The 69,714-nt window shown below is 38.6% G+C and overlaps 9 protein-coding genes, 1 non-coding gene and 1 pseudogene across 11 annotated transcripts in view; 6 read left to right on the top strand and 5 right to left on the bottom strand.

Annotated features, from left to right (window-relative positions):
* The first annotated feature begins 598 nt into the window (after positions 1-598).
* LOC121800718 (acyl carrier protein-like) lies at positions 599-1,027 on the top strand. The gene has a single exon (XM_042200228.1). The coding sequence runs from the start codon at positions 599-601 to the stop codon at positions 1,025-1,027; it is 429 nt and encodes a 142-aa protein (XP_042056162.1).
* Positions 1,028-8,793: 7,766 nt separating this feature from the next.
* LOC121799150 lies at positions 8,794-12,247 on the bottom strand. The gene is made up of 9 exons (XM_042198493.1): positions 12,022-12,247; positions 11,193-11,457; positions 10,715-10,816; positions 10,533-10,615; positions 10,324-10,440; positions 10,083-10,185; positions 9,387-10,008; positions 9,127-9,308; positions 8,794-8,991 (listed from the first exon to the last, which is right to left on the bottom strand). Exons 1-9 carry the CDS (start codon positions 12,159-12,161, stop codon positions 8,902-8,904), a joined length of 1,704 nt encoding a protein of 567 aa, XP_042054427.1. The 5' UTR covers positions 12,162-12,247; the 3' UTR covers positions 8,794-8,901.
* A 2,619-nt stretch (positions 12,248-14,866) lies between these two features.
* LOC121799361 lies at positions 14,867-16,135 on the top strand (annotated as a pseudogene).
* Positions 16,136-16,551: 416 nt separating this feature from the next.
* Positions 16,552-18,979, bottom strand: LOC121801218 (pentatricopeptide repeat-containing protein At3g61520, mitochondrial-like). The gene has a single exon (XM_042200667.1). It carries the CDS (start codon positions 18,916-18,918, stop codon positions 16,699-16,701), a length of 2,220 nt encoding a protein of 739 aa, XP_042056601.1. The 5' UTR covers positions 18,919-18,979; the 3' UTR covers positions 16,552-16,698.
* Positions 18,980-20,480: 1,501 nt separating this feature from the next.
* Positions 20,481-24,213, top strand: LOC121801536 (proline iminopeptidase). Its single transcript, XM_042201042.1, has 10 exons — positions 20,481-20,869; positions 21,783-21,919; positions 22,004-22,177; positions 22,448-22,684; positions 22,767-22,867; positions 22,957-23,029; positions 23,107-23,175; positions 23,277-23,384; positions 23,599-23,724; positions 23,857-24,213. Exons 1-10 carry the CDS (start codon positions 20,719-20,721, stop codon positions 24,049-24,051), a joined length of 1,371 nt encoding a protein of 456 aa, XP_042056976.1. The 5' UTR covers positions 20,481-20,718; the 3' UTR covers positions 24,052-24,213.
* A 4,760-nt stretch (positions 24,214-28,973) lies between these two features.
* On the top strand, positions 28,974-31,227 carry LOC121798806 (reticulon-like protein B5). Of its 2 annotated transcripts, none has more exons than XM_042197996.1 (5): positions 28,974-29,402; positions 29,925-30,105; positions 30,189-30,333; positions 30,748-30,817; positions 30,912-31,227. In XM_042197996.1, the coding sequence occupies exons 1-5, from the start codon at positions 29,153-29,155 to the stop codon at positions 31,076-31,078; spliced, it is 813 nt and encodes a 270-aa protein (XP_042053930.1). In that variant the 5' UTR covers positions 28,974-29,152; the 3' UTR covers positions 31,079-31,227. The 2 variants fall into 2 exon arrangements, with proteins under 2 accessions (XP_042053930.1, XP_042053931.1); XM_042197997.1 differs by having other exon boundaries at positions 28,976-29,402; positions 30,192-30,333.
* Positions 31,228-31,325: 98 nt separating this feature from the next.
* LOC121798805 (golgin candidate 4-like) lies at positions 31,326-37,134 on the bottom strand. Its single transcript, XM_042197995.1, has 15 exons — positions 36,766-37,134; positions 36,207-36,305; positions 35,791-35,886; positions 35,253-35,384; positions 34,873-35,011; positions 34,727-34,791; positions 34,162-34,329; positions 33,876-33,989; positions 33,499-33,627; positions 33,089-33,385; positions 32,940-33,005; positions 32,575-32,777; positions 32,400-32,454; positions 32,033-32,218; positions 31,326-31,813 (listed from the first exon to the last, which is right to left on the bottom strand). Exons 1-15 carry the CDS (start codon positions 36,988-36,990, stop codon positions 31,577-31,579), a joined length of 2,211 nt encoding a protein of 736 aa, XP_042053929.1. The 5' UTR covers positions 36,991-37,134; the 3' UTR covers positions 31,326-31,576.
* A 731-nt stretch (positions 37,135-37,865) lies between these two features.
* On the bottom strand, positions 37,866-41,493 carry LOC121801261 (U11/U12 small nuclear ribonucleoprotein 59 kDa protein-like). The gene is made up of 8 exons (XM_042200714.1): positions 41,168-41,493; positions 40,598-40,943; positions 40,428-40,511; positions 39,683-39,748; positions 39,354-39,426; positions 38,777-39,165; positions 38,405-38,445; positions 37,866-38,299 (listed from the first exon to the last, which is right to left on the bottom strand). Exons 1-8 carry the CDS (start codon positions 41,356-41,358, stop codon positions 38,221-38,223), a joined length of 1,269 nt encoding a protein of 422 aa, XP_042056648.1. The 5' UTR covers positions 41,359-41,493; the 3' UTR covers positions 37,866-38,220.
* A 12,149-nt stretch (positions 41,494-53,642) lies between these two features.
* Positions 53,643-53,726, top strand: TRNAL-CAA. Its single transcript has one exon. It is a non-coding gene; the product is annotated as a tRNA-Leu (tRNA).
* A 1,031-nt stretch (positions 53,727-54,757) lies between these two features.
* LOC121799495 (probable membrane-associated kinase regulator 6) lies at positions 54,758-55,976 on the bottom strand. Its single transcript, XM_042198886.1, has 2 exons — positions 55,152-55,976; positions 54,758-55,044 (listed from the first exon to the last, which is right to left on the bottom strand). Exons 1-2 carry the CDS (start codon positions 55,771-55,773, stop codon positions 55,037-55,039), a joined length of 630 nt encoding a protein of 209 aa, XP_042054820.1. The 5' UTR covers positions 55,774-55,976; the 3' UTR covers positions 54,758-55,036.
* A 13,593-nt stretch (positions 55,977-69,569) lies between these two features.
* The window catches only part of LOC121798638 (delta(8)-fatty-acid desaturase-like), a 1,816-nt gene continuing 1,671 nt past the window's right edge, over positions 69,570-69,714 (top strand). Inside the window, exon 1 of the mRNA XM_042197738.1 lies at positions 69,570-69,714. This exon is cut by the window's right edge and continues 1,671 nt beyond it. The gene's annotated coding sequence lies outside the window, so the exon portion shown is untranslated.

Below are 69,714 nucleotides of genomic sequence, written 5' to 3' on the forward strand. Positions count from 1 at the left end.
TTTCTCTTATTTTTTTAAAAAAAATCATTAATAATTCTTCGTTTATTTTGTGATCTCTTGAATAAAGGATTAAGTGACACACTACTAGTTAAACTGCATTTGATCGTGACTTGGTGAGGGTACGTTGTCAACTTGATGCGGCAAGCATTTTCAAACTTAATACCACCTCCGTCCATAAAAAAAATAGATAAAGTTATAAATGATACAGATTTTAATGTGCATAGAGAAGGAAAATGTGGTGGAAGTAGTGTTACACAGATACTGTTCAAATCGTGATGAACTCAACTCACTCCAAATTGAATATGGGCGTTTCTCCTATGTAGAAATATCGAGGATGAAAGTTTATGAAGATCTAGAGAGAGATGCACGTTACAATTCAGATACAGACGGCCAGGAAAAAAACAACCCTTAATCATGACAAACAAAATAAAATTAAGATTCGGACGAATCACCCAACATTGTTCATGTCACTGGCAACTATGTACTACATAGTAATGAACGTCCACGTTTCTCAGTTTCTTCCTTTTAAATACACACGAATTTCAATCTCCAACCATCACTCATGCACCCTACAACTTAACTAATTTAATTTTGATCAATGGCTTCGATTGCTTCTACCATACAAGCTCCTCCACCCACGGCCGCCCTCAGCCGCCGCGCCATTTCATGCCCCAGACCCGTCTCCACCGTATTCAGCCTCTCGCCGAGGGTTCCGGTGCTAAGACTGGCGCCAAAAATCAGTCATAACCGCGTAACAAAGTGGAGGGTTTTGTGCGCGGTGGCGCAGCCAGACACTCTGAAGGTGGTGCAGAGCACGATCGCGAAGCAGTTGTCGGTGGAGGAGTTCACGGTGACCCCACAGACCAAGTTTGCTGATCTGGGCGCTGACTCGTTGGACACGGTGGAGATCATGATGGCGTTGGAGGAGAAGTTTGGGGTTTCCGTCGGAGAGAGTGGGGCCGAGAGCATCGCCACCGTGCAGGATGCCGCCGACTTGATCGAGAAAGTCAAGGCTGCCGCACCTTAATGCAATCACCACTGCCTCTTTTATGGATTAAAGTTTGACTGATCGATATTAAACAGTGCATCGCATCGCATGAGAGTGGATACTAGTTAGATTTGCTAAGGAATAACATGCATGAGGCAAGATTAAATTAAGAATAATTTGTTTTCCAATGTCCCATCAGATTTCTTACTTTAATGCTCCATAACCAGCGCGAACTTCAATGCTTTCATAATTCTTGTATTCGACATATTAAAAATGTTGTTAACACACAGAAAAGAATTTTAACTTTCTAAAGGCATTTGGTCATGTTGTTTATAATTGTCAACTGGTTCAGCGACATACTTTAGAATAAAGAAGGCACAATACAAGTTTAAGTTTGTTTAGAATGAGATGATGTCTCTATACAATAGGGTACCCTTTAAATAGGGTTAAGGAGATAATGTACATGGTAAGACATTGATTATACAATATTCTATCAATCTCCTAATTTGTGTGATTGATTCTAATTGCAATCTTCCCTTATCACACAATTGATTCTAATTGACATATTTTCTTTTTAAACATTCCCCCTCAAATTGAGTAGTGGGGTCTCCAATACTCAATTTACAAAGAGCATCTCCAAAGGCTCTTGTGTTGAATGCCTTAGTCAACATGTCGGCAAGCTGATCTTCTGAGCGAACAAATGGTAGCTCAACAATTCCCCTTTCAATGTTTTCTTTGATAAAGTGTCTGTCCACCTCGACATGTTTGGTTCGATCGTGTTGAACTGGGTTTTCTGAAATGCTTATGGCGGCCTTGTTATCACAGTATAGTCGGCACTTCTTTCTTGGAGAGAGACCAAGTTCCTTCATCAGCTTTCTTAGCCACATTATCTCTGTTAATCCACTTTTGATACCCCGAAACTCTGCCTCGGCACTGGAAAGAGCCACCACTTTCTGCTTTCTCCAAGTCACCAAGTTACCCCCAACAAAGGTAAAATACCCTGCGGTGGACCTCCTATCATTCGGATTCCCAGCCCAATCAGCATCTTTGTATCCATGAATATCAAGGTTCCCATTTCTAGCGAATAGTACTCCATGTCCTGTTGTCCCCTTCAGATATCGACAAATTATGAGTGCTGCCTCCATATGACCCGTCTGTGGTTTATGCATGAACTGACTCACGACCCCTACGGCATAGGCAATGTCTGGCCTAGTGTGCGATAAGTAGATAAGTTTTCCAACTAGTCGCTGATATCGCCCTCGATCGGTCAACTCGGCTTTATCATCAATCTGCAATCCATGATTAACTGCTATGGGCGTATCAGCCGGTTTACACTCTAGGAGCCATGTTTCTGCAAGAATGTCCAGGATATATTTTCTCTGCATTAGAAAGATCCCTCTTTGAGATCTTAATACCTCGATCCCAAGAAAGAATTTTAGATCCCCTAAGTCCTTCATCTCAAACTCCTGAAACAGATTCTTCTTCAAGTTCTCAATTTCTTCCAAGTCGTCACCTGTGATAATCATGTCATCGACATATATGATTAAGCGAGTGATTTTATCTCCTCTCCTCTTCAGAAACAAAGTATGATCAGAGTTGCTCTGTTTGTATCCATAGCTAATCATTGCCCCGGCGAACTTCCCAAACCATACTCTTGGGGACTGCTTTAACCCATACAAAGTTTTCCTTAGCCTACTGAAGTTGGACAAGTCGGATCGTGTCTTCGTGTGCTTACAGGGAAAACTATGCAAGTGCTTGATCAAGACACCGCGCTTCTTAAATCCGCTGGATCACTAGGTCCAGGAACTCAAGGAACACAGAGTGTTTTTGTCGTTGGACACACTCGACTCCCCTTCAAAAATTAAATCCCTCAACCCGAATACTATGGATTAGTATAGGGAAGTGGGGTCGATCCCACGAAGATGGAGTCGTGAAGTAGTGCTTAGAGACTCTGGAAACAAACGGCTGCTGCCACGCAAAAGGGTTGAGGTTTAAACTACCACTAGACCTAGGCACGGAAATTAAATGTTAGACCTAGGACACAGAACACTTATAAAATCAGACATCGACGCCGAAAGAAACAATTACTCACTAGACCGTGTAAATGACTGACTAAATATGACTAAGCAGAGAGAATTAAAAAAATGGGGACCATGACATTCAAATAAGGTAAGTACAGAAAAAGCTGCAACTAACAAACTCATGCAATCTCCTAACCAACTCTGACGCGTAAATGAAGAAAACAGAGCATACTCCTAGAATCAAACAGAATATAGAAATCGGGACGCCGGAAACTTACTACGAATCGAACGTACGACAGATCTACATAAACTAGGCGAAATGAAATGAAAACACGTAGGCTAGGCATAAAATTAAATCGACACGACTCAGATTCACGCCGAATGCTTAATCCACTCCGGATCCAAGCCATCCGAACTCAACACCCAACAAAATCAACTCCATAACTCCGATTCTCACAGATCTGCTCAGATCAACTCCAAATCCCAACAATCACAGACAGCCTTGCAACATCAGCAAGTTAAAAACCCGATTCATCCACAAACAAACTCCATTCTCCCAGATCTAACCACGAACCTGCAATAATCCAGAAAACAACCTCGAAAACAACCAACTCCAACAATCCAACTCAGAATTCAAATAAACATAATCAACAAACAAAGATCAACACAATCGGCATAAGCTAAAACGAAACTTGCATAAAAATAGAGAAATATCCAGAAAACAAAGAGGTCTGAGCTTCGAACAGCGAAGCTCGGCGAATTCAGCAGAAACGAAAATGGAAAATAAATTATTTCTTCGCCCTAAAGAAGGACGGTGTTACGACCAGAACGAAATGTATGAAAACTAGAGGTGAACCCCAAGTACGCCCTGAATCTCCCCACGATAGAACCCAAGTGTGTGAAAAAGTGAACTAAGCTACAAGCTGTTCTCGAGGTCTCCAACCGAGAAGATCCCTCAGCGTGCATGCTTCTCCCTTTTATAGACGCGGACATAACCTTCTAGACTCTTCGTAGAAATCTCTATTCTACCCTTCAACTATGAGGCTTCCTCCATCGAGCAATTTTCCGCATAATGTCCACTCTTTCGCCTTCTTCCTAGGTCCATGCAACTGTCTCCCTCCTTTGCTGGACCTGGCGAAAATCTTCACACACCTGGCTTAAAACGTGTGTTAGACCCAGAAATTTCACGAATTAAAACCCTAGACCTATGCATGAAATTAGCCTTATCACCTACATCCTTCCCCCATCTTGAAATCTGCTGCGAATCCTGGAGGGGCCTCCGTATACACATCTTCTTCCTTTTTTAACTCACCATGAAGAAAGGCGTTCGTCACATTGAACTGGTGTAGTGGCCAATCTCTATTTGCCGCCACGGACAATAGGACTCGAATTGTGTTCATCTTGGCCACCGGAGAAAAAGTTTCTGAATAATCCACCCCATATGTCTGGGTGTAGCCCTTGGCGACTAGCCATGCTTTGTACCTCTCAACCGAGCCATCTGGTCTCCTCTTGATAGTGAAAACCCATCGACATCCTACAGGCCGTTTTCATTTGTGTAAGATGCATGTTTCCCGAGTGTCGTTCCGGATCAGTGCATCTATTTCCTTTTGCATTGCCTCTCTCCAGTGCTTATGATGCATAGCCTCTTCCCATGACTGTGGGATCTCTTCTTCCTCACACAGTGCATTCTCAAATGCTTGAGCCATTTCGCTCAGGTGACTCGTAACTAGGCAAGCAACAGAGTAGCGAGCCTTCCTGTTAACTCTCTTCGGGGTATACCTTTTTGGCGGAACCCCCTGTTGGCCCGGGGTGGAAGAATGTACCCTCCTATGTTAGGGTCAATTCCTTCAACTTCTTTTATCCCACTGGTTTCTTCAACCGTGTTCACCACTTCGGGGCCTACTTCTTCCTCTACACTTACATCATCAGTAGAAAAGAAAACTGGAGAAGCAGGGTTATCAGAACTTACATAGGATAGCCTCAACGGGGAAGTAGTTGGCTGTGTGTCACCTTCAGGAACGGGTTGTCCTACTTTAGAGACCTGCTCAGCGGGATCGCTTACTGCCGCCTCTGTTAGGTCCGCTGCAGGATTACTTGATGTTGGCATTGGCGCTGATACCCAACTTAGTGGGTCCTTACTATTATTCTCCCCCTGACTGCTAAGGTAGGTATAGAAGTATTCGGTTTCAAGGAAATTGCAGTTCATTGTGACAAACATGCTATTAGTTTTAGGATCAAAGCACCTATACCCCTTTTGGTTTATGACATATCCCACGAAGACACACTTAATTGCACAAGGAGACAGTTTGGTTCGTTCATGTTTTGGGGTATGAATAAAAACGGAGCACCCAAAGACTCGTGGTTCAAGAGTTAAAGGTGGTGGAATTTTAGTGAAGGAAGACAGGGCTTAGAGTGGTGTTTGGTGTTTGAGGATACTTGTGGGTAATCTGTTCAAAAGGTTGGCTGAGGTGGCAATAGCTTCTGGCCAGAAGTGTTTTGGGGCTTTTGACTCAATGAGCATGGACCGGATCATTTCAAGGAGGGAACGGTTTTTTCTTTCAGCTACACCATTCTGTTCGGGAGTATAGGCACAACTGGTTTGATGAATCAGACCATTTACTTGGAAAAATTGTTTCATGGCCGAATTAACAAATTCCCTTCCATTGTCTGATCTCAGAATTTTTATGGAGTGTTGGTACTGGGTTTTTATGAGGTTAAAGAAGCGTGAAAAGTGTGTATAGACCTCGGATTTTTGTTTCATGAAATATACCCAAGTCATGCGGGTGCAGTCATCTACAAAAATTAAATATTATCTAATATCCTATCCCCCAAGAAAAGGTGCGGGCCCCCAAACATCAGAGTGGATTAAGGTAAAAGGGAAATCAACACGAGTATTATTTAAAGGATAAGAGGTTCGGTGGCTTTTGGCCAAAAAATAAGTTTCACGATAATCATCATGTTTAGAAACAAAACTAGGAAACAATAATTTTAAGTAACCGCTAGAGGGGTGTCCCAAGCGCCGATGCCAAAGCCAAGCTTTCCGATTGCCAGACCCGTGAGTTAGCATGGCGGTCCCTTTTTGAGCTATCTCGTCTACATAGTACAACCCATCACATTCAGTACCACGTTCAATTATTTCCCCGGTTCGGATATCCTGCAGCAGACAAAATTGTGATTGCATTAGTAAAGTACAATTTAGTTCTTTGGTGACGTGGCTAATAGATAACAACTTATGAGACATAGACGGAATATAGAGACAGTTTGATAATTGCAGAGTAGGTGAAATTTTCACTGTTCCTGCTCCTTCAACTACTGTAAATTCTTCATTAGCAGTCTGAATATGGGATTTTGGAGGTTTATGAATTTCCGTCAGGTCCGAAGCATCAAAAGTTATTGTATCAGTGGCCCCACAATCAAATATCCACTTATCATTTTTTTTTTCTTGATCCCTAGATACTGTACATGCAATTCCAACATTCTCAAGGGGCTGAAATCGGTTTTTGCATAAATTTTGGGGTTAATTCTGGACCTAACAGGAGTATAAGGGGTAGCATGCAAATTCACTTGGTCATGGGGTAAAAGCTGCAAATTACTGAAATTTTGGGGTAAAATATGTGAATTAGGAAGAGTTTGGGGATTTTGATTAAAGAATCCCACAAACCCCAATTTACCTCTCATCCTATATGCCGCTGTTTCTCCCTCTAACACCTCTTCATCAGCCCAATTCCTGATCACTGTTCCCCCGGCGAAGTTGGCCGCCCCCATCCTGACCGCCGTCGTCGGAGCAGCTGGCCTTGCTTCCCTGTCGCCGCCCCGAGCTTGGTTGCCCTCGGTGGTGGCGACTGGGCATCCTCCCTCCCTGTTCATCGCGGCATCTGCCGCCTCTCCGACAGCGCCTGCGGGGTGTCCGGCCCGGTTCCAAGGCGTGCGTGGCGGCGGTGGAAGCCGGCCATGTTTCTCCTCCCACCAATCGAGAAAACCAATTATTTCGAAACAGGAATCCTTGGTATGTTTCTTTCGTTTGCAGTGAGAACACACCAGCTTTAGTTTGTCCTCTTCCTCCATTCGTCGATTCCAGGCTCCACTACCCCGATTGCCGCCTCGCGAGCCTCCGGACTGCCCGCCGGTGGTGTTCTGCCGTCCTCGGGCTACAAGCCCTGCTCCGATGCCGTCGTTGGGTGGGGCGGTGCTGCTGCTGTTTCCGGTTTGCAACACCATGAGCTGTGATTCCTCACCACAGATCAGGCCATAGGCATGTTCAACCGAGGGAAGTGGATTCATTTTAACTATCTCTCGCTTGATTGTTTCGTATTTGTTGTCAATTGCTATCAAGAGTTGATAGAGCCTTTGTTCTTGAATGAATCTGTCGTGAATCTCGACATCTTCTGCACACTTCATTGGGTTGACTTGTTTCTGATCAATTGCACTCCATAGTTCCAGTAATAAACCCCATGTCTCTTCCAGGGAGTTGTTTCCTTGTCTCACTATGCTTGCCTTCACTTGCAGGTCATAGATCTGGATCTTGTCACCTCCGCTTGCGTATGTGACGGCCAACGCGTCCCATACGTGCTTGGCCGTCGGCTGTTGGGATACTCGGCTAACCAGCCGTGCTTCAAGGCTTTGAATCAGCCATGTGAACACGCAATGGTCAGCCTGTTGCCATTGCGTGTAGGACGGATCTGTTCGTGGTGGGGAAGAGGGAACTCCGGTGACGTGAGACTCCATCCCCCGACCACAAATCGCCTTTTTCATCAGAACTGCCCACAACGGGTAGTTTCCTCCTCCACTTAGTTTGATTCCAATATTGAGAGGTTGGGTATCGATTCGGTAAGAAACGGGGTGATTTCCTGGTGAGTTATTCATCGCAAAACTATTGCGCATGAAATTGGCAAACTGCCGGGCAAATTCGTCGGACATATTCTGGTTTTGGGTTTCGGTCAGTTGGTGTTCTTCTGACATTTTGGGCTACTTGCGCAGGTACAAAAAAGGTAAGGACAGAATAAGTGCGGAAAGGTAAAAAACACGGGTAGGGCCGAGAAAGGTATCACGGACAGTGATGATACCTTATCTGAGTCCTAACCCGCTCTGATACCATGTCAAATGGTTCAGGCGACATACTTTAGAATAAAGAAGGCACAATACACGTTTAGGTTTATTTAGAATGAGATGATGTCTCTATACAATAGGGCACCCTTTAAATAGGGTTAAGGAGATAATGTACGTAATAAGACATTGATTATACAATATTCTATCAATCTCCTAATTTGTGTGATTGATTCTAATTGCAATCTTCCCTTATCACACAATTGATTCTAATTGACATATTTCCTTTTCTAACAATAATAATTCAATGGTGTTATGCATAGGTGGACAATGTAATTGCAAGCTGTAAAGTAGTTCTAAGCTTGCAAAATCAAAACCAAACTATCCAAGAAAAATAGAAAATGAATCCAACAACTAAATACTTGCGAAACCGGTGGAGGAAAAAAATGCGTGCGTGCAACTTTATTTCGAATACAAAAAATGTTTGACCCTGTGATTCTGTTTCGACGAGACATTACTTTTGAAAGATCTTTGCAATAATCTATTCATTTTTTTTTTACTTATGTGTCTTCAAGTTGGATAAAATTATTTGAGTTTAGTTTGAGAGACAATTGCATTTTTCTTATTCTTTACCACGTAAATCTCCCTCTAGCAGAGTTATGTAATTTGGTATTTCTTCCATTCTAACCCAGATGGCTTATCTGCTGTATCGACACAATTCACCAACAACGGTAGAGGAGGTTTAATAACAAGTACAGCAGAACAATGTTTCATTTATAAATAGAGAGATGCATGTTACAATAAAGCTCTATATTACTAACAAGCAAAATAACTTGTCTGATTCCATCACTAACCAGTCTTTCGAAAGAAATGCTCAATCTGCAAGACTCCTTTTCCTCTCAACTTGCTTTGTTTGTCACTTTGCTTGCATTTGGAATCCTGAACAACGATGATATCGGCAAAATTATTTAAGTATCATTTACTAAGAGTTGTGATGTTAGTTATGAAGACAGAAGAGTAAGCTGTATTTTCAAATTGACAAAACTGTGTAGTGAATAATGATAAGACTCTCACCAGTGATGGTTGATGAAGTGGTCTCATAACCTTGATTCGGCCACCTCTGCCATCAGCTCCAACTGCAATTAAATCACCTGCTTTTGAATTTGATCCTTGCTTCTGACCTTTCTTGCACCATTTTCCCAGGTGCCAGTTGCTTCCATCAGGGCCGAGTAAGCCGCCAGTGAAGCAATGGTTATCTAGAAATTTGGCAGAGGTTGAAGTAATGTTAATTGCTGAATAAAGAATGGCCTAAGAATTTATAGATTTAGACTTACCAGGTTCAGAAACTGGATTGGATGAACTAGTCTCTTTTCCATTATGTACTGTGGGTTGAACAGGATTGGTGTCCCCAATGCATATCACCTCATCATCTATGTTAGATGGAACTTCCTCGGCCCATTGTCTCTTTCTACACTTTCTCAAAGACAAAGAGCGAGATACTTCAGCTTTGCTGTCAGAGTTTACCAATTCTACATCATTTTTGTCAGCATGAAAGCATTGGACTGGTCTTGGATCATGGCATTCTTCAACAATTATGTTGTCATCAGCACAAGGTGCTGAAGTTTTGTACGAGGATGCTTGCATGGAAGTAGAGGAGCATAGTTTATCCTTATCTTCATTCGTTGAGATAGGGACTCTGACCTGTTCATTACGGTCATGAGCAAACCCAGGTAACTTATCGTTGATTATGCATTTTTCAGCCACATGCTTGGGGAATTCCTCTTCCTCCAAAACAAATGATATATCCGGCATATCATCTAAACCACCCTGATTTGTAGGTCTCTTCATTTGATTATCACGTGAGTTCCTCTTCAGTTTAATATTTTGATCTTTTAGCACTCTCAGAGCATCGTTCTCCTTCATTTCAACAGCAGTTGCAAGTTCTCGGACCCTCAGCTAAATAATAGTACTGAGTATTAGTTTATTGTAAACATGAATTTACAAGTTCATCTGTATGGATCATGACTTACTTTCAGCTTCTTAATCTTTTTATTAGCATTCTCAAGTTCTTCACAGCACCGAGCCTCTCGTCTTCCTAAATCATTGCACTTGGCCAACAGTTCCTTGTAACTCCTGCATGGAGATATCAGATGCTGATCAGAAGTGAGAACCAAAAAGATGGCAAAGATATCACAGAAACCACTTGTATAAAGCTCCAAATGACCAAATCTGTAAGATAAAGGGCATTGCTCCAAATATAAATGCTCTTACTTTTTATGAGTGTCCAAAGATTTTATCAGAAGATAATTTCCTTCTCTGCTGCCACCGTCATTTCCTAATGAAGCAAGTTTCATGGCATCATCTTCTTTCAAGTCCATATCATAGGCCCTGTAAAAAATGACAAAAAGATTCAGTGAGCAACAAAAGGTGTTATTGTAATGGAACATGAATGTTGTGAATGTAACACTAGCTTTTCATACAGTCTAAATGTTGCAAGTTCCCTTGCCAAAGCTATATTCCTCTCTTTAAACCGCAAGCACTCCATAGTTGATTTGTCAAGCTCCTGCAAAATGATGCACTGGCTTGAATTCATGTTACACTGATAGACCAGCATAATTAAAATCATGGTCCAAGTTCCTAGACACACAAACATATTGCTTACCTCAGATTTCACACGAAGCAACTGCTTAACGGTTGCTGTTTGAAGTACAGCTTCATGTTTCAGAGCCACCTCAGTTTTCAGTTGCTCACTGCATGTGAGGAGCTACAGAAAAGTAACATTAAATGGTCAATAATTTCAATGTATATATCCTTGGCAGGATATTAGGGGGGAGTCCACATTGCATAAAAACTACCACTCGCTGGGTGTCATTTTCTTGTCTATATCCTGTTGTAAAATAGGGATTAAGTATTTCACATAAGTATATTACGTTGTGTCTGAATTTCAAATTTTGCTATAGTTGTTGCAAATGTAGAAAATGGTCAATCCAAGCTGCTAAATAAACCCTGATTCTATCATCACTCCATCTATTTAGTACTACTAGAAGAGATAAGTTAAGTGAGCAACAAACAAACTATAGAATGACCACAACTCCAAGCTTGAGTAAGATTTCCACAAAAAGAAAAGACCGATGAATTACCTCATCTTTAACTTCCTGAAAGTCTTTCTGTTGCTTCTCCAAGGACGAAGAAAGACCTGCAACTTTTCCCTCCAATCTATTGACCTCTCTCTGCAATTCCTCAGGATTTCCCTGGCAGTCGCGTGGCTTGTGAGAAGAACTATCAGTTGAATCACCAATCGACTGGAAATAAAGGCGCCCGACATTTGCGTTTGTGCAGGCTTGTTTGCATATAGGACAACTCCTCTTCTTCAAATTGGGACAGTACTCAAACCATTGTTGTAAGCTATGATTTTCAGCAAATACAAAATGTCAGATTCACTACTATTCTAATTGAAGGATACAACTCTCATTTACTGGAATGCCTTCATTAACCATCAATATAGCCCAACATACACAGACATAATTCACGGCTCTCCTAATCAGGAAAAGGGAAGAGATTCTTCCAAAATTACAAGTGCACGAGAAACTAATACATCGAAAGTTACATGTTTAAATCGATCCAAGAGGCATATCACCATCAAAATGAGTTTTTAAGCTTCTATTTTTACACACACGCAAATGGCACTCTTTGAGCAAGTTCCTTGAATCAAAGAATAACATTCATCATTTCAAGTAAAATATCGTCATAACACACAAGGATAACTCCGCATATAGTGAACTAAGAATGCAAAAAAAGATCTCAATCCATCGCATTCCCTATGTGGAGGATGAAACTTTAGTCGCTTAAGCCCTCCCAAAGTATCCCCACCAAAAACAATCGAAAAAATATCAGTTCCGTTTACTTCGACATCTCGAGAATCAAAGTGAATCAATTAATAAACAAGTGTGGAATTCAAATGCAACTCACCAGAGCTCGTGAAAGACGTGGCCGCAAACAGATATCGATTGAAGATCTTCTACTATGGGTTTCAGATCTTCAAAGCAGATAGAGCAAATGGTTTTCACGAACGGGTTGCTGTTGGAATCGTCATTGCTAGCCTGAACCATAGCGGCGGCATTCTCGCCAGAATCCCTTCGATTCTCTTCGATTTATTACGTTGGACAAAGAATTTGAAATTTTGAGAAAATGGGAATTTGGCGCTGGAAAAGAATGGCTCGCGGAAAACATTTTCACAAATTCCATCGATAAGATCAATGGGCTTCAGATGTTAGCCCAATTTAAGTTGGGCACAATTGGGGCTATTGTCATGACTAGTGTCTTTTGCTCATTTTACTCCACTTTTAAAATTTAAAATTTCCTTCAAAATTATCGGAAACTTGTGATTTGTGACCGCCTAATGTAAGTAAAATTTGATAATTCAAAATTAGAATTTAATTCCATTTACACTTTATAAGAATTTAATTAAATTTTAAATGGGTATAGTATTCGATCGTCTGTATGAAATACCACCTTCCAACACGACGACAATAGCATGATGAGCTTATAATAGTCAAGCGAAAATAGAGCATTTCCGGATGACCAAAAAAGCAAGTAAGGCAGTGATGGCGAAATATTGGAGATGCATATTTATCCCCTGCGTAGTGATAAAATGTAAACTCATATATTTTACAAACTTTAAACTATAATCTAAACCGTTTAAAAAATATCAACAGATGATAAAATAGTAGCAACAGAAAATGTTAGCACAATGTCAACACAATATCAACACAGCATCAACCATTGACACTGTGTTAACATTTCAGTTGCTACTATTTTATCATTTGTTGACACTTTATAACGGTTCATATCATAATTTAAAGTTTGTACAATATTTAAAATTTGTATTTGATCACATTCTTATCCCCTAGTATTAGGGCTGCTTATTCGGCCGGTTCCGGTTAGAACCGGACCGGCTAACCGGTTATAAAATTTTCTAAATTCAAGAATCGGAACCGTTTCGGTTCCGATTTGGAACCGAAGAACCTGGTTTGTATCTAATTTTAATTCACATTTTTACTCGAATACAAAATTTAATAATTCAATACCCAAAAAAATTTAATAATCCAACACCTAAAAATATAACATATCATGAATTTAATACTTCGTCAAATAGTAAAAACTAATAAGTTAAATAGTATTTATCATCCAATATCTAAAAATATAAACAATAAAATACCTAAAAATGTTCAACATCTAAAAACATTTGATAAGTCAATACCTAAATTATAAAAAAAAGGGTTAAGAACTTGAATAATAGTATTAGTATATTAAGTTATATTAATGTGAAATTATAAAATATATTTTAAAAATTAAATTAAAATTTAATCCGGTTCTCCAGTTAGGAACTGGTCGGTACCGGTTAGAACCAAAACCGGTTTTATAAAAAATTTTGGAACCGGTACCGGAACCGAATATTCCGGTTATGATTTCTCAATTAACCGCTCGGTTCCGGTTCCGATTCCGATTAACAGAGAACCGGAGAACCGGTTAAGCATCCCTACCTAGTATGTTATATTTAGAATGCATGAAATAAAGATAAAATAATTAGTGGAATAGATTTGATTGAGTAACTCGAGAGTGCTCCTACGGGCTAAGTGTGGGAAAGTGGAATTTATGAGACTACAATGACTACATCCAACAAAAAGGTCGATAACATGACTATTTTTAACCCAGGTCCTAACTAAGGCGGTCTATATATATTTCAATTAATAACTTTAATTATATGTTCAGTACACGAAATTGAAATTATAATTCTATAAAATTAAATTAGGATTTAAAAGAATTAATATATAATTATATTATAATTCCAAATACATTGTTTGGTAACTAAAAAATGGATTTTAAATTGAATTAAATTCAAATTCAATTTCAAATTTTTTAAACTAATTATTTTTTAATAACTGACATTTTTTTTTTCTTATTGCTCTAAAATTTAAAAAAATTCAAATATCATAAAACAAACACTATACTATAATATACTTAATAATTAAGCAATAATAATTAATTTCGGTTATCAACATACAAATAGTTATATATATGCATAGTACATTAGTACTCCTATAATTTAAGTACAAGACAATTATATGAATATAGTAAGCACTCTTTTAAAAAATGATATTCCTCCCTGTCCATAATAATGGAGTCATTTTGTCATTTGGTACGTTCCATAGTAGTGGAGTCATGTCCCTTTTTAGTAAAAATTAACACATTTTTTCTCACTCACTTTACGCTTTCTTACCTTATTCTCTCTTAATCTTTCTATCTTTTTCATTTCCTACTTTATCGTTTGTTTAACTCACTTAATATAATTTTTCTTAAATCACATGTCGAAAAAAATCGCCTCCACTACCATGGCAGGTGCTTCCCTAACTTGCCCCAAACATGAACGCTATTAAATGGTATAATCGCCATAAGGATAGAGAAAAAATTAAAAGGGTAGAAGTATTTGTCGTTCAAGTGCGTATATTTATAGGCTGTAGGGCTTTTTGTATAGAGTTTAAAATACTTGTACAAAGATAAAAATGCCTATGGAAAAAGTATTAATTTATTCTAAGACGCTATCAATCTATTTTAGTGGGATCATACACTTTGATATTTTGATTCTGAATTAATTCTCTTTCCTTACTACTCTAACAAACTCATTTGAGCCAAAGCATACAAAAGCGCGTGGACCATTTCTCCCTTTGACAATAGCCAAAGTCAACCCACAAAATATTAAATAACCAGTGCGAAGAAAAACAAACAAAAAGATAAGCACAAGATAAGCGAAAAGCATGAAAACTTGCGTGAGCCTTTGAGAATGCCCAATTGCCCATCCACCCACCACTACCCTCCAGATTCCGGACTTTTTTTGGAAGAGCAAATCTTCTGCCTCTCTCCATAAATAAATTTGCTTTCTTTTCCACTCATTTACATATCCCCACCACCTCTCTCTCTCTCTACAAAGTCAGCGCCTTCTTTTGTCACTCAAGCAAAGAAATGGAGGAGGACTGGGATCTCCACGCCGTCGTTAGAGGCTGCGCCACCACCACCGCCCCCGTCTCCACGAACAACGCTGTATCCTTTCAACCTCTCTACACTCATCAGCAGGACTTCTCCGTCTCCTGCTTCGAAGATCTGAGCCCAAACGGCGTCGTTCATGAAGAGCTACACGATCTCTACAAACCTTTTTTCCCCAAGTCAGAAATCCCATTTTCGACCCTCTCTGGCCTCCTCGTATCGAAAGATCCGCCGCCGCAAATACCGAAGCAATTAACCCCGCAGATTCGCCCAAAGCAGCAGTCTTTCTCTGTTTCTCATGGCTCAAAAACTAGTTCACGTGTGGTCGTGGAGAAAATACGGCCAGAAACCCATTAAAGGCTCTCCATATCCAAGGTGGGTATTTTTTTTATAGCACTATATATTTTTGAAATTTTTATTTGTTTTGAAAATTATGCTAAAGATTGTATTTTTGATTTTGTTATCAGGGGTTATTACAGATGTAGCACCTCCAAAGGTTGTTTGGCGAGGAAGCAAGTGGAGCGGAATAGATCCGACCCGGGAATGTTCATAGTAGCCTACACGGCGGAGCACAACCACCCCATGCCCACCCACCGGAACTCACTCGCCGGAAGCACCCGCCACAAGCCAGCGGATGTTCCCACCAAGGATTCTTTGTCGCCGGAGAAGTTGGAGAGTAGCAGGGAGGATGACTTGGCCGAAGCCGATGATGACGACGACGCCGTGTTTAGTGTTTCGGACGACGATTTCTTCGCCGGTTTGGAGGATTTCACAGCGGCGTCTCCTGATGTCGGCCACTTGCAGTTCCCGTGGCTGTCGACTACCGCAACTGCAACCACCACCACCACCGCCGGCGGCAGTTGACCGGTGGAGAAGAAGTGATTACATAGTTATATGCTATTCTTCTCACTCACGTATTTTGTACCAAGTCAACATCTTTTAGCCTTTTCTTTATTTTGTTCTTGTTGTAAAGAATCTAGGGATCACAATGTTTTTTTTTCATTCTTCTTTTTTTGGGTTAAATAAATTAGTTTTTCAATCATTGACAAAAGTGATTATTTATTGTTATGTGAGAAGGAAGATTAAAGAAAAGGCAGAGGTTATATGCCGTTAGGCGTAATGAAATGATGATTAAGATTATGCTTAATTGAATACTTTTTCACACTCCTTTAAATGGGGTTTCGATCATGACTGATTTGGTGTTGTGTTGCTACTGCTGTGACTCAATTTATTCTCTCACCAAAGTGGAATCTATGGTAGTGTACAAAACTACAAATGCATCACACCTCCCCAATCAATGTGGCCTTATTACTATTGAGGGATACCCACCACAATCGGATTCTTCTATGTAGTTCACTTTAAATGACGAGGTTCTTCTTGTTTACTTTATATGGCTAGGTTTCGGAATTTTCCAGAAGCTATCGATATAAGTAACAAATTAAAAATGCTCCCAAAATATTAGGCCATGAGAATATCAAGATTTCTTTAGAGCAATTCTCCAAACTCAACTTACATGAACAAATGCAGTTTTTCAAACCATTCATCAAACAATGTTACCACCATCAACAAGGGGCATATCCATCGATTTACCTCCACCACGAAGCTCTACACAGTCAGATTACAATCCCGGTAGGACCGAACAAACTCTTTCAACTTCTCCGTCTCACCAGCTGCAGAAAGCCACTCAGTGAGAATCTCCATCGTCACATAATCCGGCATACATTCCTGTTCACTCATCTGCTTCATAAGCTGCAGCGCCTTCTTCGACCAATTTCTCTGTTGCAGGCCTTTAAACAGAGCATTGTACGTGGTAGTATTCAGCTTCATCCCACGATCCCTCATCTCATCCATTAATGAAAGAGCCCCATCCACATTATCCTCCTTGCAATGTGAGTCAATCAAGATGTTGTAAATAACAGTGTTCGGAGGCACCTTTGGTGTGGATTTCATGTCTGCGAATAACCTCATTGCTGAACTGAGACTGCCCTTTAAGCAGTACCCTTGAATCAAGGCACCGTAGGTAACAACAGTAGGTGATAATCCATCATCCACCATCTTCTTCATTACTTTCTGTGCATGCTTGAAATCCCCCTTGTCACAGAAATACGAAATCAGAGTATTATATGTGATGCGATCAGGATTTAATCCCGCAACCTCCATTTCTGTCAGCAGCTCAGATGCATTCCCAATCTTATTCTTCCTACAAAATCCACCAATCATGATATTGTAGCCAATTATGTCCAATGAAAAACCAACTTCCTCCATCTTCGACTTGATTTCCATGGCATCATTCATTCTTCCCGCCCGTGTAAAGCCCGAGATCAAGGTGTAGTAGATGATAGCATCCGGGGTGCATCCATTTTCTTTCATTTCATTAAACAAATCCATTGCTTTCTCAATATTGTTTGCACCACAGAAAGCAGTTATCAATGCAGTATATGTAACTGTATTCCCTTCCAAACCCTTCTCGCGCATTCTGCTAAAGAGTTCCATCGCACTGCTAACTCTACCCACCCTACACATCCCTCCCAGCATTGCATTAAGTGAAACGATGTTCACACCCTCATCAAGATTGCTCATTTGCTCAAAAAGCTCGCGCCCCGTATCAATGTCACCCACTTTACAAAATCCATCGATCAAGCAATTGTAAGTGACAGTGTTTGGCTCACACTTGGTCTCAGACGACCTCATTCTCTCCATCAACCTCAACCCATCTTCTTGCCTCCCAACTTTACACAATCCATCAATCAACGTGTTGTAAATGACAACATCTGGTTTAATGCCAGCTTCTCCATCTCTCATCTTCTCGAGCACCTCCAATGCCTCATCCAACCTTCGAATCTTGCACAAGTTCTTGATCATGATCCCATAGGTTACAGCAGTGGGTGTGATCCCCTTTTCCTTCATCTCATTCATCAACAAGTTCATTCTAACATAATCACGTTGCTGCCCTAACTTGGACAGCAGGAAATTACAAGGGATCACCTCCACACGAGACCCTGAATTCATGGCTTTTTGCAAAGCATTCCAAGCCTTGTTGCAGTCTCCATTCCTACAAAACCTAGAAATCATGTGCGTCAACCAATATCCACTCAGGCAAAGACCATTCTCACTAAAACGCAAAAAAAGCTGATAAATTTCCTCATCCCTCAAATCCCCACCTCTATGCTTTTTCCCCAAAATTGATGAAAAAACAATTCTCAACGTCCTGTCATTGGGAGGATTAGTAGCACCTGGTTGAAGCATTGTGTCGACCAGCTTCAGGGCAGCAGGGAAACGGCCCAAATTGAACAATCCAAAAACAACTAAATTAACCACGTGCGTATTCCTCAGCCGCGTCTCGATGGCGTCGAGCACCATGACCATCTCCTCCAGCATATTCGCGTTGCTAAAGCACATAATCAGCAGGGTTCCCGCGTTGACGGAGAGAGGGGTATTTTGCTCCTTGGCCATTGCGAAGAGCTCGTATAGCTTACCGGGGGAATTAGGGTTTTCGCGCATGACAAGCTCAAGCACCCCTTGGAACGCAAAGGGGACAGAATCAGATAGGTGGGGGCTTGTTTTGAGGTACTCGAAAAATTGGAGTGCGTTTTGAGAACCAGGGAGCTGGCGGGTGATTTTGAGGACAGACTGCGGAGAGGCGGCGAAGAGGAGATCGCCCAGCTTAGAGTTGGCTGGCCAGGAAATAGGATCGGAGGTTTGGAGAAGGGAGAGCGTCTCCGAGATGGGGCAGGATGGATCCGCTGGTGGCGTGCCAAGTGGATCGGCGGAGAATCGACGGAGGGGGGCGGCCGGAGGTTTTAGAGGTTTTAGGGAAAGCCTCATGGCTGGGAATTGGGGAGCTTGGAAATAGGCTCGTCACGCCCGCATATAGACCAAGATGCTCAGGAAGAACATAATTATTCAAGCAAAATATTCAAACAAATTATTTTATGACATCATTAGTAAGTTGTTTACACTTTAGTAACTTATAAGTATAATTATATTTAATTTACAATAAATAGGGTGGTCTTATATACAAAACAATCTAAAGTCTATAACCTAGAACTACATTTCATCCATTGGATGAGGAAAAAGGATGGTCAAGATCAAATTTCATACTTAATCACAATGCATCGGTTATAACCACCCCACTAATCATGTTTTCAATCCAAATTTGGCTTTGGTTCTACATTTAAGATTGGTTCTACATTTAAGAATGGTTCTATCTTGATCACAATCCACAATAAATAAATTTAAAATATATCATCTTTTGCGGAATTATACTCAACCCTGTTTTTTTTTTATTTTGTTACGTACTACAAAATAATGCGATTTATTTGTGTGGTGTGATATAATTTCCCAGTATCAAAAACTGCACTGCATTGATCACCAAGGTGCGTGAGTACATGAATGGGCAACCCAGCTATTCACATAGCATAGCATTCTACAAAAAATTGATCATGACTATCAAATCACCAAGATCACTTTTTGCTGCCTTTAACCTGCAGCTTAGAACAAGAATGCCGCCCTTAAAAGCATTTGCCAACACTGTAATCTCCCTACATTTACTCAAATGTCATGTCTTCCATCACTTCATTTGGGCTTCCATCTGCATCTCCTAAAGTCCAAACCTAGCTTCTCTGTGAGCTGCGCTTTCCCTCACGGTATTCTGAAAGAGCCTTGTCGATGGCCTCTCCTCCATGGGCATACCATTTACAGAACTTGGGAGTGCCTGTAAGAAGTGACAAAGTCGGCTCCTGACTTGACCAAAAATAAATAGTAGGAGTACTTAAAATGAGAAGCCTTTAACAAACTTGAGATATAGGTGCATTAGGTGAGGGTGTTGTAGCATTCCAAGCAGATCATGGTAAAACTAAAACCTGCACAACAAGAACATGATAAAACCTGCACAACAAAAACTTATAGTAACTTATAAGTAACTAATATAAACAGTTCTTGCATCTGAAATAGAGGATTAGTTCGTCACTATGCATAACACAAACATGGTATGTTTCCACAAGCCATCTATAGCTGAGCAATGGGATCTGAAGCGCTGATGTTATGCAGCTGCTACAAGTTGAGAAACACATCCAACACTATTGCAAAGCATCCTGCTTCTTGCAACGCTATTGAAGTCTCCACAAATCAGAGTGATATTCCGTGGTATAGTGAGGAAAAAATCTCAATTTAGATTGCCAAAAACTCATTGAGAACTAATGATACATAAATTGCCAAAAATAAATCTTGATGCAAATGACAACCGCTAAAGCAAAAAAAGAATTTTAGAACTACAAAATAGAGCCATAATATGCAATGCCTATATCTGAATAATTTTGTAATTGCTTAAATTGCAAAATCAGAATAATCTTTCAAAATAGATTTGACGAATTTACAAAAACCAATTTGTACAACCCTATCCTGCACTGCACACCTCCACACGCAGCAATTCCCTTCTCTCTGTCTTAGTCAAACGTCAGTCCAATTGGGGCACCCCTATTATTGCTACAACCACTCCACTCTCTCCGTATTATCCCGTCTGCTTCTCCATATTTGCGCACGCTCTCGCCATCTCCAATCCCACCTCTGGTCAATTTCTTATACCTCCACTCCTCAACAAGACCGCTCGCCGGAATCGCATCATCAATGGCCGCCGCCGGCGAACGCGTCACGAGCGGTTGGTTCTCAGTGCCGGACCTCCGCCTCCGGAACCACAGATTCACCGTGCCTCTCGATTACACTCTCTCTGATCCTGCGTCGCAGAAGATCTCTATCTTCGTCCGCGAAGTCGTTGGTGGTAATTACGCATTCTACTGCTACAGAATAGAATATCACTGCCTGCGCTGAGTTGTTGTTATTTGTTGCGGTGAAGTGGATTTGTTGATTGAATTTTCTTATATTGACAATTTTGTTTGTGATTTACTTCTCTCTTAGGGATTGCTGCATTTTTTTTTAAATTTCTTTTTGCATGTGTGAAGAAATGAGCGATCAGCTGTATGTTCTGAGCAGCATTGGATATACTGAACAGTTTACTGTTACTCTACTTCCAGCAGGCTAAAGAAATGTACACATTGAATTGGCTATCATTAGTTTGAAATTGGAAATATGGATTTTACAATCTCCGTTTGAATCTAAAATTCAATTGATTATGAAGTAAAGACAAAGAAAGCTGCGCTCCAAAGTAGCTATCTTTGGCAAAATCCAGAACTGAAGTATGAGCATTTCCCTGTTTCTTTTCTTTTATTTTCAAGTGCAATGACTTAATTCAGTGATTCTAAGAAGTAGTATTAGCTCAATATCTTTTAAAAAAGTACTCCTTGTTCAAGCAAGTATATTTTCTATAAAATCAGTTTATGTGAAGAGTTCCTGTTATGTGTCATGACTGCATAGCAATGATGAATGTGGGAGTCGTTTACATATATAGCTGTTAAATGTTACTATCTTCTTTCCATGGTTTCATGATACTGTCACGGACTAGGATTTTGGTTACACATGTTTATTGTGTTTCAAGATGAATATGTCAACATTAAATAAGTTCAGCCTTTTCATGAGATGAATTATTGAATTTTGTTATATATTCACTTACTCCCTCCCTCTTATTTTATTGGACATCACCTGAGTCTTCAATTCGGAAGTACTAATTTAGCAATATCTTTAACATGCTTCTCTTCATCAGACCATTCAGTACTAATGAACATTGCATTCTGCAGTTGGGAAGGAAGAACTAGACCTCCCCTTTTTACTGTACTTGCAAGGAGGCCCAGGTTTTGAGTGCATGCGACCAGCTGAAGCTGGTGGATGGATAAGCAAAGCATGTGAAGAGTATCGCGTTGTTTTACTGGACCAGGCATGTTTTGAAGCACCATTACATTTCTGGTGTGTGTGCTTGATACAGTTTGTCTTATTTTTGGCTAAAATGTTTAAATTTCAGCGAGGAACGGGCTTATCGACACCTTTAACAACGTCTTCGATGTCGCAATTTAAATCTGCTGAGAAGTTGGTTGACTACTTGAAACATTTCCGAGCTGACAACATAGTGAGGGATGCTGAATTTGTTCGCAGAAGGCTCGTCCCTGATTCTAGGCCATGGACGGTGATGGGACAGGTAAGCAAGTACCTTTTTTTTATTAGAATAGGCTTATCAACATAGCATGCATATGCGTAAACAGCATTTTTCGTATCACACACTTCATTTACTAGAAAACTATAACATATTGCAATACCGCTGCTTTGTGACAATCATTGATAGGAGAAAGACCCTTATAAAAGATACTGCTGCATATCTCCAAGAGAAAAAGGATATTTTGTGTAATGCAAATATCTTCTTTTGTAATGTGTATGTTTTAAATTTTCATCATGGATGTCGTCCCTGCAGAGTTATGGTGGTTTTTGTGCTGTGACTTACCTAAGTTTTGCTCCACAAGGACTGAAACAAGTCCTGTTAACTGGTGGAGTCCCTCCAATAGGAAGTGGATGCACTGCGGATGCTGTTTACAGAGCTTGTTTTGATCAGATTGTGAAGCAGAATGAGAAGTATTACCAGAGGTTTCCTGAAGATATACACATTGTCCAAGAAATTGTAAAATATTTAGCAGAATCTGAAGGTGGTGGGGTGAGAAAATTTCTAAACCTTATCCCTTCACTAGAAAATTTCCACCTCTTATCTTCACCCTTTCCCTTGTGTTTGCTTAAAGGTACCTCTTCCATCTGGTGGCATCTTAACACCTCGAGGATTACAGCTTTTAGGTTTGGCGGGTTTAGGATCAAGTACTGGTTTTGAACGTTTGCATTATATGTAAGTCAGCTCTCAACATATCAATTCATAAACCTTCTTGATGTGCTCTTTGGGAGTCTTAATTGTTTCTTTTATACTGTTGCCTGTAGGTTTGAGAGGGTATGGGATCCTTTATTAGTTCCAGGTGCCCCAAAGAGAATTAGCTATGTCTTTCTAAATGCAGTAAGTTCTAAATGCATTGATATTGGTCTGTGCAATATTATTGAACCAATATATTGACTTATTTGTACATATTGCAGTATGAGAAGTGGTTGGATTTTGACAGTAATCCTCTATATGCTCTCATGCATGAGTCCATTTACTGTCAGGTAAATGTGTTTCTTTTTCGGAACATTTGGATTTTAGTCATTCTTTATGTTACAATAAGCACAATTCCCTTTAGGATCTAATTCGATTCTGGATGGTTTAGGGTGCTTCTTCGAGTTGGTCTGCTCACAGGATAAGAGCTGAAAATGAGAGTCAGTTTGATGCAATGAAGGCCATCAAAGAAGGACGTCCGGTGCTGTTTACTGGAGAGGTGTGAAACAGAAGTATTTTCACTAGCCACTATTCAGAAGTTTAAACATAGAACAGTGATCCACACTCTTCATTCTTCATTAGGATCCCTGTTAACATCTTTCTTCCCTGTCTTTCGAGCATATGGACTTAAGTAAATATAGCGTGTGACAACTCAATCACTATGTACTCTGCATTTCTGCCACTAATTAAACTTAACTATTGTGTTTCTGCAGATGATATTTCCATGGATATTTGATGAAATGCATGCCTTGAAGCCTCTGAAAGAGGCTGCTCATTTATTGGCTGAGAAAAAGGACTGGCCTCCTTTGTACGATGTTGCCACATTGAAAAATAACAAGGTCTGCTGCACTTAAATCTCCCTGCATTCTACCTTTGATAATTGAGTTTATTTTGTTGGCTCGTCTGCTTTTACCAATAAGGATAGAAATGAGACACAAGCAGAGTGTTGAGACGTGCTTGATCAAATGCAGGTACCTGTTGCTGCTGCAGTTTACTACGAAGATATGTACGTAAACTTCAAGCTGGTGATGGAAACGACTCCTCTGATAGCAGGGATCAGATTGTGGATCACAAATGAATACATGCATTCTGGTCTGAGAGATGGAGGTAGCCATGTTATGGATCATCTACTAGGTCTGCTCAAAGGGAAAAAGCCTTTATTTTAATTTCCTTTCTTTTTTAATCCAAATCTTTGAGTTTTTTACATACTCCGAAGAGAATAAACTAGAACACGAGAAATTTTCTAGTCTGATTACATGTGTGTTACAATTAGCATCCCTATCGCAAAATTAATGAATTTAATTCTGATTTTGGAATTGTACTTTACATGAACTGTGAACATCGTACATTTCAGTTAAACTATGATGTTTTTCCGACAGATACAGCACACAATAACATAAGCTGTTTGTTCTGTATCAAGTACGCATTGTTTCGTCTCTAATTATATCAATTTAGAGCATTAGTAATGGGGCGCCCTATCGCGCGCCACGTCAGCAGTTTTATCCTCCTACCTCCCCACCTGCAGTGGGGCGCCCTAAGGCGAGCCCTAAGGTGCGCCCAATGGCGCGCCACATCATCATTTTATTGTTTTGTTTAATTAATTTAACTGTTTTCAAATAACAAGTAACGAGTAAATAAAAAACGGTCTAAATAACAAACGACGAAGTTTTAATAAAAAAAAGTTACATCATTGAACTAATAAAAAAAAAAAAACTAAGTCGGACCAATTCCCAACTTCCGACGCAGTTCATCGAGTAACGCCTGGAGATATTTGGCTTCGTCGGGGTCGGTACACTTCTTGAGGGCCCTGTGCGTCTGCAACATCGTCCTTGCCATCGACGCTGTTGCTAACAACTCAAACGCGGTGGCCGTCTGGGTCGGGAGCTCTACCGGGACCGGAGCTTGGGTTGCAGCGGTCGACGATGAGGTCGCGGTGGCCTTCCCCTTGGCCTTCGCAGCCTTGACGCCGGGAGGACGCCGGAAGGACACCGGTGTGCCGGAACTCCCTTCATCCACGTACGTCCGGTTGAGGTCAACCGGGTGACTGCCGCTGCCGCTGCTCGTGTAGTCACCAACTTCGGTGACCTTCATCCTCTTCGGCGCACCAGTGTGCAGAATTCCACCTTGGAACTTCTGTTTCTCCCTCAAGAGCGCCCAGATGGCCTCGTGCTTGAGACGGTGTGGAGACGGCTCCATGTCAGACAACCCATACGATTCCGTACTGAAATCGGGATCGTAATGGGTGTTGGTGTCGAACGAACGATAATCGCCGGGTTCTGTACCCGGCCAATGCGTCCCTGCGCTAAATGTAGGACTATTGGGGCTTGAATCCATTTCGTAGTAATTATGTAAATGTAAGTTTCGAAAATGAAATCGCGTGAAATGAAATGTTACAAATGAACGGTATTTATAAAAAAAACGAAACCGCTTGCCATCGTCCGCGACCTTCACAATGGGGCGGATGATGGCCATCGTCGGCGACAGCCGTAATGGGGCGGACGATGGTCATCATCCGCGCTATCCTCCGCGACCGAAGTATATGGCGCGACTATCGCGCACCCGCAATGGGTGCGGACGATGGATGGCGCGGACGATGCGCACCATCGGGCGTGCCATCGTCCGCCCATTGCGGATGCTCTTATTAACATTAAGCTGTTTGAGCACTCTGTTCATATGTTGTGGCAGGCATTGAGCACCTGAATGTTGTGCACATTTTTGGCCAATCACTCTGGGCCACACGATGTTCATTTATTTTGATTATATTTTTAAATTATGTAATTTTCTGTTGATTTTAAATATTTAATTTTAGTTGTTGTAACGAAATTTTAGTTTTTTTATTCATACATCAATATAATTATAAGAAAATAAAAACATGGAGTAAAAAAATACTACTAGGTGACTCATGTAAGTGCTTAGTTTTTTAATACTATAAGATTGTTGATAATAATACAAAATATTAATCATTTATAATATTCCAAGCTCGCGAGTTGCGACGCTCTATAAAATAACGCACGGAGAAAAGCTGAATCGATTGAATATATGGTAGCCCTTTATATTGAAATAATGGAGAAAAATGATAGAGACTTGGTTTATATAATTAGATCGATGAGTATCATTAGATGGTTGCCCGCCGTAAACTCTCTTATTTAAAATTTTAAGTTATTTTCGATTTTTTGTTGAATTTTGGTTCGATTTAGTTAAATATAGCACATTTCAATTCTTCATCGGGTTTGAATGAAAAAAAATCAGAATAAAACGGATTATTGAATTTATTTATTTTATATATATATTCTCATCTTTTTCAATTTTGCCATTTCTATACTCCCTCTCTCCTATTAAAGTGATTTTTTTTTTCATGCGGAATTTGTGCAAATGATGTTGTGACAACTCTTAACTATCTGATATTCTTATTAAAAAAATTGTTATGATGTTGTGTGTGTAGAACAATGTGAAGAAACAAGTAGAAAGGCTATTACCGATGCACGCATCACACATGCAATGTGAAGAAACAAGTAGAAAGGCTAAGCAAAGACAGCAGCATTGTCATGACAACCTACGAGCTAGGGAACTCACAACCATCCATCTGAGAACCTCCTGCACTCTCTAACTCCTCTTCTTAAGCAGTTTCACTTCCTCACTTCTGCTAATAACTTCCCTCTCTAATCTACTACTACTATTTAACTCTTCTTATTATCTCTCTATACCCCATGTAATTTCAACTTTATTTCAATGCATTTATTCATTCCAATTTGCTTAACTTACCATCTTTAGTAAATTGTCGTATATACTATATTTTCACTTGTTCTAATGTCAATATTGATGCTAAAATCACAAACTTTGGATAATAGCTCTTAGAGCATCCACTACGCGGCGCGCCACCGTCCCGCGTTCCGTCGCGGAGGGACGGAACGCTCGCGCGACGCGTTGCGACACGCCGTCCCGTCCCGCGGCCCCTGCCTGCGAGACACGGGACGGGCTGTCACGCCACGCGCCGTGGCGACATGGCGCGCCCCTGCGCCATGCGTGACGCCCACTCGCCGGCCAGCGAGTGGGTGTCGTCACGCTGACGCAATAAATCAATTTCTTTTTAAAAAAATCGAATTTTAAAAAAATACTTTTTATTTATAAAAATTGTTTTTATATTTAAAAACAATTTTTACAAATAAATAAATACAAGAAATTCGTAATAGCCCACGTATATTTGATGGGCTTGCGAATTTATGAAACTCATTCTTTGTTGCTTCTCTTTTACAGAGACAACCTTGAATGTTTTATGTTCCACTTTCGATGTGGTACAAGTCATTCTTAGTTGCTTACCTTTTATAGAGACAAACTTGAATGTTTTATGTTCCACTTTCGATGTGAGATAAAGTCATTCTTGGTTTCTTCTCTTTTATAGAGACAACCTTGAATGTTTTACGTTTCACTTTCGATGTGGGACAAAGTCATTCTTGGTTGCTTTTCTTTTATAGAGACAACCTTGAATGTTTTATGTTTCACTTTCGATGTGGGACTAAATCATTCTTGGTTGTTCCTCTTTTATAGAGACATCCAAAAATGATTTTGTCCCACATCGAAAGTGAAACATAAAACATTCAAGGATGTCCATATAAAATTGTATTTTAAATTATGTCATTTTTATTTTTTTAAGATTTTAATTATGTTTTTTTTAAAATTTTAAGTTGTATTTTTATTTTATGCTGTAATATTATTTTAATTTTAATGAAGTGTGTTTGTTTTAATTGAATTGTGTTGGAAAAAAAATAAAAAATGAAATTGAATGAATAGTAATTTAAGGGACGAAATAAGGGACGGTTAAGGGATGGAGCGTTGCAGGTTCCGTCCCTTAGTTAAGGGATGGAGGAATAAAGTACAGTGGAGCTCTCAAATAGTAGTTTAAGGGACGGTTAAGGGACGGTGAGGGGACAGCGTGGTGGATGCTCTTATGTACATTAATTATATTGTGAAACTCTCAATCAACAAAGTATTTCTAAGTACATGAACAAATTCCATTTTATTCATTTTATACTTACGTAAAATAGGATCACAATTGAAAAAAATCATTTATTTCAATAGAGTTAAAAGTTATTTCCATCTAAAATTCCAAACCCAAGACATTCTACTCTAAATTCTATATACATCATGATAGAGACTCAACCGAGGAACCCAACGTCGACCAGCAGCGGGGCGAGAGTCGGGAGCCGGCGAGAAGAGGAAGACGGAAGGATCGACCAACGCCGGCACAAGCTAGGAAGGAGAGACCGAAGAGGAATGCCTCACGTCCGGCGTGGTTCAAGGACTTCACGTCCCATTAGAACTAGGAATTAGCTTATTTAAATATTTTTGCCTTATTTACTTATTTCGAACCTTACTTAGTTTATTTTATTATTTTATTATATCTTTTCAGATTTTTTTCTTTAATTCTTTCCCGAATCGTAAGTCGAATCAAGTAGGGTCCGAACTCTATATAAGAGTTCATTAGAGAGTCAAAAAAACCATCGAGAATTAAGAAATTAAAATCTTTTCTCGAAACCCTAGCTTCGCGCTCGTTCTTGCAATCACAAACGGTGCTCTGACACAACCGGTAGACCCCAAGGTCTATCACACCACTTTGTAATTATTTTGGTGAAACATGAAAAGATTACAAAAACATAGTATTTCTCAACACAATACCCCTCACAACAACAAACTGTGTATTCTTACAAATTATTCAAATGACATGTAAGTTGATGCAAGAAATGAAATTTGTTTGAAAAACTTATTATGCTAATTTTTTATTGACTGACTAATCAATTAGTTTGACAGTTTTAATCGAAGACTAGCTGATTGACTAATCGATTCGATTTCAATTAGGGGTTTGAGATAAATTCTTAATCGATTAACCGACTAATAAGTTTGGTTAATAACTGAACCAATCGATTGACCACTCATATCTACACACAATTTTCTTCATATATTGAGTTATATCAATTTTAATAATTTGGTTAATAATTTATTATAGGTTTAATAAAGAACTTATTTTTTATTGAATTTAAAAGATAAAAGGTTATTATAAATTGAGATGAAAAACATAGAAATTTTATCCCAGATGCGGAAGCGAAATCCGAACGCGAGGCTCGGGTTGCCGTTCGTACATAAAACCCATACTCAATAATCATCCCCTCCTCATTTCTGCTTTACCATCTGCTCTCTTTGCTTAGCTGCAATTGCAAAGAAGCATTCTTCTCTTCGGACTTTCTATATTCGGAATTTCGGCTGCAATCAGTGATGGCGGAGCAGGAGGAGATATCAGATCCTAGAACGGAGTCGTTGACTGATAGAATCTCCGATAAGATTCATGAAGACGGCGACGGGGACGGGGACGGGGAAGGGGACGTGCACACAAGTTCTTCTTCGTCGTCGTCTGAATCTGAGCAAGAGGATGGCAAAAGAGCAACGGAATCTGCGGTCAAGGAGAAGATTTATCAAGCGTTCCGCCCTGAAAAGCCGGTTCACAAGGTTTTTGGTGGAGGCAAGCGTACGTATCACGATCTCACTCCTTATAACCCTATCTGCTTTCCTTTTCTGTTCTAGTTTATTTCCTGTGAATTTCTGGATTTGTTTAATGTTTTCGATGATTGTTTGATGAAAAATTGAGCTGTACTTGAGCGAAGGTGCTGTGTTGGTTGTGAGAGTTCGCAATTAGCATTTTAGAGTTTGATGAAAAATTGAGCTGTGCTTGAAATCAAGCTTGAAAACCTGTCTACGTTTGCAATTCTGTTAGTGATTTTCCTTTCACCATGCCTGTTTGACGAGCTGTGTAGTGATACATTTCTGGTACAAAGTAATGGAGATTGGATTGATTTTTGGAAAATTACCTTTTGAGAGTTGTGTAGAATTTAATTTAGGTTCATCGTTTAGCTTGCTACTTATGCAATGCTTTCAAGTGATTTTTTGACCTTTCATGCTGGTGTAATTCTTTAGCTAAAATGGTACTACTGTAAAAATTTGATTAGCGTTTCTATAAAACCTGACAAATTTATGGTGATTTATTCTGTAGCTGCTGATGTGTTCTTGTGGAGGAACAAGAAAATATCTGCCTCGCTGCTTGGTGTGGCAACGGTAGTCTGGGTGTTTTTTGAGTTACTTGAATACCATTTGCTCACTCTGGTCTGTCACGTTGCAATCCTCATGCTGTCTCTTTCGTTCTTATGGTCCAATGCTTCAGTTTTACTCAACAAGTGAGCTCATGCAGTTTCCTTGTTAACTCGTACTCTGAAAGTGTCATGTTCCGGTTGTATGAACCTATTTTGTTATGCCTCAGCAGGTGGCCTCCCCATATTCCGGAAGTTCGCTTCCCCCAGGAACCGTTTGTAGAAATTGCTTCAGCTCTTTGCTCTGAGATCAATCATGCATTTGCAGTGCTGAGATATATTGCATCTGGCAGGGATCTTAAGAAATTCCTTGGGGTAATGATTTTGGGCCTCTCTCTTTTATGAATCTTCAACTCCTAGAGCGAAATAACTTTTTTCATGTTTTTACCTTTACCATTTTTTCTGGTGATCAAACCCTGAGGAATTCTCTTTCCCGGCATGATTGATAATCTTTAGTTTAGATCATTTGAATAATGCTGATGGAAAGTATGGGTGAAACTTACTTGCAATTTTTTTACAATGAAGCCAGTGATTAAATTTAGATTTTAATTTAGTTAGCTTTTAAAGAATCCTTGTTTGAGTTTCAATATTCTCAATGGTGGTTAGGTTCATTTGCAGTATTGAGTTATTTGTGGTTTCAACATTTCTGCCCTTGTTTCCCCTGTTTACTTGATTGCTTGGCTACTTGTTCATCCAATATTTGACATTGCGGCCCGAATTCATTATCAGATTGTATTTGGTCTTTGGTTTCTTTCGATTGTGGGCAGCTGCTGCAGCTTCTTGACATTGTCTTATATAAGTAAGAATCCTTGCACCTTTATTTACCTCAAATAAGCAGGTTATTGGGTTATTGATTTGGTCTGACTTGCCTTGTTTTCTCTTATTATTCATAGTATTTGTGTTGCTGCACACCGTGCCCGTTTTGTACGAGAAGTATGGTGATAAGATTGAGCCGTATACTGAGAAAGCAATGCATGAGATCCGGAAGCAGTATGCAGTCTTCGACCAAAAAATCATGAGCAAGATACCCAAGGGAGCACTAGACAAGAAACGAGAATAGGGTCATGACTTCCTAACATCGTGATACTTATGGTTTTTGCTTGTGCTTATGGGTTTCAGTCTAACTTCGCATTCTTCAGTTCTATTTTAGTTGGATGTGACAAGGATTTGCAGTTACTGCTAATCTGCCTTTGCGTTTGATATGCCTTATTCAGATGAGAGCATGAAAACTAAGTGATTAATGTGCCCAAAATGATAGTTAAAGTTCATCTAACCTCCAGCCCAAAAACATAAACAAACACTTACGATTACAACCGTAAAATTCAATAAATTTAAAATGCTGTGTTATGGTTTATGTATAGCGTTTATATACAATTCACGCAATTTGTAATATTCATTAACAAGTCTATCTGGAGCAGTGCCATCATGTCAACCAGACATTTTAAATGTGTAGATTTCTTCATACAGTTATAACAAATTTGACAAAGAATCGAAAGAACATTTAGGCTTATCACAGGTGGAAAAATTGTGTATTTACAGTCAGTACTTACATAAATAATCAGTATTTCGGTGGAAGTCTTGAACCTTGCAAACTGCTTTCTGATGAGGTGAGAGGAACCGTTGAAAACTCTGAATCTGAAGGTTCGCGTCGCAAGAAGTTTCCTTGAGGTAATGTTTTGACGTAAGGGGATGTGGTTTCTGTAGAGTTTTGATCTGGATTTGAATTATTGGCAGCCTCCCTCTTTTCCCTTTCTGTCTCGGTGAGAAGAAAGTCCACCCACAAATCTGCAAATGACTGGAAGAGAGATTTGACAGCAATCAGAAAAAATTATTCTCAGAGATTGAAAACATGGAACTGTCTATGTTCGCATACGCACATAATGGTATGAAATCACAAATTTTGTGTGCAAATGAACATGTTGCATGTGTTACGTGTACGGGCGTGAGAGACAGAGAGAGGATGGTGTAAACGAGACAGAGAGAGGATGGTGTAGACGCAGTGGACAACAATTACCTGGTCATCAGATGCCATAGCTGAGTGAGCTTCAGGGGCACCGCCACCCAGGATGCCCCCAACAAGCCGACCTGGAAGGCCTAATACACCTCGAACTACACCTTTGCCAGGCCCTAGCTGAGCAACACCAATTCTTTGTTTTTCTTCATCAGAAAATCCCAGCATACGACACATTAGATCGAGAACCTGGAGAAGATCAATCAAATGTACATTAACGTTTAGAGACAGCAGTTTGATTCTCTGTTACCATGAAATACACATCATTAAACATGGAATTCTGGAGGGAATATTAAAGCCATCACTGGAACATCTTTACTTAGCTCTCAATGATTCACTTAATGTTTTGGAAGTCCAGGCATAGACGCACCTCTTTACTGTGGTTTCTCTGGAAGTATGTCACTAGTAATTTGATCACAATGCGCCTGCAAATGAGACCACCAGTTGTAATAAATATATTATTACCACTCTTGAAGGCTAGCTTTCCAGTTATAGAGCAAAAATATAGGGTTGATATAAGCATCCTACAGGAACGGGAGTCTGACCTGTCAACAAGAAAATCAGAGTCCACAGACATCCTGTTTAATCTTGTCATGCTTTGCTCAAGTGCTCTACGGAGTTTTTCATTATCTTCCTCAAGCTTCTTAACTCTGTTCTTTCCTTCCGCAACCACAATATCAGCTTGTGAAAGCTTTCCCAATAGTTCCTTCTCTGCCCTCTTTGATGCTTCTGCTAGTTGGTGTGCTTCCTGGAATCATATCAATGGAAAGAAAAAGAATTTACAAGATGCACCTTGAATTATATATCCAGAAACAACTAGTACACAAACATTCATTTATAACTCAAAGCATTCCAGAAAATGAGTTTCAAACAACATTATTAATATTGCAATAAAGCTAACAAATTAAACCTGTAACTGCTTGATAAGCCTAGCTGATTCCTCTTTTGTGACTGACAACTCTTTGGCAAGACGTTCCTGGAAAAAAGATATCCATAAAATACAAATTGTGTATGCTTTCTCCCTTGCTCATATTCTATCACTAGTGAAAAAGAGCCTACCTTAGCCTCAATTTCAGCATAATACTGACCAAGAGCAGTTTGCAGATTAAGAACTTCCATATTCTTGGCATCTATTGTGCTGTAACAGTTACTCAATTTTCTTTTAAGATCATCTATAACTTCTTTAGCCTTCGCGTGTTCACTATTATTGGACATTTTTACTTCTTCTTGTCTTGAGATTGCCTGCTTAAGAGCATTCTCCAAATGTGATATTTGAACCTTTTGTTGGTCAATGATTCCTCGCAGTTCCTCAATAATCTTACTGTCCTCATCCATTTTCTCTGATTCTTCAGATTCCTGCGAGAGATTTTAGCAGACAGTTTTTGTAACATAATAACTATTTCCAGAGTGGTACTGATTATCATTGTATATGATGGTCAGCCTATAGAGAAGTTGAAGATGAGGTGAACCTTGTCCAACAAATGTTGCTTAAGACGATTTAATTCTTGCAAGGCTTTGTCCTTTTGCATGCATGCTTGCTTAAGGTCATTTTCTAGTTTATGCAAAGACTTCTGCATTTCCTCCTTCTCTAGCAATCCCTGCAAAGACTTTATTGGTTACACTAAAGCACTGCAACTTGTACAGTTTATATGGATACATGGATATCATGTAAAGCCATATTGAATATTGAACTTATCAATATGCATGAGTAAAACTGGAGGGAATAGGAAAATGCTCAAAAGTAAGATTTATTTGGATGGAAGTTAATTGTGTTTAGGAAGGGGGGCAACTAATCAACATACGAAAAAGGGATGCTCATCAGACAATAGAATGGTTAAATTTATACCTCATTCATGCTACTTGAATGTATATTTGAAAGATGCAGGCCACCAGGTTTGTCGCCGCGAACTGGAGAAGAATGATTTGCATTTAACGCAGCCTCACATTCTTCTTTTTCTTTCTACCATGAAAAATTGTTAAGGCCCAACGTCTGTATGAATATGCTTATGAATGTGTTCATATACATAACTAAACCAAACAACACACGAACACAAGGACAACCGAAAACAAACATGAAGCATGCAAAACAATTATTGAAAGGAAGTATTAGAAAAGCATAGGAAGACAAAGACCTTAATATTTCTGTTTTCTTCCTCCAAAGAAGCAATTATATTTTTCAACTTCTCCAAATTGTTGTATGGTTCTCTTCTATCACTTCTCTGTAACTCCATTTGCAACCTTCCTATCTCTGATATCTTCTGATTTAACTCGTCTTGTGTTCTGTTTATCTTTTTCAACATCTGAAATGCATGGGGGGAGGGGGAGTAGAAGTGGGTAAGATTACCATCTATAAGGCAGAAACAAGTTACAGCAGAATAAAAGGGGTAATACCATATTGATACCAAATAAAAAATACATCTGTGAATTTTGAAAATGCCAGCGACTCTAATTTACAGTAATATACGACTAGTCATAAGAGGTTTCATTTTTCAGTACATATCAAACCCACACAAAAACAATAATATTGACAGTACTTTTTGAAAAAATCGAAAAAAAGCTATTTCACATAGTCAATGAAATTATGAAGAGCATGCAAATAACTTTAAATGTATTAACGTTGTCAACTATTTTAAGTGAGGCTTGGGGCCCAGCCGTACTGATAATGGAATAGTAAAAAAGGCAACTACAAACACTCACTTTATATTTTTCATCTTTTAATGAGCTCAAGTCATGCTGAAATGATCCGTTCAACCTCTGCTCCTCTAGAAATAAAAGAAAAGAGTCAGTCAAATATTCAAAGATGTGTTACTCTGAAACAAGATCTTCAAGTAGTAGATGTGTACCTTGTAAACTTAGCTGGACACTTTCCAGCTTGCGACGTTCTTTATCAAGTTCAACCATCATTTGTTTCATTTGAGATTCATGAGTAGCTTGCATCATAGTGAAGGATCTAATTTTTTCTTCCATTGCATCTGAGAGTTCCTACAAGGCATTAGAAAAGCATTCACTCGCTGTTATGATGAAGAGCAGCACATTTCAAATTTACACTTCTAGAAACAATGAGAGACTTCCAATCACAAAAGCCATGAGAATGAACAGCAGCTAGAGTTTTCATTACTTTAAAAGCATGTGTAGTAGATTGTTACCAATTCCTAACATAGAGTATAAACTGAGAGTCGAACAAACAAATGCCAAGCACTGGGGAAAAGAATGGTTCTCCTACCCGTGAACTGGTTGAAGTCCCATTGCTTAATCCATCATGCTTTGTCACAACACCATTAGACAGTGTGCTTCCAGCACCACGGTTTTTTGTTGCAGATTTACTAAAGCGACTGAGAGACATATCACCATTACCCTGAGGATTTAAAGTTACAATCAGGTAACAAATAATATTAGTATCTGAAATTGCTCCTAAAGAAGTTGAATGGACATTAACACAATTTAAGTTGTGATCACATTATCTAGGACTTTCTTCACATCAGTCATCACTCAACTCCTATAGCTAACTACATACACAAGGTCGGCAGTGTAATTATTATCCAAAAAACTTTCAGAATGCCTACGTATCTGACAGAGTTTTATCTCCAAAACTAATGGATATATTTCTTGAGAGAAGCCGAATCCAAAACTATTTGAATGAGGCCATAAATAGTAACTCAACAAAAAAAGACATAAAAGAATAACCACATCTAATTAGACCAAATATTATGCCATGGAAGTCATAAAACTGAAATATGATCTGTTTCAACTAGCCTCGCCACCTTAAGAATAGTTTTAGGTGCACCATGAGCAGCATTTGTACTAAGGAGATTCTGCTTTAGTGAGCCATTTTCTTCAGTCAATCTCAAAATCTGATCCTGAAAAGAATAAAATCAACAAACTGTATGAGAGTCAATCAACCGTGAGAGCCCAGGACATATCCACTAAAAAATCCATCACTGATTCACTCGTATAAAACCTTGATTTATTATGTATGTTAGCTTGCAAGTGAAAACTAGCAACAACTCGCTCTTACTATTGACATTGAATAAAACTACAATTCACTATCAATAACCATCAAACTTTGACAGCAATAGCACATAAAACCAGGCCTCGCTAGATTGAGCTCAAAACCGCTCTCAACAATACATAATTAGTAGTACAAGATAGAGGTTATGATAGCAGAAGATCACTGTACCTCCTTTTCCTTTAATAAAGCCGCATAATTAACTGATAGAGCCTTTATTTCAGACTCAGATTCCTGAAGCTTCTTAATTTTTGTTTTGTACAGCTCGATCTGATAAAATAGTGGACAACTATTAGGACAAACAATTGTTCAAAACCAAGAAGCAGAAAAGGAAAAAAGAACTCCACCGTGGTTAAATAAATGACTTGTATCATTTGATCAAGACCAATGAGCACATTCCTTGCAACTTTCAAGACAACAGAAATATGTTCAGAATAATATAAAATGCTCTTTCCATAAACTGGCTACGTTAGACAGCATTGCTGCATAGACCATAAAGTCTAAATGGCACTCGTATATGCATTTCTATTCAATTACTATAAAAAAAACAACCCGTTCAAGCTGTTTCTACACGGTGCAAGCATTAGTAACTTAAGGTGATTGAGAAATATCCTTAGAGATGAAATTGAGATGCAGATACACATTAGCCCTCACCACAAGTACAGACACACATACGAAAACAAATCCAAAGTGAGATCAAACTAATAAAGCACAAATAAATCATAGATACCTCGTGGTTAGGCGGGGAATCAAATCCATTGATGATTGGCGAATGCGTCGGTGCACTGGAATTACGCGAAACTCTCCGCTCCGAACCTGAACTAGCGTTGTCGGATTGATCGCGCGGCGGAGAAGTGTACATAGACAGCTCTTCATCGTCGTCGTCATCGTGGACATCCAGTGCGATTTTACTCAGGCTTTCTTTCAAATTGGCCACCGAGCTCCACATCGGCATTGAGATTTACGCGCCAATATCTCTATTTCCCTCTTTCCCCTTCACCAAGATTTCGGAACTCGGGGAGAAAATTGTTAGGGGGGAAATTTGATAAGATTGATCTGAATTTGCAATATGATTAAGGGGTTTTGATGCTGCGCTAGATTTGAGAGCGGAAATAAATAAATAAATAAACAAAACAAAATTAATTATGTTTTATCTACCTGGAATTTGCAAGTCTCATTATTCGTCGGGTGATGCAATAAAACTTAAGAGGGCTAAATTATGTTCTGGCCTAATTTGTAAAAAGGCCTTGCACTAAGGCCCAGTAAAAAGTTAGCTATATATGCATACAAAATTTTCTTTATTCCTACTTACCGGACGTAATCCGTTGTTAACTTTTTTAAAGTTGCTATATATGCATACTGAATTTTCTTTATTCCTACTTACTGGATGTGATCCGTTGTTAACTTTTTTAAAGTTGCTAACTTATCAACTCATCAAGGCAATGTATTAAAAATATCAACACAATAATACTGAAATGTCAACATAAACTTAAGTTGATATTTTAATATATTATGTTAATATTGATATTTAAATGTCAACATAGTTTATTAATATATCAACACAATTACACAAATATGTGTTAATATTTTTAATACACTAAGTTGATGAGTTAGCGAGTTAGCAATTTAATCTCAATTATATTTATCAATATTCATCTCTGATAAGTGAATTAAATTAAAATTGTCACATTCTGAGCAAAACTAGGACTAATAAAAAATTGAGCAAAAAAGATTTTTTAGTACAGGGAACAAATTAATTGCCCGATGGGAAGATGTAAAAGACGTTTTAGAACAACTCATAAACTCCTACATAATTTGTCGGATAAGCAATAGCCTAACACCCTTCAAATAATAACATGCTTAGCATATGATCGTAATCTCAGTGGCGGCTTTGAATTCCTTAGTTGATGTTGCTCAAAAATTGAACAGAATCACGCAGAGCTAATAGCCTATTCCACTACAGTGGCCTTTCTATAAATTGGAGCGAATGCTAGTGAGAGAGAGGAGAACCAGGAAGGGAATGTCTTCTGAGATCTTTGGCGTTCTTCTTGTTCTATCCCATCAAGATCCAGACCTCCTAGCCTGGCGTCGTTTTCAGTTCTCGACAGCTCAGAGCCAAGAAGGACGTCCAATGGCTAGGCGTACCAGCAGTACAGCAAAGCCAGCTTCATATCCGAGGTCAAGATCATTTAGGTTTAACCAAATAGGATGCCCATATCTCATCTGCAGGAGGTGGCGGTTGAACCCAGTGCCCTGGTATGCGGCTGCATCCAAGTTACAGAACAATAAGAAACATGATAAAGAAGCCGATAAATATTTTGTTTGTAGTAAAAAATATCAATTGAACGGCGAGTATGAGGTGCACATACCTTCCTCCAGGTCTTATGTATGCATCCCATGTTCTTCTCACCTGAAATAACGGATAAAATCAATTATAGCAACAGAAACTTCTTATAGGTCAACACTATGAAGTTTGAACAAGGTAATGAATGAACGGACTGATTTGTTTAGATTGAGTAACAATAGCTTGAAAGCCTGTAACCAACTAATGTTGAGTTCATTCATAACTTATCTTCCTACAAACATAATCAACTACCTATAGAAAAAAGGTAAATGAATCAAGAGCAAAAGTAACAAGCTTCTATGATGGAGGACCACATAGTAGCACAGTGACATCTCCATATGAGGCAAAAAAAACATAGCAAGCCAGAAGCTCAGTTAAGTATGCTTCTAAAAGTTACCTCAATGAGTGTGCCCATATCAGCATTGCTACCATGATAATAGTGGTAAAATTCCATGGGCAAATTAGCAACAGAATCGTAATTACTGCCAGAACCAGGTCCAGTTGCATCAGGTTTTCTAGACTCATCATGGACAGTGTTCTTTAAAGATCTATCATTGTCTGTATCAATTTTTTGATTTTGGGTTTCTGTACAGCCACCATCTTCAAGGTTCGGTTCTTTTGCGTCTGGTGCATGACTCTTGATGTGTTTTCTTGATTCCTCAATAGTAGCAATAGCATCTTTAGCAGCATCTGTATCCACAGCAGCCATTGATCGTCGTTCTTCTTCCTCAACTGCAGCTCTAACTTGTTCAAGAAATTTGTCATCCTCTTCTGGAAGAAAATGACCTGCATGGTACAATTCATGGATTGTGTAAGCTGTTTAATTCCTTTTCTTATGATGCTTGGAAATCCACCTCTCGTCTATTTTGTGAAGATAGAGCAGAGCCTTTATAAATTAGACAAAATGCCTAAAACTCCTACCCATAATACAAACTACAAAGAATCTGCCTCGTCTATCAGTTAATGTTTTTCACCTTGTTTTTTCATTTTCTGTACTCTGAGAGAACGTAGTTCCTGCAGCTTTTCAACAATCAACACCAGCTCAAGCTGAAATACAAACACACACATAAATAAATAGTTACTCCATGATTCAAAATTTTGAGAAACAAAGAAATCAAGATAAATACTAATAAACACACTCAATGTATCAGGCAGAAGCTGCAGCCACATCAAAGCATCCTTAAAGGAATTGGAATATATATTTGACATAATGTAAAATAATCAAGACTTTGTCAACTAGCGATGCATGATTTTCGAGTTATTCTAATAGCTTACATGCCTACAAAGATATAAGTGTCATTACCTCGGATTCCAGTCTTTTCTTCTCCTCTTTTGCCTTAAGCTTGGCTATTTCCTCCATCTTTACTACCTGCATGGTATCAATACTTTTTTTCTCAGCCAAAGAAATAAGCGGATGTAAGTATTACCTAAAGGGGGATTCTTTGTACACAATTTCACAAAACTACATTTAGCATTGTAGATAAAAGAACCAAAAACTAGAAAAACAAATGAAAAGAAATGGTTCCTTGTACAAAGTAAATAGTAGTAAGTGATTAAGAAAATCAACCATAATAACATGTATGCATGATAGTTACTAGAATATCATAAGATTATATCCACACAAATAATCAATTTTTACTCTGCATTTTTACTGAGACCAAAATACAAAGTAAGTTTATGTAAAGAGAAAGCTTGAGCACATGACAGAAGAAGTATAGCATACACAAAAGATGTTTATGTCATAGCAGTTTGGACAATTATGCATCAAATTTTCAAGTATTCGACATCATTCTCTACACAAAACTCAAGCCCATCTCTCTTTAGGAGCCCACTCCACTGTATATCGTGTCTGATCGGAGTCTAAGTGTCCTCAATTTCAAAAATCAATCATAGAGGTTTGGCATGCCTTTTAGCTTACACATTATACTTTATAAGGTGGCAACATCTGAAAACTGCAACTTCACACTTTCTTTGTGGGAACATATATTACATAGTAAAGACTAAAGATGCAAAGCCTATTTTTCACAAAATCTGCAGTCTATATATACCTTGTGTTGAGCAATGTCTTTGGCCATCTCCTTTCTCATCCATTCATCTGCTTCCTTATCTACCTTTTCAAATTGCTCATACTCCTAAAACAAAGAACAGCCAATAAAAAAAACCTATATTCATACAGGAACTTATGATATGTAAAGCCTACTACTCCATATTTTAATACCTTAGCTAATTTCTCCGCTACCCGCCTCCTTTTCCTTTTCCGCCATAGTTTATTTCTTTTATACTTCTCCACTTTGTCAGCCAACCTTTTCAAAGCAGACTTCTCCTCCCAGGGACTGTTCTCATCCGCAACAACCCTGAATGGCTCCAGCAGAAATCTCAGCTTCGACATCACAGCATTCACAGCGCTCAACGTCATACTTTCCTGGAATTCAACTCCAATGCAGTTGTCCTTCATGAATTTAGAAAACCTACTCATAGATATGTTGCGACGGCCAAAATCTTCGCTTTCACTAATTTCAAAACCCTCTTCTTTCATCTGAATCAATATTTCCATCTCTTTTTCCCTGATCAAGCAAATTTCAAATCAAATCCAACAATACGACAGATTACGATTTAAGATTGGAAACAATTCCCAAAATACAATCAACGATGTCACCAGTAACTATCATGACGAGATTGAGAAACGCTAATTTCAGCGGTGAAAATGGCATTCCATGTAAGAATCAGCTAAATGTCAATGAAAAATTCAGCGCAGATTATACAAGATGAAGAGCAGAGACGTCGTTACATTGCTTTGGCGAGGTTTAAAGTGTCGTGAAGTTCTTTGAGGCGGCTGCTGACGTTTGCCGAAGTCCAGAACGAAGCAGAGGGAGGGGGCATATACGGAAGCGGCGGCGGTGGTGCCGGCGCTCGTAGCGGCGGTGGCGGGACCCAAGGAGGTAGGGCCGGATCGTATGGAGGCATCCCCATCGGATTCATCGTGTGAAGTTTCCAGAATCTGCCGTGGACCCAGGCTGCTCCGGCTCCGACCCCACACTATGGCTGCTTCGTCTCCATGGAAGAGAATTAGAGGAATAGAGAGTAGAAGAGGTGAAATAGTTTCACGGAGAAAAGTTGTTTGTTTTATTAAACCTAGGCACTATTTTAAAAAGAGTGTACTAGTACAAATTTGGAATACACCTCTACGTATACACCTTATATTGTATACTAGTACAAATTTGGAATACACCTCTACGTATACACCTTATATTGTTTCAAGCATTTTTCACTATTCACATATGCTAAGAGCATTCACAATAACACGTTCTAGCCATAGGCTAGAATTATGACTAGCCAAAAACACATCTTGTTACGTCATTAGGACTTTCCACAGTCTACCACATCACTAGGACTTTTCACAACCCAATAATAGGCTAGCACTAGGACTAGCCGACGCCCAAGCCAAGCAAATAAATTCACAAATACGTAAATTAAAAATTCGATACAAATACGGAGAAAGTGCAATAATAACTTCATTAAATATAAAAAAATTACATAGTACAAAAAAAAGACTAGTAAACTTTAAAAAACGATTCAAACAAATTACATTTTAGATATCAACGTGCAATTCTACGCGCCCATAACTCTTCAATTATATTTGAAGTCGAATATGAGCTTCTTGTTGGCGCACATCAGCAAATGCTTGGACCCTTTCGGCGTCCCCTCGGGGTATCCCCATTCGTACATTGGCGGTGGCCATACCGTGGCTTGGACCAGCAACATCTTCAGCGGCCCAATCGACCTTCAACTTCGACAATCATGTTGTGCATGATAATACATGCGTACATGACATCGACAATGCAGTTAATATACCACAGGCGTGTTGGGCCCTTCACCGCCCCCCATCGAGACTGGAGCACACCAAATGTCCGCTCGACATCCTTGCGCACCGCCTCTTGTCGTTGCGCAAAGTAATTTCTTTGGATCTATTGGGCATCTTATCGTCTTCAGAAAGACGGGCCATCTGGGGTATATCATGTTGGGACTACCGCAGCGGAAGACACGGAAAACAAAAAGGTCCTTACAGATCTATTTAGTTGATTATGCATTCGATTCCAATTTCAAGCAATAAAACTAGATCTATAGATTAACACATCAAATAAACAATTTAACATGTAATTTGATGTAGATTCGATTGTTACCTCTTGATCCATCATAGGATTGACGTTGCTAGTTGTACCACCCGGAGATCCTTAATTTATCGACCACGAATCTTCCGTACTATTCCCACGTCCTTGATTATTCATCCTTGTGGGCGGATCTTGAACAATCAAATAAAAGTGATATGAGATCTAGGGAAAACCAACAAAAAATACGAGATTGTCTTGATCTAATCCTATGAATTAGGATAGAACAAGAACAAAAACCAAAACCCTAATCTCCCTCGTGCAAAGGCACGAAAACCGAGGTATTGAGGGAGAGAGTGAGTGCCGGTTATGGCGGCTAGGGTTAAGGTTAGGAGTGTTGTGTGTTGTGTTGTGCATACTAGGGTGTCTCATCTCTTCACTATTTATAAGCTTGGACTTAGTGGGCTAGGATGGGGATCCATGGAATGAAATAGATGTTGGGCTTTCCCATTAGATAAATATCTAATTAAATCAAATGACCCATGATTTAATAAATTATCAATGGAATATTATTTTGTTCCACTAAAGAATAATATTGCACTCCCATTTAAATCACCAAATTACAAATAACTTGGGTCCATTTTATTTTATAATATTTCCCGCATGTAAGATTATCTTAATCCATCAATTTAATTCTTTTTGTTTGGTACGTGACTTGAATTAAATTAATTCTCAAAGAGTTTTTCTAGTTCAAAACTTTATTTATTATTCGTGGAAAATTCCAACTACGCAGATTTCTGAATAATAAATTCTTTTTTCAAACACCTCTTGGGGATTTAATATACCACACTGGGCACGTGAATTCTATGAAATAATATTCCAATACCTTCATGTTATTCAATTACTACCACCCAAGATATCATGTTTGAGTTACGTACAAACTCTCCCATATTAATAAGTGAAAGAGCAGGTTTGAGCAGGTGTCGCGTCAAGCAAAGGATGTATCATACTGATCAGGATGGAAGTCCCAGCTAAGCCTGAACATGGTATTAATAATTCCTCAACCCACTTCTAGTGACTAGTATAGTGGATGTAAGGTTCGAATCCCACCGATATGAATGCGCTTTGGTAATTGTGGTGATATTCTGGAATTGTTGGTTAGCTACCACGTTTTGGGTTGAGATCCTATCTAGGCGGGAAATTAAGGTGGTACTCTACTGACTAATAGGTGTGAAAATGATCGACTTGTGGCTGTGTACGTGAGAGTAGGGAACAAAGTGCTTCAGAGACATGTGGAAAGTAGGTGGTTACTATAAAATGCTAAACGAAATATCAGAGAATAAGTGGTAGTTAGGTAACTAGACAGACAGATCTGTAGGGTACCTGCAGAAAAAGTAAGGATAAAACAAAAAGTAACTAAAAAGTAGAAGTGGTCCCAAATTTGGATGTGTACATCGTCTTCTTCACAAGGTATGAACACAAATCAAAAGAAAAGAACTCAGAACAAACTCAGATTCCATGAACAAGAATTCCAGATCTACGAACACCAAGATTCAGATTCACAATTAAAACTCTAAAACGAAGAGTAATCCAGCGAAACAAAATCAGCTACTGGGTGACAAGCAAGGTGGCAGAATTACGTAAATCAGATCTCGCACTTAAACACTTCAGAAATTAGATCTAGGCAGCAACTTAACTAACAAACACAGATCAGACAATTCCAAATGAAATCATGCTTTTAACACTTAGAAATTACCGCAAAAGCTAGATCTAAGCTACCTAGGCAGAATGAAACAAAATCGAACCGAAAGAAATGCATACAAACAACTTCATTGCATAAAAGGCATTTGGATCTAAACGAAACACTACAAAAGCAAACAGAAACTGAAAGTGCAACAGATCAAACGTAAGGCAACAAGTAAAGATTAACTAAGAAAGCAAATAAAGATTGTTTTTGCCACTCCGGGCGATGAAACTGCTACTACTACGGAAACAACTGGCTGGAATGATAGAAAGCGAATCTCCGGCAGACTGATGGAACTTCAGGAGATCATGGTTGTGGCGAGGAATGAGAAGATGTAGGACGATGCTGAAGGAACTGATCTACCGAGAGAGAATATTCTAACTAAGTGTGAATGGCGATCTTTCCTTTATCGATGATGATTTCCTCTCTCCAAGTGGCTTCCTTTTATAGGGAGGCCAGCCCTTGATTTTTAGGATAGACTCTCTTCGCGAAATGACCCTTTTGCCCTTACTTGTGGCTGATCTTCCCAGCAATCCTTCTTCTCCATCTCGAGCCTTTTGGGCATGCATACTGGTCAGTATTGCACCCTTCTGGTGCCCTTTTTCACCTGAATTGTCCGACTCTTTCCATACTGACTAGAACCCTTTCCCTGCACACTTTAGCAACTGTTTTGCAGATATAATCCAATTATGCACGTATACTGACTAGTAACCAAGGCCTAGAATACGACTTATCAATAAGTCAAAGTGGCGTCTGATTAAATAAACAATATTGATATTAATTTCATAGACTAGAAAATACTAAAATTTCTGAAATATATTCTTTCAGTAGATAGCAATAAAGAATACATTTCGTATTAGATCCTTTCAATGTTTTACCACACCGGTGTTACTAATCTCTTATTAGGTAAGAGAGAATTATCACAAACACCGCAACCATACCAATAGCCAAAGCCTATCTAGGTTGTGAATACGTTTTTCTTCTTACTAGATCTGGCCAAGTCCCCTATTGGAAAACTCATGAGGATTCATCGAATTTCCCTACTTTGACCTTCTTAGTAAGAAGCCTTAAACTTGTTTATTATATTTCAATAAATAAACCATTATATTATATTATTTATTCTCATAATTAGGTAAACAAGTGGACGTAGCGTTTCTCGTATACATGCACAAGCTGACTGTACAAAGGCATGTACGCTCGAAACATCTTTTAGTATACAATACCCAACATATCTCATCCGCCAAATAGTAGCCCATATCGTGTTGGTTGCCATTGGCGACGAAACTGATGGCCGGTCCAACACCCAGACACTGCTCGTTGAAAAGGGTTGACGACTGGGGGATGTTGACGTCGTTGTTCGATCCGGCTACCCCAAAATACGAATGTCAAATCCGTGGCCGGTAGTCAGCTACGACCTCGAGGATCATCGTGGAATTCTTGCCTTTGAAGCCGGTTGTGTACATTCCTTTCCAAGTAGTGGGACAATTCTTCCACCCCAAATGCATACAATCTATGTTGTCCAACATCCCGGGAAAGCCATGCACCCTCCCGTGTATATCCATCAGACCTTGGCAGTTTTTAGGGGTAGGCTTTCAAAGATACTTCTCCCCGAATATGTGAATGATGCCCCGACAGAAATGCATCAGACACTAGATGACAATCGTCTCGCTTATGTGAAGGTACTCGTCGAACATGTCGGTCTCGCCTCCGTAGGCCAACTGCCTGATTGCGGCGGTGCACTTCTGTATCGGCGAGTATCCGGATCTACCACTCGCATCTTCCCTAAACCGAAAATACTAGTACCGAGACTCTAAAGCCGACACGATACGCAAAAATAGTGGTCGGTGCATCCTAAAACGCCACCGAAAAAATGACTCCCCAAACCGTGGCTCCTCAGCGAAGTATTCGTCAAACAACCGTTGGTAGGCAGTGAGGTGGTCCCGGGGAACTACAACTCGATGATGAATGAGGCGAGGGACCGTTGGCTACTCCTGTTGGCGCAAGTGCTCTTGCACCAACCGATCTACCTCCTCGGAAGTATAGGCCCACAACTATTTGTCAATTCGCCTCGATGGATTAGCATCACCATCATAAGCCATTTTGTATCCACAGATGAGAAATGAAGAGAAGGGGAAAGGAAATTCGTTAACACAAGTGGTGTGAATGAAATGAAATGAAACGAGCCATATATATAGATTTGAAATAAAAAAAAATTAAAAATGTTGTTCTCCGATCCAGGGCCCGCAATAGCGGACGAGCGACCGGCTAACACCCGTCGATCGCGCCCGGCCTCTCGTCCTTCTTTTTGTCGTCCGAATTTTTTGCCCAGCCCAATAGCGGACGTCCGCGACGCACGAGCCGCTAACCGGTGGCTAGGGCGTGCTTTCGTCCGCTATTGCGGATGCTCTTAAATCCTTTTACCATTTGAATTTAACTATAATGCCACTAAGGACATCCTGGCATTTCTAATACTAAGGGGTACCATAGATTTTTTTTTATTGTTGTTATAGGAGTACCTCAATTGGAATTTTAATATTTTATTGATACCTGAAATGATATATTCCCTCCGGCCACAAAAAATAGTCTCATTTATCGATGACACGAGTTTTAATTTGATATTGGTAAAGTAAGAAAAAGGATAAGAAAAATAGGGTAAAATAAGAGAGATAGAGAAATAAAGTACTCCATCCGTTCTCTTACAATTGAGTCATTTTTTTTATTTCGGAAAGCTCCCTCATAATTGAGTCATTTCCATATATAGTACCATTTTTCTCTTTCTTACTTTTTTTTACACACACACACACAGACACAGACACACACCCACACACACACACATATCGGAGTGCGTGATACATTCGGCAAGCGAGCTAACCCTGACACATAGTCCCTCATGGCTCGAAGATTAGCCCTGACACACGCAGTCGCGCACCAGCCTGTGAGCAAGCCCTTCCTCAGGCTCGTTCTCTAGCCCCCCGTTCGACGGGCCTGGGGCAGCCGGGGTCGGTACCGTAAATTCTCGCCATCAAGCGGGTCGGGGTCTGCAAGCTTGCCAAGCCCAAAGGCCCACAGGGGAAATTAATCCCAAGTTGCGCCATCCAGGATTCGAACTCATAACCTCCTGGATGGGCGGTATCCTTGCCTCTCTTCTCAACTAGTTGAGCTATGAGGCTTGGATTCTTTCTTACTTTACTCTTCTTATTTTATTCTCTTTACTTTATTCACTTTTTACTTTATTCACCCTACTTTTTCCCTCTCTTATTTTTTTATCTATTTATTTAACACACTCAACTTCACTTTCTTAAACTCTGTGCAGAAATAGTTTTACCTCAACTATGAGGGAACGGAGTGAGTAGTATTATGTTACTCCCTCCGTCCCATAAAAATATGTGCACTTTCCATTTTCGTCCGTCCCACAAAAATAAGTGCATTCAATTTTTGGAAAATTTATATCAATTAAATAATGTAGGTCTCACTATCCACTAACTCTACTTTAACTCCCATTCTTCTACTCTCTCTTACTTTATCATATCATTCTCATCCTCTCTCTTACTTTACCAATTTTGTCTTAATTCTCATGTCATATCTATTGCCCATATTTTTATGGAACAGATGGAGTATTATTTTTAAAAAGTTGAGTTTTCTTCATCCTCTCCAATAAGGACATCTATTTTTTACCTTTGCAATTTTGATACCAAAATGAGTTCAACCCCTTTTACCATTTCAATTTTGATTATTTACTCTCTAGCAATATTAACTTGATGGGGGCCAAAGAAAGTTTTTGATAATTTCAAAAAAAATTGAAGTAGAAAAATAAAAATAAAAGTTCTCGAGAGTGGCTTAAGCCCTCCATCGAGAGAGAAGAAGTGAATGGTCCTTTTTATTAAGTGTGAAGTTCAAATAGAAAAGACAACAAGAAGAATTGACAGAGTAGAAAAGAAAAGGGTTTAGGCTAAAGACTAAAAAACACTTCTGGTGACATTTTGGTTAAATTTGAGTGGAAAAGGGCTAAAAAGTGTGTGAATAGTGAAAAAGTCTTTCCAATGATATTAGGTCCATACATAGAGGTGTGTTGCAATATTTTTGAAACATAGGGGTGTCTAGCGTGCGAACTCCCATACATAGGTCCCAAGTTTGTATTTCACTCTTTTAAAAATGAGTGAACTGCCTCAAAAGTTTCTAACGTTTTGGGTTGTGACACCACAGACCCCTAACAAAAAAAATTATCGCCAGAAAACCCTGACGTTAAATATAATCACGAATCATATTTTTTTCTTACTAAAACACCCTTAGGCCTGAAAAGGGCATTTTGATCAAAACCCTCACAATGATGACAACGTCAGCCTGCATGTTACTATGCAGCTACTGTTCCTTACACAAATTGTAGGGAACAGACGTTTGAAAGCGGCTTTTTTTGTGTGTGCAACAATCCTTCACCTTCAACACGCCACATATACAATTCTTATTATTTACAAAATTTCAAACACTCCACCACTCCACTCCACTTTTCACTCTCAGCCGCATAAACACTATTTGTAAACACTCAATCTAAAATCGAAAGACTCGCGACATTTGCATGAATGCCGCCAAAACGGAAGCGAGGTAAGTCCTCTGGCGCATCTATTACACTTGTATTTTGCATGGTTTTAGAGGGTAGTTTTGTATGAATAAAATAATATTTTGTCTATTATTAGGCGTGTTTATATCTACTTCCCTATTATATTGGTATTTTGACGATTTTGTGAGAAATATGTAGAAAAATGTACAAAACATGTGGATGTGCAACAGCTTTGGTTCGAGACAGTTTTTCTGGAGAATCCGCCAGTAACGCATTGGAAAAACGCCGTAGGCAGCTGGTGACTCGCCAGCTTCGACGCACAACCACCTGGCGACTCGCCAGCTTCGACCGCCAGTTTATTTCATGCCCAAAGTCAACCCTAGGTATATATATGCCTAGGAAACGCCTCCCAACACGATTTCACACGCCTCCTACCCCAAAAATATCAGTTTTTCACCTAGAAAGAAGAGAAGAACGAGTAGAGAACGAGTATTCATTGCGAGATTGAAGACGAGGCCACCAATCCGCCCAATCCAATTCTGAGAGTTCATACTTTAGTTTATTTTTGTTCAAACAATGTTTTTGAATAATTCTTCGAATATTTCTTTGACTTTTGTGACGAACATGAGTAGCTAAATCTTTCGTAGAGTTCTACGGGGGAGATACAATGATTCTTATGTTTAATTGATTTCCTTTTTCTATGCCTTGGCTCATGTGGATATTTCGATTTCTTCTGTGCTTATACATTTATTTGATTGATCACCTTATAAATGCATGTGGATTCTACTACAAGAACTGAGAAGTGAGTAGTTTAATTTGAAAGAGAAGAAATTGACGTCTTTGCCAATATAATCGAGAGATTTGAGCCTTTGAATGAAGCTAAGTATCTTAGGAGCTATTAGGAGTTGTTGCCTTAGTTCTAGGAAGGAGACTTCGGTTCTAGGTAGCAATCTACAAATCGTATGCTTCGAGAGAAGATATAGTTTTACCATAGTGATAGCTTAATAAACCTTGAGACTCTTTGTGTGGCATAGTCTAGAAATTAGTTGAGCATATGATAGTTGTTATCGATCCCGTAGGATTCTGCCTTCCCAATCCTTGATCTACACCCATTACCTTTTATTTGCTTTTAGTTATCTAAGTTGTTCCCAATTGCTTAATTATTGTTTATGTTTTTGCTTTTAAGTACATTTAGAAAAACAAAACCTTCCGATTCATCTAGATAGTAGTTGAGGTTGGTTCGTGGTACTTTTAAAAAAAATTAACTTCATATATCCTATATGAAGGAGGAAATTACAAATAAACTCCTATAGCAGGGAAGAAATTACAACTGATGTCAAGAGGACTCGAACTCGGCACCTCATACAATAATGTCTAAGCTCCTTGTCGCTAGGACAAAGGCTCTGGACAGGTTGGTTCGTGGTACTTAGTTTGGCACTCATTGTCTCCGTGGATACGATACTCTTGCTTACTATTTGCTACATTAGCCTCGTACACTTGCGGGTATACTTGTGTTAAAAATAAATTGAGTCAGCATCCTCCTCACGGAGTTCATCTCGGCGGCAACAGAACCACCACTACTGCCACCACCTTGACATGCACCGGAGGTCATCAATGTAGACCCAGAAACTTGGGATATCCATGATCATGAATTGGATTTTTTCATTCTCGAAGATGAATACAGTAAGTTGGGGTCATATTAAAATGCATATAGCATCTAATCTACAACTAAGATCAATCATATACCATTATATCTTAAAATGAGTGTATGAGAATAAAACTCATAGATTTCAATAAATAATAGATAAAATATCAACAAAATGGTAAAAAGGTCAATCTGTTATAACATACAATTTTCATGGTTCTTTTATATCAATATAGTGTAATACAAATATCAACACAATGACATAAAATTTTCAACACAAGTATATGAAAATATCAATATAGTTTTATTGATATTGTAGATGTATTATATTGAGATATTTTGATGCATTTATTGATATAAAATATGTTTATCAATATATACGAAAATTGAAATAAAAATTATAAAATTTCATCATCTGATCATCGTCGGAACATATGCAATTGAGATCCCATAAGAATCCTTATGAAATTACCATTAATTAGATATATTTTTTTTATGAAAAAATAATTTCAATCGAGAGAGTTACGTAAATTTCAAGTTTTAAGATGATTTTGATGAGAGCGAAAGTGGCTAGTATAACTAACATATACTATAAGAATTGACCTATCTACAATTTAAATTTATTTAATAATTTTTTAATTTTAAATATAATATACATGACATTATTTCAACCACTAGATCTCCTCATCTAATGGCTAAGATTTTGTCTTAATTTGGGATTGCCAATTAGTTAGCAATTGATTATAACCCCAGTAAGTTGGGTTTTAAAATTTCACAAATTATACTTTAGAATTTCACCGATAGCCTTACTCTGTGATTTAGGGCTTCGAAATTGAAATTGTTGGAAATTTCTTTAGATGTTGTGCTTTGATTATTGTTCGATTTGTCGTTATTATGGATGTTGTATTTTGTCATTTATTTATTGTTTTTTTTTTGTAATCCTTAACAAAGGATCTTCTTGGGATGTTTTCCGTAGCTTTCTATCATAGTGGTTCAAACTTCGAAACCAAAGAAGAGAACAAGTACGTTGGTGGTTATCTGACTTTCTTTTACTTTTGCAACATTAACCGGTTCGAGCTCATAGATCTGTCTAGTATGATGCTGAAGTTGAAGTATGATAGGAAAACCGTATACGAGTTTTATTACTGTCATCTCAAATATGGTCGATATTGAAGGTAGCATGTTAAAGTGCTTGTAAGCCTACCAAGACCGTCATTGAGACCCTGTAATATGTTTATCACTTGGCTGATTTGAGCATGGGTTCTCCTAATAAAATATAAAAAGTTCCAATGCTCGGTTTTTGCTTATCACTTCTCTTTTGTTTTGTGTTGTACTAATCTTTTGGTGGCTGGCGGTGGTGACGTTGGATTCCCTGAAAATACAACATGAAAATAGAACCATACAATTCTTCTACAAAATACTAGTAAAACACAATCGAAATAACAAAATGTGATAAAGACTCAAAACCTTATCTCAAAAATAAAGCATTATAACTAGGGTTGGGGAAAAACACCGAAATACCGGCCTTATCGTATAAAATAAAACACCGTAAATACTGAATTTTTGGTATACCATGATTTTTGGTATGGTATGATACCTAAACGGAATCTTTCGGTAACGTAACATATGAATTTTCATATACCGCGGTGCACTGCTGTATATCGAAATTCAGTATATATCGCAAATTGAGGTATATACCGTAAAATATAAATATAATTATATGTAAAATATATTTTATATATTTTTAAATTTAAATTGTAAAATATATTTTATATATTTTTAAATTTAAATTATAAAATCTATTGTGAAATATAAATATAATTATGGATAAAATATTTAATATATTTGTAAACTATAAAATATAAATAATATTCTAAAAACCCAAACTATCTATTTTCATTGATGTTGAAAGTCAGGTATACCGAACTTCGGTACGGTATACCGAAATAAGGTACGGTATCAATATGGAATTTCACCATACCGAAAATAAGGTGTGTGCAAGTCTGTGTATGATATCAGTTGGGAAATATCAACCCTAATCTCCTGTATGATTTGACAAAAGTCTGTGTAAGTCTGCAGGTGGGTGCAAGTGTGCGTATAGTAGGTGTGCAGGTTAGCGGTCATTTGACTAAATTGCCTTTCAAGTCATTTAGGCATTTTAGTCCGAAAAGTGACTAAAAAACATGATTCGTGATTATATTTAACGTTAGGTCCTCTAGCGCTATTTTTTGTTAGGGATATGTGATGTCACAATCCAAAACGTTAGGGACTTTTGAGGCAGTTCACTCTTTAAAAATTGATGATTGCGTTACTTTTTTAATTAGTTTTGCTTGGATAGTATCTACTCCCTCCGTCCTATTACTTTCCTTTTTACTTTGTTCAAACCAAAATGATTCATTACTAAAATTAGAAACAACTTTATCTCTACTATATTCCATCTTTCTTATTTTACTATCTCCACTTAACACACAAGTTAAAGTTGCATAAAATCTCATGCCACCCAAGGAATGAGTCATCTTCATCGGGACGAAAGGAGTACTAATTTCTTCATGAACTGCCAAACATATAATATACTATGACATGTAATTTTGCATCATAAAATCGATATTTAGTTTTAATTGACGTTATACCGTACTCCTTCTGTCCCACTCAAGATGGTCACATTCTTGAGTGACACGATATTTTAGAAAGTGTTGTTAGGTGAAATAAAGTATAAATGAAAAATGTAGTTGAATATTTTAATGAGGAGAGAGGAGGTTATTTCTAAATTTGAAAAGTGACCATCTTGATTAGTACAAACAAAAAAGAAAAGGTAACCATTTTGAATGAGACGGATGGAGTATTTACACTAGTACTGCTACTTAACAAGTTTGGCTTAAATCTTTATATTAATGTACATGAAAAGCATATATTTTCCTTACATATTTCCTTTTCTTCATTGTAAAATTAAATTCAATGTTTATTTAGAGTTACACTAGGGACATGATTTTAGTTTGGTGGAGTACTCCAATTTCTAATTCAACTATTCAAAATTTAATTTCCACCGACTTTAGCATTGTAATTAGTTGGAAAATACTAGTAACCTTAATGAAAAGGTCTGTGCCTAGATTCCTGTTAAAACAGTTTGTATAATGTCGAAGCAAAAAAAATTTAAGAAGCAAATTTATTCAAATATAGAATATTAGTGTAAATAACAGAAGATTAAGCAAAAAAGTCAGGATGGCCGAGTGGTCTAAGGCGCCAGACTCAAGTTCTGGTCTTCGTGAGAGGGCGTGGGTTCAAATCCCACTTCTGACATTTTTCTGTTGTCCCAGGATTTAGTGTTTCTTAAACTTCCATTTATTTTGTATGGTTTTCACTTATCTTCCCTTACGCATTTCCAATAATAAGATCTTTACTACAACTTATTAGCCTCATGGATCAAGAAACTGGCAATAATAACCGACTAGAAGTCTATAATTACATGCTGTCTGGCAATTAGCATAGTTTCAACCAATGCACAAGTTTGGAACCTTTTCATCCTTGCCCTTTTCACATCTTGTTGCCGTGGTGAAATTGACTGGGACTGGGGGAGTAAGGCCAAATACATGTGGTTGGTTAAGACAAGAGTCGAAAACACTGAGTGAGGACAAGTAGGATGTCTTGGTCCCCCACAATCTCGGCTAACTTGAGATGTATTTGAAGCTTCAAGTTTTAGACTCTAGCGAATCATGATTGTGCTATCGAGCGAATATGTTGCTGTTTTAAGGCCTATCATAAGCAACATGTTGCCCTGATGGAGCCTCCACGTCCCCGGATGTTCCCCAACGAAAGAGTTAGGTTTCTGTTGCTTGTAGCATTTGAGATCCTTTAGTTCATGGTCCATGTAATGTTCAAACTTGGCAGGAATTAGGCATCACTCATGTAAATGATCACAGCAGATTAGTGCAAAAAATTGATTTTTAATAAGTTCTTTTTTCATGCTCATGATGTAATAGTGTTGTTTTGAATGATGTGGATATGTTATATAAGTTGGCAATGAATCTTCTGCTATTTTCATCTGTTTGTTCTTGTTGGGTAAATGTTTTTATTTTTTTTTGTGATGGTTGTGGACCAAATATTAATTTTGCTTTAAAACACATTCACAAAAATTAGAATAAAGAATTCAAAACAAAGAAACAAAAAAAAAAGAGAAATGGTAACATGTGAGGCCCCTCTGAAACCTCATCCAAGTAGCATCATGCTAACTAACAAGATGCCAGAGGTGTATATCTTCTTCTGCAACAACGAGCCGTTTGATTTCTTTCTCTTAAATGATGAACATATGAAGGCAAACACAAATCATAATATTATCATGAAAAGAGTGTCTATAGATCTATTTTTCTCCAGGACAAATAACAGATGATATGTACAGTGCGGAGAAATTTTCATTTTACAACACAAGGATTGACAGATTGCACAATGCCTTGAGTGGAATTCCAAAATTATTGTCACACTCTTTTCCTTTTAAATACTAAAAGGAAAAAAAAAAAACTATGAGAAAATTACATAACAAGGCTTCATTTCTTGAGTTTGGTTTCTGTTCTGCTTGATCATGTTGTGCCTTCTCTGTGCAGATGAAAATTCCTTTATTTTTCTGTTTGAAAAAAATAAATTATTAGTCCTATGAAAACTTTTATAATCAAAATAAAATTTCAAAAAAAAGAAAACAAAAAAATCAGATGGACTTAATAGCTCAACTACCTATTGATCTTTTACAGTAGAGAATTGCTTCATGGATTGAGCTTTCATCACCACACCAAGCACTACTAGCACGAGACGGGCTCAATCTAGGCGATGTTTGAGGGGAACCGCCCCAACTCCTGAGGGCAGAAGCTGAGCTAGGCCTTGGTGATGCCTGCAGAGAATTAGTCCAGCTCCGAACCTCACAGACCTTTCTCTCAAGATCATCAACTCTACTGTTGTTCCTCGAGCTTTTGTACAAAGGCCTAATCAATCCAACACACTTGTGCAAGATCCACTTTGATGATCTTCTCCATTTCTCAACCAGACAAGACTGCTTCTTGCATCCATGATCAAATGGACTTTTTGTTGCATACGAGGAAAGAGGCGATGCAGGGGCGTAATCTGGAGTCCTTTTCAAGGTATAGACCGGCGTGAGCTGCCCGTGTGCAAATATTTCATCAGCATGAACAAGGGCAGCATGGAATGCTGTCAAAGAAACATCAAAGTTGAAGTTTTGATCCTTTTCACATGATATTTGGGGTGAGATAATCTCAGTTAGGACATCAAGAGAGTGTTGATTTCTGTCCACTAACCAACTGTAAGAAAAACTCTCTGTGGCTAATGGTTTGGAGTTTTCCATGGGGAATGGGGATTCTTTTCCCAAGTGCAAGTGCAGTTTTGGGAAGAGAATTAGAGGTAGTAGTGGTTTTTTAAACTATAAATTCTAGATGGAAAAGTGTGGGAATTCTTTATATTGCAACTATGGTTTATTCATCAACTGCTCATGGCTTGTCAGTTGTCACATAAAAGTCTAACTCTAGTTTGGTACTAATATGCAATTTTGATTAACTAACATGCCTCAAGAATATATCAATGTATGAAAGTGAGTGAATGAACATATTTTCTTTATATCTCCCACAGGCCACATTTATATCATGTGTTGTTACTTTTGAGATTAATTATCTGGCAGTCTAGTTTCTTGTTTCCCCCTTTTCTTGGTCTCCTTGATGTAGGTGGAATTTCTGGTGCACACAATACTTTATCCTTCACAAAGATTAGGAAAACACTCATATTTTGCAGACCACACATTGGACTAAACAAGCCATGTGCAACAAATTCGATCAAACAAAATGATTGTATTCCATCTTATAATCATCCAATCATATACTACTAGTTTACTTGATCATGATCAATGAAGAATTTTTTGATCTTTTTTAAATATTTGGACATGAATTTATTCTAAGATCATAAAGCTTATGACATGATACAAAAGAGGCAACCTTAGTGAGTGGACCATAGAAAGTATATACGCTGCTGGATGTAATTAAAATAAAGTCGTTGCAATCTGAATATATTTATAATTCTGTCGAATGCATTTGGAATGTAGATAGTGAAATTCAGACTTGTAATCATTACTATAACAACTAATAAACATTAATGGATCCTCAACAAAATAATTAAATAATATTTGCCACTAGCTAGTATAATACTGAAAGGACAAATTCATTATTCATTTTAAAGAAGGTTTGTGGGCAGAAATGCAGCAAATTGGTAGCTGAATAGGGCATGGACCATGTAGAAGCTGACAATTATGTGCTTCCAAATTTCATCACAAAATTACTGTTACACCTCATGAGTGATATAAAAATACGTGATACAACATCTACTGACCGACAATTATTTTCTAGAAACACATATATCGTTCATGCCATAGATATGGTTAAAAATGAGCTTTTTTTACAGACCCAAATAACTGTATTAAACACGTTTGCAGTTGCTATTGCTTATGTTGTTCTAAAACAAAATAGAATTTAGCATCCACTACGAATTTTAATTAGTTGGAATCGTCACACATGCACTTCCAATAATGGTGAATGTTCTGTTGTTTTCACCTTGAAATTGGATTCACAAATTTAACAAAAAAAATGTAAATAAAAAGAGCAAAAGTAGCAGACAAGGGTCCCAATCTGTGGGGGCGAAATGCAGAGGAAAGCAAAAAAAGGATCAAGTAAACAAGAGAAAGAATTAAAATTTTGAACAAAGTTGAGGTACCAAATTTTGATTTCCGCCAACATTAACTAAAGCTTGTCTGCTCATTTCCCTAATTATTTTCCAGACATTTGTTTTGTGCCTTTTAATGATGTTAACTTTAACAATTTTTCATATTTTGATGTATATAAATTTGCATTCGGAAGTCGTAAGCAATGTTCGAGCAGATATTCGATTTATCAAAAGAAGAAGCTGTGGCGCTTTTTTTTTTTTACCAATATGTTAGTTTCTGCAACTTGTGAAGTAAATAAAAGCGGTAAAATTATTCTGGACTTTCAATTAAATAAAAGTCTACTTGCAGTCTTGCACATATTTTGGAACAAGAATATCGGGGCTCGATTAAGACATTCAACACAAAATCGAATTTATGTTAAAAAAATGACATAGACGAATATCGTGCAATGAGAAATTAATACTACTACTATTTTACATATATGCAATTAGTTTTAGTGTTGGAGTAGTATTTTGATTTACTTCTATCATGATATCACAAAACTAAAATCTCAGTACCATTTTTAGCTATCATCATTCCAGTTTTCATTTGAATAGTCAGTCCTCCACTGCATCTAAGATGGGAATGATCATCCATATTCATTCTTCTTCCTTCTAATTTTAATATTTAACAAAATACATTGTATATTATGTTACTCGTATATTAGTATTGTTATTTTGTAAGTATATAAGTAAAACTCCATAACAATGTCTTTTATGATAATTATTCCATACATAGTTATAAGTAATATTTTTATTTATAATAGCAATATATTTTAAACATTACAAAAATTGTGCTTAATGGGCCGAAAGAAATTCCCTATTTGTGTGAGATCATTTGGACGTTGGTGGGAGTTCAAAGTGGCACAATATCACATTGCATAATGAACTTAATGAATATGTACGAATTTTGAAAAACGACAAGCCATACGTGAGAAATGATAACTTTTAATAATAAGAAAATAAATACCATATAGTATTTCAAACAAAATGACGTACGGTGATGTAAGATTACTAATTAATTGATTCGATCTCCACAAATACGAAGGTTCCATAGTCGACCTAACCAACATAGATGAGTTAAATTATTGACTCGACTTTAATCAAATTAGTAGACTTGGAGTTTAAGTTTCGTAGAAGAATTCAAATGTTATAAATATCTCCGCCATAATATTGTTTACCGTTTTAGCAATAAATGCTTTGAGACTATAATGAAGTTAGCATGATAAACCAAAGTGCACGACCATTGAACATGTTTATAAATAATTTAATTACTATGCTTTATGCATTAAAACAAATATTCACCGAGTGACGAGGAATTCGTGTTGTAGTGAAAACAATGCGGCACATATATTTATATATCAATATTTGAACGTTTTATAAATAATAGTACGCACTAATAAGGAGTAGTACAACTTTTGATATCCTAGTTTTTATCATTTTCTCTATTATTGTGTTTTAAAAGTTTTTGGCACTTAAAATCACAAAGGGCACGTTCGGGTATATATATATATATATATATATATATATATATATATATATATATATATATATATATATGATTAAATACTTAAATCGATATATTTCATGTGGGTCGTTAAAATGACATGATATGTTACATTTCACGTGTTCAATAACATATATTGGGCAATATTGTAAGAGCATCTCTAATAAGAATAGTCCAGCTATAACCCAGCCACAAACTTCTTCTGCCACATCATCAGCACTAAAACTCCTCCTGCCACATCATCAGGACAAGCAACTAGACAAGCAATAGCCCAGCCACAATACACAAAATTATTAAAAATAAATAATTAACAATCACACAAAATACGGAATTAAATTTACGACACATATACGGAAAATTCAATAATAATATTAAAATTTTAAAAAGAACATTAATTAAAAAAAAGTACATTAACAAAAAAAAATTACATTAATTTAAAAAAAACTTCTACTCCACGCACGAGCCCCCCGCCTCACGCCTCGCCGTCGTCGTCGCCATCGTCGCCATTGTCGCCGCTATCCGGGACCCCCAAATCTGCGGCATCTGAGCCCGCGTCTGATCTCCCCACCTGTGCCGCGGCGGCAGTCAAATCGGCTCGCATACTCACGAGCAGTGCGTGAAAAAAACTCTTCTCCTCGGGGTCAGTGGCATTCTTCCAGACATATATGACCTTGTAGCGTTTGTTGGCGCGCCAAGAAGACGAGGTCGGTTGTCGGGCTGCCAATAGTCGGGGATGGCGACTGGACCTCCTCGGACCTCTAGCGAGCCCGTTGTGCTCGCCTTTGACCAACCGGGTGAGTGAGGTGAGTAAAGGCGGGAGGGGACGGGGTCTCCTGCGCATCTTCAGGGAGGTCGTGGGAACCGCCGCTGCTGCCGCCGGCGTAATCACTGGTATAGTTCAGGCACTACTTCTTCGGCCAGCCAGCATCGACTCCTGCCCGAAACTTCTCGGAGTCCATTAGCACCAGGTAGCAGTTCCAGTAGGCTCGTTGTTGTGCTCCATTTCGCGTTGTTGATCTTGTACAAAAATTAAGATAGAGAGAAAACTCGTTAAAACAAGTGGTGCAAATAAAAATGACGTGCAGATCGCGTATATATAGTGTTTCAAAAATTAAATAAATAAAAAAATCCCGCTAGCCGATCGTTCGTCGATCTGGCAGTGGCGTATCTAGGTGGGAACAAGGGGGGTACAACTGTACCCCCAAAATTCATTATTTTAACATAGTTTTCAGTATTGATTCACACAAGCATGTTTAGTCCAGTGGCAAATTACTAGCCATTTCTACATTGTGGTCCGTGTTCGATTCCTAGGAGTCGCGAATTAAAGCTTTTCTTTGTATTTATTATCTTTTTCATGTTTTTTCAGTTATGATTGTACTGCTTTTAACTCATACTGATCACTTGCTCTTATATATTTTTTTATTTTTGCACTCACATTTTCTTTACTTTTTTTTGTTTCTTTTAGTTATGTAGTAGTAGTATTCATTTGTACTCCTATTTTCTTTCTAGATATTAGATTATACTTTAAGATTTAATTTTTTTCGTATTATGCTACTATTTTTTATTGCTTTGATTTTTATATTATACCCTATTACTATATTTTATCATTTATGTAATATTATTTGTAGTAAAACTCATATTTCAAATAAAAATATTCTTACTTTTTTTAATTGCTCTGTTTTTTATATTATACGCTATTATTTTTATAATTTTATATAATATTATTTTTAATACAATTCATACCTCAAATAAATATTCTTGGTATTTACAATTATAATTATATTTAATGTAATTTTATTTATATTGTATAATTATTTATTGTACAATTCATACCTCCAGATCATAAATCCTGGATAAGCCACTGCCTATTATACACCCAAAGCATCTTTTACCTACTATGCACGTTGAATATGGTAGTGATGAATGCACTGGCGGAACCAATTAAGGACAAGGGGGACGGTGGTACCCCAAAATTCTGTAATTATTGTTATTTGAAAGTAACCAATGTCAAAGCTATCACAATGGTCCAATGGTGTTGCACTCCTTTCTCATTACTTAGATCACCTGTTTGATTCTATTTGGACACCAATTTAATTTTCTTATTTTGTTAAAACAAACCATTGGAAATATTTTCAATAATACTTTCCCAAAATAATGTAAAAGATGATTTCTGAGTAACGGTATTATATAATGTAAAAATTTATCGCACCCCCAAATCAAAAGTTCTGGATCCGCCACTGCGATCTGGCGCCTGCAATGGCGGCCAAGAATCGGGGTGCGCTCGCTATTTTTCTCGCCGATTTGGCATTCGCTGGCTGTAATGGTTCGGCGAGCGGACCGGCGAGCGCCAAGAATCGGCTAGCCGGTGCGCTCGCCGCTACTGGAGATGCTCTAAAAGCATTAAAAAGTGAAGTGTGAGTTTATAAGTTATTCAAAATCGTGAATTTTGTGTTATTTACTATTCAAAAAATGCGAACAAGCATGTCTTACACGAATATAATCACTTATAAATGAGCAATTTTCACTCACTAATTAGCAATTCCACTTGGGTAATTCACATTTACAACATGTTTTCAATAAATTAAATATTGGGTCTAATATAAAAACAAAATAACAGTTGCTGCCAAAAAAATATTGAAGCATGCATGTAGTCCTTTAAATTCAAACGATGATGGTCAAAATAATACAACTAACTGAAAAAATGACCACTTCTCAAACATTAATGCAGCACACCGAAATATTGGTATACTATGTATTTTCGAGTATTAAACGTTACGAAGTAGCGAATTTAAATAGTTAGTACTTTCCTTTATACTTTTTTATAATATAGTACAGTTTTTAATGAATGCGACAGAAAGTTTCATGAGATTAATCACAGAAAGTGATTACTGGTACTTAGTAGTTACTAGTTAAGTTATACACATAATATTATTAATCTTGTCTTAACTACTAAGTTTGTTTCAACTTTCAATGGACCATAATATTGGCCAGATGTTAGGTTTGATCTTATCATACAATTTAGAGCATCCACATCCGTGCTCTTGCCAACGAGCACGGATGTGGGTCCGGACCCACTTTTACTCCCTGCTCTTAGGCAAGAGCACAACACCCACATATGTGCTCTTCCGCAAGGACAAGCTCAAGGGTCCCACCATTCTATTATTCAATTTAAATAAAAACATTTCCACAAAATTAAAATACATTAAAAATATCCGGAATACTATTACAAATTACAAAAAAAATTCAAAATTACATAATTAAAATCCTAAAAATTTAAAAGTACATAATTAAAATCCTAAAAATTAAAAATTACATAATTAAATTCATAAAATTAAAAAAACCCACTACTCGTGGCCGAATTTCGCCCAAATGTGTTTGATTAGGTCTTCTTGTAGCTCAATGTGGGCTCGGGTATCGCGCATTGTGTTCCTTGTTTCGATCCTCTCGCCCACCGTCGTATGCACACCTCGGCGTGGGGGAGACCTCGCGGTTGAGCTTCCGGCTTCATCCTCGTCGTAAAAGCTAGCCGCCATCGGTCCTTCGTCAGCTATAATCATGTTGTGCAAGATAATACACGTGTACATGATGTCGGCGATATTTTTCATGTACCACAGCCGAGACGGGGCCTTCACAATGTTGAATCGGGTTTGAAGGACCCCAAAAGCTCTTTCGACGTCTTTCTGAGCGGACTCTTGACGCTGCGCAAAAAGAACCCGTCTCGGGTCTTGCGGGTTGCTGAGCGTCTTCACGAAAGTCGACCACCTTGGGTAGATACCATCGGCGAGATAGTAACCCATGTGGTATGCATTTCCGTTGACGGTGAAGTCGATCGCCGATGAAACACCATTCAAAACATCATTGAAGAGTGGTGAATAATAGAGCACGTTCAAGTCGTTGTTGGATCCAGCAATACCAAAATATGCATGCCAAATCCATAGGCGGTAGTCGGCGACTGCTTCAAGGATAAGTGTTGGGCCGCCTCCTTTGTGGCCGCTTAAGTGTTGCCCCCTCTAAGCAGTCGGGCAATTCTTCCACCTCCAATGCATGCAGTCAATCCTGCCAAGCATATCGGGAAAACTATGGATTGTTTCGTGAAGACGAAGCAACCGTTGGCAATCATCGGTGGTGGGTGCCCGAATGAATTCCTCACCGAAAGCTGAACGAACGCCGTCGCAAAAATTTTTAAGGCAAAGGATTCCAGTTGACTCACCGACATGCAAATACTCGTCGAAGAGGTCAGTCGTTTGCCTAGTAGCAAGTTGTCGGATGGCACACGTACACTTCTGCAACGCCGAGAGACTTTGCCGACCGGTTGCGTCTGTACTTGTTTGAAAGTATTCAACACGGATGGATAATGTGTTGACAATACGCATAAACAAGCATTTTGACATGCGAAAACGGCGCCGAAAGTAATCTTCCGGAAACCACGGCTGGTCGGAAAAATAGTCGGCAACGAGCCTTTCGTTGGCTCCCTCCCGGTCACGATGGATGTAGCGGCGAGTTGATCTAGTTGGTCGAGGAGGAAGGGCGAGGGTATTCGCGGTGACATAGGCTTCATAGGCGGCACGATATTGTTCATAGTATTCTTGTTCTTCGCCCTCCGCTTCCGCAATGAGATTGGTGAAATCCATTTGAGAGGGTTTGAGTGAGAGATGAAGATATAGATAAGTTGTATGAAAAAATATGAATGAGAGATGCATGCGAGATGATTTGATGTGAAAAATGGATGATAGATGATTTTGGGAATAAAAATAAAAATAAAGCAAAACAATTCCAGAAAAACGGTAAAAAACGGCCATATTTTTTGGAATCTGATTTTTTTTTATTTTTGGTATTATTTTTGATTTTTTAAAATAAAAAAATGAATTCCCAATGGAAATGCCGGTGGCCATCAGAACGCGCCACGTCAGCTGCTCGCTGGCACGGACGTGCTTGATGCATTGAGCAGCGCCGCGCTAGCGGCAAGAGCGCAGCGGCGAGCAGGTGGTACCGCGCCGCTGGCACGGACGGACGGGCGGGTGTCCACTCACCCCTGCCGATGCTCGTGAAACACAAAGTGTTGGTCCTAGCGAGCGTAGCTTACGAGGTGTTGGAAGAAAAAGATCGTGAAGAATCAAGAAGCGGATTTTCCTACAATCACAATTAATAGGGAAGATTAGCAATTGATTTTTACCATGTATATGAATTAGGTTTAGGGTAATGAATCTTACCTTAATTGTATCATTCTTGAAAGCCTATAAAAAGGCATGTACATTTGCTCCACAGATAATAAGATCGAACGATTCAATTCCCCAAAGACTTCTTCAAAACCTATTTTATCATGGCTTCAGAGCATTGTTAAACCAAATATAGGGCTCAGATTGTTCTTTCATCACTGCCCAATACCAATCCCGGCCAAATCAACAGAAAAAACCAAGTGAGCAAACAATTCAAACCAATACCAAACAATGTCAGATGACGACAAAAAAACGACGACAGAGTCAGAATCAGCAAACAACAAGATACAGCGAGCAAGAACGTAACAGTGGCGTTCAAACTCAATGGGGGAAATTACCCACTGTGGTCGCGACTAATGAAAGTTGCGATAGGGAGCAGAGGAGACTCACAAGGAATCGGAATCGGACTGGCGGCGCAAGGACAGCGACCGGGCCACCGAAACGGAGCCCCACGTCAAACCATCGCTGCTCACCGCCTGGGGAACAAACCGGTGGATAAATCGAGACTTTGGTGTTCCCACTATGGGATGCAAAAACACACCCGCGAGACGTGCTTCCAATTGCACGGATATCCCAAATGGTGGGAAGAGAGGCAGATGGCGAAAGCTAAGATGGTGGTTGGAATGTCCGCTGGAGAAAAGGTGGTTAAAGTGGCGGCTGGAAATCGGGACATCGGACGGGGGAAACAGAGGGAGGAACCAGAAGCCCCCAGCGGAGGCGGGAACGGCGGAGGAGTGATCGACGCCGACAATTTCACTGGCAAAACACAGAGCAAACAGGGGGACGACGACGTCGTTCTCGGAGGTGACGGGTTAGGGGTTGATAACCCTAGCCCTAAATTATGTTATATATCCCCAAGTTCCTTCAATTCGCATAAATCCCCCTATACTTTTCGAAATTATGCCAAGAACCCCATCATTTGCATGCAAGACCCCGAACTTCTTATGAGTTATAAATTGAACCCTAGACATGTGATATGTTACATCATGACCCCCTAATTATAGACTATTGCGAAAAACCCCCATATTGTTTAAAAACTGTGCAATTTAGTCCTATCCCACTTAAAAATCGATTTGAGCCCTTGGATCATATTTCCGTTGCATTTACAGTAAAACGAGATAATGGGGATGAGAAAAAAGGTTGGATATTTGATTGTGGAGCAACCGACACCATGACACCCAATAAAAATGATTTCGTTAGTTTTAGTAATATTACTAAAACCTACATACAGATTGCTAGTGAGGAATTAATTACCGTTGCCGGGGCGGGAACTATTGAAATATCCCCGACCTTGAGACTATCAAATTGCCTCTATATTCCTATTTTGTCCCAGAGATTGATGTCTATAAGCCATGTTACTAAAGAATTGAACTGTACGTTGCTGATGCACCCCGACTTATGTATTTTGCAGGATATTCGGACGATGAAGATACTTGGGCGTGGCACTGAGAGCCAAGGACTCTACTACGTGGATGAGATAGCTCAACAAGGCAGTGCGATGCTGGCTCACGGGTCCACGAAAAGGGAGATTTGGCTTTGGCACCAACGACTGGGAACCCTTCCCCTGGTTATTTTAGGTTACTTTTTTCCTAAACTTTCTATTCCAAAAGACTTTTCCTGTGAGACTTGTGTTTTCGCCAAGAGCCATAGACAATCATTTAAACCCACAAATACTCGTGTGCATTCTGTTTTTTCTCTTGTTCATGCTGATGTGTGGGGTCCTGCACCTATTGTTGGGGGGGAATGGTTTGCGATATTTTGTGATTTTTGTAGATGATTGCACTAGGATGACATGAATATATTTTCTAAAACACAAGTCTGAGGTAATTGATAAATTCATTCTTTTCTTCAACCTTATCCAAACCCAGTTCCAAACCACAATAAAAACCATTCGATCCGATAATGTGAGGGAATTTGTGAACCAAAAAATGACTGAATTCTTCACTGAAAAAGGCCTGATCCACCAAACCTCTTGCCCTTATACACCAGAACAAAATGGGGTAGCAGAAAGAAAAAACAGAACCATCCTCGAAATAACCCGAGCCTTGATGTTTGAATCCAAAGTTCCGACCCACTTCTGGCCCGAAGCAGTTGCTACTTCCATCTACCTCATAAATCGACTTCCCACCAAAATCCTAAACAAAAAAAAACACCTCTCGATACCCTCTCCAAACTCACCAAAATACCCAAACACCTTAACCTTCAACCAAAAGTTTTTGGATGTACCGTTTATGTCCATATTCCAAAACATGAGAGAACAAAATTATCACATTGTGCTACCAAATGTGTTTTTGTGGGCTACGGGATTAACCAAAAGGGGTATAGATGCTATGAGCCAATTACAAAAAGGGTAGTCACCACAATGAATTGTAACTTCCTGGAAACGGAGTTCTATTATCACACCCAGCTTGGTAGTCAGGGGGAGAGTGAGTCATACAACACAGTAGACTACCTAAGTTGGTTTGTGCCCGAGTCAAATCACTCCAACGAGGACTCAACAAAACCGGTTAGCACTGTTACCGAGCAGGTCTTGATCGCTACATAGTACTCTCAATCGCGTTCCAGTATCTTACCTCAACTGATATCCGAGGTAATTTCTGATCCACCTCAAGAAAATAGCACTACTACTGCCCCTGTTATCACAGAATCTGTTGATGAAAGCACGACCCTCGACGAGAGTACAGGTCGATACATCCTCCCACCACGAAGCAATCGTGGAATTTCACCGAAGAGATTCTCACCCAAGAAAACGGGTAGAAAAAGCCAGTATGTTGTGGCTAACTTTGTGAAAGGGAACTTGGCCAAAATGGCTAGGGCATTTGAAGCTGCACTCTACGAGGAAGAGGAAATCTCCTATACAGCCGAGGAAACATGGAAAGTTAAACATTGGAGAGATGTCATGTTTGTAGAGATGGATGCTTTGCTAAAGAACAAGACTTGGGAAGTTAGAGAACTACCCAAAGGGGCTACTACAGTGGGATGTAGATAGGTATTTACAATCAAAAGGAGACCCGACGGATCTATTGACCGATATAAAGCGAGACTAGTGGCAAAAGGGTACACACAGACCTATGGTGTCGACTATGCAGAAACTTTCTCGCCAGTTGCCAAGATCAATACAGTGAGGGTGTTGTTTTCGATAACAGCTAACCGAGATTGGCCTTTACACCAGTTCGATGTGACGAATGCCTTTTTACATAGAGAATTGACCAAACCAGTTTATATGGTTCCCCCACCTGGATTTACGGGAGACTTCCAAAAAGGGGATGTTTGCAAGCTCAAGAAGACATTATATGGCCTCAAGCAATCTCCTAGAGCATGGTTCGGGAGGTTCACTGAAGTAATGAAGAAGTATGAGTACTGCCAAAGCAACTCAGATCACACCTTGTTCCTCAAGAAGAAAAATGGTAAGATCACATGTCTCATTATTTACGTTGATGATATGATTATCACTGGTGATGATGAGGAAGAAATAGAGCAACTAAGGAAGAACCTGTCCAAGGAATTTGAGATGAAAGACCTTGGCCACCTAAAGTATTTTTTGGGAATAGAAGTGCTTAGATCAAAGCAAGGGATCTTTATCAACCTGAAGAAATATGTACTTGATATCTTGGCAGAGACCGGAATGATTGATTGCAAACCAGTGGACACTCCAATGGTCCAGAATCATGGACTACAGATTCGGGAAGGAGCCAAACTGGCTGATCGAGGGAGGTATCAACGGTTGGTTGGGAAACTCATATATTTATCCCACACCAGGCCAGATCTTGCATATGTTGTTGGAGTAGTGAGCCAGTTTATGCATGCCCCACAAGAAGAACATTGGGAGGTAGTATTGAGAATAGTACGATACATGAAGGGTACACCGGGTCATGGAGTATTGTTCAAGAAATATGGGCATTTGGAAATACACGGCTATACTGATGCAGATTGGGCAGAAAATCCTAATGACAGAAAGTCCACAGCAGGATACTTCACCTTTGTAGGAGGTAACTTGGTGACATGGAGAAGTAAAAAGCAAAAGGTGGTAGCATTGTCGAGTGCCGAGGCAGAATTCCGAGGAATTAAGAGTGGATTGACAGAAGTACTATGGCTCAGAAAATTAATGACTGAACTTTAACTCAAATCCACGCAACCGTGTCGATTGTTGTGTGATAGCAAGGCCGCCATTAGTATATCAAAAAATCCAGTCCAACATGACCGGACTAAGCATGTGGAGGTGGACCGACACTTCATAAAGGATACAATTGATGCAAAGATAGTGGAGTTGCCCTATGTCAAGTCAGATGATCAATTGGCGGACATCTTGACAAAGGTAGTAAACTCGAACTCCTTTTGAGGTGTATTGAACAAGTTAAGCGTTGGTGATCCCATCACTTAACTTGAGGGGGAGTGTTGGAAAAAAAAGATCATGAAGAATCAAGAAGCGGATTTTCCTACAATCACAATTAATATGGAAGATTAGCAATTGATTTTTACCATGTATATGAATTAGGTTTAGGGTACTGAATCTTACCTTAATTGTATCATTCTTGAAAGCCTATAAAAAGGCATGTACATTTGCTCCACAGAGAATAAGATCGAATGATTCAATTCCTCAAAGACTTCTTAAAAACCTATTTTATCACGAGGCAATATTATTCACTAAAACACAATTGAAGTGCAAGAAAAATGTGACCTAACTTGTCTTCAATTAGAATAAGTATTTCGAAGAACGGCCAAGTTATGTTACGATGCTACTACTAATTAAAAGGATCTTTACTTGAGAGGACGACATTTTGTTTAAAAATCAAATGAAACAAAAATAAGGAAACTTCACCCACAATCCCGATTTATCATTTTTTAGTGTTCCACTTTAGAAGTTCTAGTTGGAATATTTCATAAATGATAATTGGCCTCACATTCTACTAATTTTTTTTCACTCACATTTTATTATAAAATTAATATATAAAAGTACGACTCACATTTCTTTTATATATCTTAAAATCTGTGTCGAACTCAAATATGACTTACAAAATGGGACTGAGGGAATACTATTTCTTCTCGATTTTAGACTCAGATATTTGGAAGCTGCCCACGTTACTTACACTTTACCCTTAAATCACTTTCAATTGAGGTTTCTTAAGTCTCTTAACTACGTATATGATGGCTTCAAGTTACACAACAACTATCAATTGGTTGAATGGTATTCCAGAGAGAATCGACCTATTCATTTTTTTCTTATTAAATTGTTGCTATTTGACAAACATGATTTGATCTTTTATCTTTAATTTTTTTTCCCATTGGCGTTCTTATTTAAATGTAGTACTCTGATATTGGTACATGAACTAATAAATATTAGAACATTTTAAAAATTATTGAATCATAAAATATGATATTCAGTGATTTATAGGACAACTGCCCGTTTTATAATGGAACATGAATATGGATGAAATTCTATATACTCCTAGTTTTGGACAAATATATTTATCAACCATAATTGATAATTTATAAGTAAATAAAACTGCAAAAGAATATTGAAGAATAAAAAGTTATGAGATAATGAAAACATAATAATGTGGATTCGATAAAGGAGGAGTAGGCTGGGCAACGGGACACTACTAGTATTATAAGAGCGGAAGTCGTCCATCTACAATATAGAATCCACCGCGTTAAACGCCGACATAGCTTATATTAATCCTAACACAATCACAAAATATCTAACTTCACACGTTTAAACAGTCCTATAACTCAAACTAGAAAGCGAGACACAGAGAGGCTGAGAGAGGTGGAAGAAGAGGGCAGGAAAGACCATATATATATATATATATAACCACCT

Source organism: Salvia splendens, chromosome 4 (genome assembly GCF_004379255.2).
Source record: "Salvia splendens isolate huo1 chromosome 4, SspV2, whole genome shotgun sequence".
NCBI classification, from domain to species: Eukaryota; Viridiplantae; Streptophyta; class Magnoliopsida; order Lamiales; family Lamiaceae; genus Salvia; species Salvia splendens.

Excerpts from the sequence above, each read along its gene's own strand:
- LOC121800718 (XM_042200228.1), top strand. The coding sequence starts at position 599 with ATGGCTTCGATTGCTTCTACCATACAAGCTCCTCCACCCACGGCCGCC.
- LOC121799150 (XM_042198493.1), bottom strand. The coding sequence starts at position 12,161 with ATGGTTCAGGCTAGCAATGACGATTCCAACAGCAACCCGTTCGTGAAA. Across the intron at positions 10,186-10,323 it reads TCTTTGGACACTCATAAAAA|GAGTTACAAGGAACTGTTGG; the intron begins GTAAGAGCATTT and ends ATCTCCATGCAG. Across the intron at positions 8,992-9,126 it reads CACTTCATCAACCATCACTG|GATTCCAAATGCAAGCAAAG; the intron begins GTGAGAGTCTTA and ends ATCGTTGTTCAG.
- LOC121801218 (XM_042200667.1), bottom strand. The coding sequence starts at position 18,918 with ATGAGGCTTTCCCTAAAACCTCTAAAACCTCCGGCCGCCCCCCTCCGT.
- LOC121801536 (XM_042201042.1), top strand. The coding sequence starts at position 20,719 with ATGGCCGCCGCCGGCGAACGCGTCACGAGCGGTTGGTTCTCAGTGCCG. Across the intron at positions 20,870-21,782 it reads CGTCCGCGAAGTCGTTGGTG|TTGGGAAGGAAGAACTAGAC; the intron begins GTAATTACGCAT and ends TGCATTCTGCAG. Across the intron at positions 23,725-23,856 it reads CCACATTGAAAAATAACAAG|GTACCTGTTGCTGCTGCAGT; the intron begins GTCTGCTGCACT and ends GATCAAATGCAG.
- LOC121798806 (XM_042197996.1), top strand. The coding sequence starts at position 29,153 with ATGGCGGAGCAGGAGGAGATATCAGATCCTAGAACGGAGTCGTTGACT. Across the intron at positions 30,106-30,188 it reads GCTTCAGTTTTACTCAACAA|CAGGTGGCCTCCCCATATTC; the intron begins GTGAGCTCATGC and ends GTTATGCCTCAG. Across the intron at positions 30,334-30,747 it reads ATCTTAAGAAATTCCTTGGG|ATTGTATTTGGTCTTTGGTT; the intron begins GTAATGATTTTG and ends ATTCATTATCAG.
- LOC121798805 (XM_042197995.1), bottom strand. The coding sequence starts at position 36,990 with ATGCCGATGTGGAGCTCGGTGGCCAATTTGAAAGAAAGCCTGAGTAAA. Across the intron at positions 35,385-35,790 it reads CACCTAAAACTATTCTTAAG|GGTAATGGTGATATGTCTCT; the intron begins GTGGCGAGGCTA and ends TTAAATCCTCAG. Across the intron at positions 32,455-32,574 it reads TCTGATTTTCTTGTTGACAG|GCGCATTGTGATCAAATTAC; the intron begins GTCAGACTCCCG and ends TCTCATTTGCAG.
- LOC121801261 (XM_042200714.1), bottom strand. The coding sequence starts at position 41,358 with ATGAATCCGATGGGGATGCCTCCATACGATCCGGCCCTACCTCCTTGG. Across the intron at positions 40,512-40,597 it reads TAGCGGAGAAATTAGCTAAG|GAGTATGAGCAATTTGAAAA; the intron begins GTATTAAAATAT and ends TCTTTGTTTTAG. Across the intron at positions 38,300-38,404 it reads TACATAAGACCTGGAGGAAG|CCGCATACCAGGGCACTGGG; the intron begins GTATGTGCACCT and ends ACTTGGATGCAG.
- LOC121799495 (XM_042198886.1), bottom strand. The coding sequence starts at position 55,773 with ATGGAAAACTCCAAACCATTAGCCACAGAGAGTTTTTCTTACAGTTGG.